Raw genomic sequence first — 63,806 nt, 5'->3', positions numbered from 1 at the left:
AGCAAACTATCACAAGAAGAGAAAACCAAACACCGCATGTTCTCACTCATAGGTGGGGATTGAACAATGAGATCACTTGGACTCTGGAAGGGCAACATCACACACTGGGGCCTATTATGGGGAGGGGAGAGTGGGGAGGGATGGCATTGGGAGTTATACCTGATGTAAATGACGCGTTGATGGGTGCTGACGAGTTGATGGGTGCAGCATACCAACATGGCACAAGTATACATATGTACCAAACCTGCACGTTGTGTACATGTACCCTAGAACTTAAAGTATAATAAAAAAGAAAAAAAAAAGAAAAATTATTTTTTGTAATTGTCTTCTAAAGAACCTCTAAATTTAATTAATTTGGACTGTAGAAGTTAACAAAATTTTACATTTTAAAATCAATAATACCATTTTTTTAAATCCTCAAAAAAATAATAATAAATAAAAGAAGTGCTCAACCTGGATTCCTTGCATGAGCAGTTCACAATAGGGTGCACGCCCTGTGAGAATCTAACGCCACTGACAGGAGGTGGAGCTCAGGCAGTAATGCAAGCAATGGGGAGCGGCTATAAATACAGATGAAGCTTTGCTGGTTTGCCTACCACTCACCTCCTGCTGTGCAGCCTGGTTCCTAACAGGTCCATGAATCTGGGGATATCTGACCCTTAAATTCCGCTGAATCTCCTTTGCTAATAGAAGCAGGAGCCCTCCCACCTTTGTATAAGGAAGTTAGCCCTGCTTTTCCTGAGGGAGCTTAACGTCCTCCCCAGGTAATTGCCTTGTAAGACACTGCTGACTCTCCTCAGAACCGTCCCACCACTCTTCTTTGCTTCTAGGCCTTTGGCTAGATTCAAGTCCTAGCGGGCCTCAAACGGTGTGGTGCAAGGAGTGACCCATGAGGTGGTATGCTACACTCCAAATGAAGTGGATGTGTTTTAAATTAATACACACAGAAATCTGCAGAACACATGTGTGAATGAATACTAAACACGTGGGAAAATAGTAAAGGGAATATAAAGTTGCATCAGGACAAATTTATTGATATGGGCTCTCTGAGCAGAATCTAGATTCAAAACTATAGCTCAAGGGGTTAGAAAAGGCTCTAAATGTTTGTTTGGTTGGTTGGCTGAAGCATGAGCCAAAAGTGGGCTAACAAGTGAAGAACTTCTTCCTTGTTATACGGTATGGGAAGGTACCCAAAGGCTTGGGGAGATTAGAATGTCAGAGTACATTTATCAAATAAGGCCTGCTTACCCACCCTGGAAAGGTCCAAGGGGCATGCTTTTCACCACATGAGAAATAAATTGTGAAGGCAGCCCTAGCACCTTTCACGAAGTCTGTAGTCACTCTTCTCTGCAGGCCAGAAATAACAGTAGGAACCGCTACCTCAGAGGCAGGATACTTACATGCAATGTAAGAGATTGCAAGATCCAGAAAGAACTGGATCACAGGGTAGAAGGGGCCAAGTGGTGGCACTTAATCACCAAAAATGAGGTCCATGTGGCTACCATTATGGATAGCAGAGTAAAAGCAGCAATCAGAATAGTCTAACTCATAGAGACCTATGGTATCACTAGCTGATTGTTGTCCTTAAAAATAAAATAAAATAGATGGGCGTTCTACTAAATTAAGCAGAAGAGTTCTACATCAAGGGAAGAGAAATCTAACTTCAATCGCCAGAACAGAGTTATGGCCCCTCAATCAATTCCCAAACTTGACCCAGTTTTACCAAGGTAACTGTGCACTGGGGAAAAGGAAATGATCAGACTTTTGGAGGATTACTAAACATTGGCTCTAAACTGTCACTAATTCCAGGAGACCCAAAATGTCACTGTGACTCATCAATCAGAGTAGAGGCTTATGGAGATCAGGTAATCAATGAAGTTTTAGCTAAGGTACATCTCGCCATGGGTCCACACTGTAGTTATTTCTGCAGTTCGGGAATGCATACTTTGTGTGGACATCTCAGCAACAGGCAGAATCCCTGGGAAAATAGTAAAACAAAAGCAATACCACATCCCTTGAAGGATTTCAGAGATTGGTGCCACTCCAAGGACTTGAGTTTGGGGGCTGGGGGGTGATGTTCACCACATGCCCACTCTTCTATTTGGAAAGTTGAAACAGACAGATCTTGGAGAATGCAGTGGGTTATTATAAACTCAACCAGGTGGTGATTCCAATTGCACCTGCTATTCCAGATGTTATTTCATTGCTTGAACAAATTGACATAAACCCTGACACCTGGTATACAGTTATTAAGCTGGAAAATGTTTTTTTCTCCATACCTGTTACTAAAGACCACTAGCAGTCATTTACTTTCAACTTGCAATACACCTTCACTGTCTTATTTCAGGAGTGTTATCACCTCTCCAGTCCTATGTCACAATTTAGTACACAGAGATCTTGATCACTTTTCCTTTCACCAAGATATTGCTCAGGTCCATTACAGTGATGGCTTGATTATATTATGTTGATTGGATCCAGTAAGCTAGAAGTGGCAGCTACTGTGGATTAATTGCTAAAACACATTTGTATGTCAGAGGATGAGAAATAAATCTGATAAAAATTCAGATGTCTTCTGTATCCTTGAAATTTCTGGGAGTCTAGTTGTGTAACACATGTCAAAATATCCCTAAATATCCTACGCACAATGCCTAGTGACCCCCTAGATTTAGAAGAAAAATATTTATCATATGGATGCGTTCCTCCAATCCATTTATTGAATCACCCAAACAGCTACTATTTCTTAGTGGGGCCTAGGACAAGAGAAGGCTCTGAGACACATCCAGGCTGACATGAAAACTGCCCTGCAAGGTAGGCCCAGTGATCCATCAGATCCAATGGTGGTTGGGGAGTCAGTGTCAGGTAAAGATGTTATCTGGAGTCTTTGGCTGGTGTATCACAATGTTGACTCAGGATTTTAGAGCAAAGGTGTATCACAGTTTAGACTCAGGATTTTAAAGCAGAGCCCTGCCATCATCTACACACAACTAGTCTCCTTTTGAGGAACAGTTTTTGGCTTGAAATTGGTTCTCAGTAGAGACTGAATGCCTAGCCATGTTCACCTGCAATCTGAGTTGCCCATCATGAGCTGCGTAGTATCCAAACTAACAAGCCATAAAACTGGGTGTACACAGTGGTACTCCATTACCAAATAGCAGTAGTATAAACATAATTGACACTGAAGTGGAAGGTACAAGTAAGTTACATGAAGAAGTGGCCCAAATGCCTATGGTTTCTCTCCTGCCACACTGCCTTCTTTCTCCCAGCCTATACTTATGGCCTCATGGGGAGTTACCCATAATCAGCTGATGGAGGAAGAGAAAACTCAGGCTTGGTTTCCAGACAATTCTGCCTGATATACAAGCACCGTGCAGAATGGGCAACTGTAGTGCCAGAGCCCCTTTCTGAGACACCCCTGAAAATAGTGGTGAGGGGACATCTTTCCATGGAGCAGAACTCAAGCAGTGCACCTAGTTGTTCATTTTGCTTGGAAGGTATATTAGTCAGAGTTTTCCAGAGCGACAGAACCAACAGGATATAGAGAAAGAGAGTTGACACCCAAAATTAACCACCACAGAAGGAAAGTGGCCAGACATGTGATTATATATGAATAGGATAAAATCCATATGTATACACACATATCTATGTACGTATTACATATATACACATATATGTGAGGCGCTTTATTTGGGGAACCGGCTCATGTGATTATAGAAACTGAGAAGTTTCATGAGAATTCATCTGCAAGCTCAGGATCCTGGGACTCTGATAGCATGCCTCAATCCAAGTCCAAGAACCTCAGAACACAGGAAAGCCCATGGTGTAACTCTCAGTCCTAGGAGGATGAATGCCTGAGAACCTGGGAGGTGATGGGTGCTGTTGTCAGTCCTAGAGTTCAAAGTCCAGAGAGCCTGGAGTTCTGATGTCCAAGGACAGGAGAAAAAAAGTGCACCCCAGCCCTAGCAGAGAGAAGAAACCACGGATTTGTTCTATTGGAGCTCCCAGCTGATTGGATGGTACCAGCCCACATTGAGAGGGAACCTTCCCCCACTCAGCTCACCGATTCACATGTCAGTCTTCTCTGAGAACATCACCACTCACACACCCAGAAATCATGCATTACCAATTCTCTACATAGTCCTTCATCCAGTCAAGTTGACAGCCAAAAGTAACCATCACAGAAGGAAAGTGGCCAGTCGTGCAATCATATACCAACTCACAGGCTGTGGCCAATGGTGAGGCTAGACGGTCAGGGACTTGGGTGGACTATGATTGGAAAGTTGGTGACAAAGAGGTGTGGGAAGAGGCATGAAAAATTGGGCTTCTTCAAAATTAAGAACTTTTGTTCTTCAAAAGATAATGTAAAGCAAGCCACAGGCTGGGAGAAGGTACTGGTAAAGCACTTGCATCTGTAATATAAAAAGAACTTTTACAGCTCAATAATTTTAAAAATTCAATAAAAACAGGCAAAAGATTGTAACACACATTTCATAAAAAATATATACAGGTATCAATAAACACATTGTAAGATGTTCAGCATTGTTATTCATTAGAATAATGCAAATAAAAACACAATTGCATATTAGAATATTGGAAATAAAAAAGACCATACAAAAAAGCCCCATACCAAGTGTGTGAAAGGCTGTGGAGTAACTGGGAGCCTCATAGACTCCTGGAGGGAATATAAGATAGTATAATTACTTTAGAAAACAGGTTATCCGCCTCTTAAATAGTTCAACATATGCCTATTACACAACTCTATCACATTATTGATAGGTAGAGGTTAAGTATCCCTTATTCAAAATGCTTGAGACCAGAAGCATTTCAGATTTTGAATTTTTTTGAATTTTTGAATAATATTTGCATATACATAATAAGAAATATTTGGAATAGGACTCAAGTCTAAATATAAAATTCATTTATGTTTCATATACACCTTATACACATAGCCTAAAGTAATTTTATACAATATTTTCAATAATTATAAAAAAAGAAAACAAAATTTTGACTGTGTTCTGACCAAGACCTGTCATGTGAGGTCACATTGGAATTTTCCACTTGCGGCATCATGTCAGTACTTTAAAAGTTTTGGATTTGGGAGTATTTCAGATTTTGAATTTTTGAGTCAGGAATGCTTAACCTGTATTTTCCCAAGAGTAATGAAAGGACATCTTCAAAGGCTTGCACAGAAATGCTCACACCAGCCTTATCCATAATAAACAAGAACAAAAAGCAAGACAATATTCATCAACAGGTAAAGAATAAACTCATTATCATACACCCATATTATGGAATACTACTCAGCTATAAAAAAATAAACTACTGATTCATACAACAACGTGGATGCACCTTAAAATAATTATGTATGCTGGGTGAGAGAAGTCAGACACAAAAAGGTACATTATATGTGATTTCATGTATGCAAAATTCTGGAAAAGATAAACTAGTCTAAAGTGTCAGGAAGCAAATCAGTGGTTGCCTGGGAAAGGGGGCAGGGTGATGCTGGGAGAGCAGGAGGAATTTGAAGATGATGGATGTGTTAGTTACCTTTATTGTGGTGATGGTTTCATTGGCATATATTTATGTCAAAACTTATCAAACTGTGCACTTTAAGTATTTGCAATTTATCTTATGTCAATTATACCTCAATAGAGCTGTTAAAATATTTAAATATAAGAAAATAACTGAACCGGGGAAATGCTTCTAATGTTTCCCATTCAGAATAATATTTTGAGGTAAGGAAATGCCTTCCTATAGCTGTTTGTTACGTGAAATCATGAACGAATATTGAACACTGTTAAACTTTTGTACCACATCTACTGAGACAACGTATAGATTTTCTCATTTCGTGTAGCGGGTGATGATTACAGAGTTTTTTGTTTTGCTGTTGTTGAAAGAGTCTCCGTCCATCGCCCAGGCTGGAGTGCAGTGGTGTGATCTCGGCTCACTGCAGCCTCTGCCTCTTGGGTTCAAGTCATTCTCCACCTCAGCCTCCCAAGTAGTTGAGATTACAGGCACGCGCCACCACACCTGGCTAATTTTTACATTTTTGGTTGAGACGGGGTTTCACCATGTTCCCCAGCCTGGTCTCAAACTCCTGAGCTAAAGCCGCCTGCCTCGGCCTCCCAAAGCGCTGGAATTACCGGCGTGAGCCACCGTGCCTGGCCAATTACAGAATTTTTAATATTAAACCACCCTCGTGTTTTTCGGTTTTTTGGTTTTTTGTTTGTTTGCTTGTTTTTGAGACGGAGTCTCGCTCTGCCGCCCAGGCTGGAGTGCAGTGGCAGGATCTCAGCTCACTGCAAGCTCCACCTCCCGGGTTCATGCCATTCTCCTGCCTCAGCCTCCCGAGTAGCTGGGACTACAGGCGCCCGCCACCTCGCCCGGCTAGTTTTTTGTATTTTTAGTAGAGACGGGGTTTCACCTAAGTACCCTGCTGGATTTAGTTGGCTAATACTTTAAGAAGTGTTTGCATCTAGCTGGACGTGGTGGCTCACACGTGTAATCCCAGCTCTTTGGGAGGCTAAGGAGGGAGAACTGCTTGAGCCCAGGATTTTGAGGCCAGCCTGGGCAGCATGAGGAGACCCCCTTCATCTCTACCAAATATGTAAAAATTAGTCCCTGGGCATGGTGGTGTGTGCCTGTAGCCCCTGCTACTGGGGAGGTTAGGGTGGGAGGATCACTTGAGCCTAGGAGGTCGAGGAGGCAGCAGCGAGCTGAGATCAGGCCACTGCAATACAGCCTGGGTGACAAAGCAAGATTCTGTGTCAAAAGAAAGAAAGAAAGAAAAGAAAGAAAGAAAGAAGGAAGGAAGGAAGGAAGGGACGGAGGGAGGGAGGGAGGGAGGGAGGAAAGAAAGAAAAGAAAGAAAGAGAAAAGTTGATGAGAGAGGTTAACCTGTACATTTTCTTTCATTTTCTGTCTTGTCTAGTTTGGATTTCAAGGTTACACTATATTCGCGAGTTGCAAAGTATGTACTTTTAAAAAATCTTAAAAAGTTTATACAAGATTATATAAATTTGGAATTACCTATTCTATTTGGAACAGGTTTGGGAGAATTGGCCTATAAAATTATCTGGTATTTGCTTTAGAGAAACCTTAAAATGTTACGTAATTTCTCAATAGGTGTAGACTTATTCAAACATCCTATTTCTTCTTAGATTATTTTGTAATTTGTATTTTTCTAAAACTTTTTCCATTTTGTTTTGGAGTTTAAATTTGCTGTCATTAAGTTATGCCTTTAACTCTACTACATACATAATTACGTCTCCTTTATCAGGTTCCATATTAATTACTATTTATCTCTGTTTCATTCTCAATTAATTTAACCTAAAATTTTTCCTTTTTTACTGGTCTTTTAAAACAATCAACTTTTGGCCTTTTGATCTACTTTATATTATTGATGCTTCCTGAATCTATGTTGTCATCCAGTTTTAGAACATTATCTGCCAAAATCTCTTTAAATTTTTATCATTCTCCATTCTCTTTACTATCTTCCTGGAACTCTTGATTATATAAATATTAGAATTTTTATTCTAGCATTCATTTCTCTTCATTTTTCTTTCATATATTCAATTCCCTAATTCTCTATGCTATAGTCTAAGTAATTTCTTTCAACAAATACTGTAGGTTATTAATTTTTTCTTTGGCTATATATAATCAACTATTTAACACATACATTAAGATTTTATTTCAGTAGTCCTATTTTTCATTTATAAAAGTTTCATTTGGCTATGTTTTGAAACTGGATGGGCATCTTTGACAATCTGTTATTGCTAGAACATGCTTGTATTTCATTCCTTTTGAATTCATACACGGATCTTCTATCTTAAGCAGCAGACAATACTCATATCCACAGTTCTTGTGTTCTCAATCTGTTGTTTATTTTTTCTGATTCGCACTCATGTTAACCTTCCTTCTCGTAATTGATGGTTTGGATTTAGAGTTTATGGTACTCTATACTAAATGAGTGCTTATTTCATGGTCTTACCATGAGAATATTTTCTTCCAGAATGGATTTGCTTCTGTGTCTTCTAGAAGCTTGGAAATGCCACTGATCTGGAACTTCTTCAAACCCCTTCAACGATTGTGGCTTAAAGTGGAGTCAGGGGCTCAGTTTCACCTCCTCCTGCTGGAACAAGGCTCAGAACCTGAATTACAGATCTGATAAGGACGTCTGTCCCTGGGGCCACCCTGCTCCTTTCATCTGCTCACTACTGACGGTTCCACCCTCATCTCAGAGTTGTTTTCTGTTTCGTTTTGCTCTTATTTAATAGTTTTGTTTTTCGAGTGGGATGGGATAGTGTACCTTGGACTTCTCACCTACTTTGTGTCCTCATCTGAACCCATTAACTCATCAAAAACTGTTTCCTATTCAGGGTCTGGTTGTTCTGCAGAGGGAGGGGCTATTCGAGCATTTAGTGTTGTATACAGCTAGACGAGGAAGTTAAGCCTGGATCTCCTTAACTTGTAGTTCAGTGCTTTTTCCACTTTTGAATGAAATGAAAAAAAAATTGGGAACTATCAAAATTAGTATCTTCCTTTTTAGTATCCTCATAATCAAAATATGACCATTCACATAACCCACAGATAGAAAAGAGGTACTATGGACTGAACTCTGTCCCTTCAAAACTCATATGTTGAAGCCAGTACACCTCAGAATGTGGCTCTATTTGGAGACAGGCATGTAAAGAGGTAACTAGGATTAAATAAGGTCTTATGGGTGGGCCCTAATCGAATATGACTCTGTCCCTATAAGAAGAGGAAGAGTCGCCAAGGATGTGTGTGCACAGAAGGAAGACAGTGAAAAGGTGGCCTTCTGCTAGGCAAGAAGGGAGGACCCAGGAGAAACCAAATCTGCCAATACCTTGATCTTAGACTTCCAGTCTCCAGAACTGCGAGAAATAAATTTCTGTTGTTTAAGCCACCCAGTCTGTAGTAGTTTGTTCTGAGTCCTAGCAAACAAGCATGGGAGCTTACTCAGTATTTCTCATGTCTCCTTTATTCCTAGTATGACCTGTTACTCTTGTCTTTATGGGAAATTCAACCCATCCTTTAAGGCCAGCTCAAATGTCATCTCTCGTGTGCAACTGTTCCTAATTTTCTGCCTTCCCATATTTTGACATGTTTTGATTATAGCACTTTTTACATTGTGTCAATATCCATCTCTTGCATTACATTGTGACTTTTTAAAGAAGATAAACTATATAAAGACCATTTTGAATTCCCAATATCTGGCTTAATCCTCTTGGGGTGAATGGATAGACAAGTGAATGACGAACGAATAAATGAGATGCAGTTTCTCCTTAAGATGCCATACTTTCTGCTGCCATCTGGTGGCTATTTTTCTCCATCACTGCGCCTAAGGCAGGATGTGGAGATGCTCCTGGCAATATCCTAGTTCTTCACGGATGCTTTTAGATGATTCTTTCCCAAATTATGCACAAATTCCTTCTTTTATTTTGGTATCACCATACTTTCTTTACTCCTTGTATTAGTCTGTTGTCACATTGCTACAAAGAACTACCTGAGACTGGGTAATTTATGAAGAAAAGAGATTTAATTGACTCACAGTTTGGCATGGCTGGGGAGACCTCAGGGAACTTAAAATCATAGCAGAAGGCAAAGGGGAAGCAAGCATGTCTTCACAAGGCAGCAGGAGAGAGAGAGAGTAAAGGGGGAGGTGCTTCACACTTTTAAACAACCAGATCCCACGAGAACTCTATCACGAAACAGCACTAGGGTGATGGTGCTAAACCATTAGAAACCACCCCCATGATCAAATCACCTCCCACCACGCCCCACCTCCAACACTCAGGATCACAGTGCTACATGAGATTTGGGTGGGGACACAGAGCCAAACCATATCACTCCTCGTATTACGTCACCTTCCAACTTCCTGGTCATTCTTCTCATTTATTGAGAACATTTGTACCAAGATCCTGGTCCTCTCTACCCTAACATTAGTAACTTCCTTGCCCATGTAGATCATCCTTCTCCAAAACATAGACTCAACATGTCTCCTTCAACCCTAGCCCTGGGTTATCCAGACCCTACTTCAGTAACTCACCTGGCCACACAAACATTTTCATCTTTAGGTGTGTAGGCTCTGTAGTAGGTCACACAATCCCCCCTTCCACCAAAATATGTTCACATCTGGACCCCCAGAACCTGTGGGTATGTTGTTTTACTTGGCAAAAGAAAAAGATAAGACTAAGTTAAGGGTCTTGAGATGGGAAGATTCTCCCAGATCATTGGGGAGGGCTCAAGGTAATCACAGGGCCCTTTTAAGAAGAAGGCAGGAGCGTCAAGGTAGGAGAAAGAGATGTGACCACAGAAGCAGAGGTTGGAGCACCTGGTGCCATGAGCCAAAGAACACAGGCAGCCTGTAGAAGCTGAAAAGGATAAAAAAGAGATTTCCCCCTTAGAACCTCCAACAGGAACAAGCCCTCTCAATCCATTTTAGACTCCTGACTTCCAGAACTGTAAGAGAATAAACATGTGTGCTGCAAGCTGCTAAGTGGATGGTAACTTGGTAGAACAGCTATAAGAACCAACATGGACTCTGATGGACCAATCTTGAGCCACAGGCCTTTTTCTTCTGGCTCTTACTTACTTGCTCCCAGTACAGCCCATCTTCTCCTCACAGCTGTTTGTCTCTCTCCTGGTTTCGTTTCCCTTCCCAGATACCTAGACACCATGATTCCCACTGTAACCACTCTCTTCCCAGGATGTGAAGGTCCTAACCTTTTCTCCCTTCACTTCATCTACCTCGATACCTCCTGCTTGCTTCTCTTTTATACTGAGGATACTTGATATGGCTTGGCTGGGTCCCCAACCAAATCTCATCTTGAATTCCCACATGTTGTGGGAGGGACCCAGTGGGAGGTAACTGAATCATGGAGGTAAGTCTTTTCCATGCTGTTCTCATGATAGTGAATAAGTCTTACAAGATCTGATGGTTCTATAAAGAAGAGTTCCCCTCCACAAGTTCATTTCTCTTTTGGCCTGCTGCCATCCATGGAAGACATGCTCCTCCTTGCCTTCCGCCATGATTGTGGGGCTTCCCCAGCCATGTGGAACTGTAAGTCCAATTAAACCTCTTTCTTTTGCAAATTGCCCAGTCTCGGGTATGTCTTTATTAGCAGCATGAAAAGGAACTAATACAGTAAATTGGTACCAGTAGAGTGGGGCTGCTGAAAAGATACCTGAAAACGTGGAAGCAGCTTTGGGACTGGGTAACAGGCACAGGTTGGAACAGTTTGGAGGGCTCAGAAGAAGACAGGAAAATGTGGGAAAGTTTGGAACTCCCTAGAGACTTGTAGAAAGGTTTTGACCAAAATACTGCCAATGATATGGACAATGAAATCCAGACTGAGGTGTTCTCAGATGGAGATGAGGAACTTATTGGGAACTGGAGCAAAGGTGACCCTCGTTATGTTTTAGCAAAGAGACTGGTGACATTTTGTCCCTGTTCTAGAGATTTGTGGAACTTTGAACTTGAGAGAGATGACTTAGGATATCTGGTAGAAAAAATTTCTAAGTAGCAAAGCATTCAAGAGGTGACTTGGGTGCTGTTAAAAGCATTCAGTTTCATAAGGGAAGCATAGCATAAAAGTTTGGAAGATGTGCAGCCAGACAATGCAATAGAAAAGAAAATCCCATTTTCTGAGGAGAAATTCAAGCCAGCTGCAGAAATTTGCATAAGTAACGAGGAGTCAAATGTTAATCCCTAAGACAATGAGGAAAATGTATCCAGGGCATGTCAGACACCTTTGCAGCAGCCCATCCCATCACAGGCCTAGAGGTCTAGAAGGAAAATATAGTTTCATAGGCCGGGGCCAGGGTCCCAGTGTTGTGTGTGGTCTAGGGACTTGGTGCCCTGTATCCCAGCTGCTCCAGCCATGGCTGAAAGGGGCCAATGTAGACCTTAGGCTGTGGCTTCAGAGGGTGCAAGCCTCAAGCCTTGGCAGCTTCCACATGATGTTGAGCCTGTGAGTGCACAAAAGTCAAGAACTATGATTTGGAAAACTCCATCTAGATTTCAAAGGATGTATGGAAATGCCTAGATGCCCAGGCAGAAGTTTGCTTCAGGGGCATGGCCCTCATGGAGAACCTCTGCTAGGTCAGTGAGGAAGGGAAATGTGGGTGAAAACCCCCACACAGAGTCCCTATTGGGCACCACCTAGTGGATCTGTGAGAAGAGGGCTACTGTCCTCCAGACCGCAGAATGGTAGATTGACCAACAGCTTGCACCATTCACCTTGAAAAGCCAGACACTCAATGCCAGCTCATGAAAGTAGCTGGGAGAGAGGCTCTACCCTGTAAAGTCACAGGAGTGGAGCTGCCCAAGACCATAGGAACCCACTTTTTGAATCAATTTTGGAGTGTTAAGATTTGACTGCCCCACTAGATTTCGGACTTTCATGGGGCCTGTAGCCCCTTTGTTTTGGCCACTTATCCCATTTGAAATGGCTATATTTACCCAATCCTGTACTCCCATAGTATCTAGGAAGTAACTAACTTGCTTTTGATTTTGGAAGTTCATAGGCAGAAGGGACTTGCCTTGTTTCGGACGAGACTGTGGACTATGGAATTCTGAGTTAATGCTGAAATGAGTTAAGACTTTGAGGGACTGTTGGGAAGGAATGATTGGTTTTGAAATGTGAGGATATGAGATTTGGGAGGGGCCAGGAGTCGATTGATATAGTTTGGCTGTGTCCTCACCCAAATCTCATCATGAATTGTAACTCCCACAATTCCCATGTGTCATGGGAGGAACCCGGTGAGGGATCATTGAATCATGGGGGCAAGTCTTTCCCATTGTGTTCTCATCATAGTGAATAAGTCTCATGAGATCTGATGGTTTTATAAAGAAGAGTTCTCCCACACAAGTTCATTTCTCTTTTTGCCTGCTGCCATTCATGGAAGACATGACCTGCTCCTCCTTGCCTTCCGCCATAATTGTGAGGCTTCTCCAGCCACGTGGAACTGCAAATCCAATTAAGCCTCTTTCTTTTGTAAATTGCCCAGTCTCCAGTGTGTCTTTATCAGCAGCATGAAAATGGACTAATACAATACTAAATACCTCCAGAGAAAATAACTCAACCATATGTACTGGTGTCACTACAAATAGGTCCCTCAGCCCTGCTTTCTCTTTCTTTCTTTTTTTTTTTTTTCTTCAGACGGAGTCTCACACTGTTGCCCAGGCTGCTGGAGTGCAATGTCACAATCTTGGATCACTGCAACCTCTGACCCCTGGATTCACGCAATTCTCCTGAGTAGCTGGGATTACAGGTGCACACCATCACACCTGGCTAATTTTTTGTAGTTTTAGTAAAGATGGGGTTTCACTGTGTTAGCCAGACTGGTCTTGAACTCCTGACCTCGTGATCTGCCTGCCTCAGCTTTCCAGAGTGCTGGGATTACAGGCGTGAGCCACCGCGCCCAGCCCCAACTTTATCTTTTTACCTGACCTTCAATAGCTCCCTTTCTATATCCCACAGCAATAATTCCATACCATCACCTCTTCTCACTCACCTGCCCCATCACTGAGCTTCTCTTTAGGAAGCCACCTGGCCTTCTATTTCGAGAGAAAATTGAAGTGGGGTGCGGGCTGGCTTCGGCAGGGCCTGTGTCGCGGGGCCCCTTGCTCTCATGGCTGGCTTCGGCAGGGCCTGTGTCACGGGGCCCCTTGCTCTCATGGCTGGCTTTCGCGGGGCCCCTTGCTCTCATGGCTGGCTTCGGCAGGGCCTGTGTCGCGGGGCCCCTTGCTCTCATGGCTGGCTTCGGCAGGGCCTGTGTCGCGGGGCCCCTTGCTCTCATGGTCCTTGCCTGTTTCTTACAAGCAGGCCTCTGCCTGAAAGAACTTTCCTCTGCTTGCCCCTTGCTCTCGCTACCATACGTTTCCTAAAACACAATCAATTCTTTTTCATTTCCCAACTTACGGGAAAACTGTCTATGAGCCACCCCCTTCCACAGCTGACCACCCCCTTTGTGTTTCCATTTTATCACATGCACTTCTATTACAACACATCAGAACACATCACATTACACACGTGATCATGTTTCATTACATTTATATATTTATGTGTCTCTCCTTTAACTAGACTGAGAGTCCCTTGAGGAGAAGTATTGTATCTTATTTGTCTTGTTTTCTCCAACACTCTAGCACTATGCCTTTAATGTTTTGAGAAATAGGGAAAAGGAAAGAAGGAAGGACGTCTCCAGATGGTGAGTAGTGTGGCCAAGTCTCCCCACCCCACATACACATACCAGGGAACATCAGTCCTGACTCTCACCTCCTCCCGGTGATTAATCTGTTTGGAGACCGAGGCCTGCCCAGACCCCCAGGCAGGAGTTCACACCCGTCCAAATGACAAGTGCATGGGCATGTCCATCAAACCCGCTTCAGAATCAGGAAGGCACTGTTGGCTACCTTGATGCTCCAGACCATCTGGTCAGGTGGCATAGCGCCCACTTGCAAGGTCACTTCCTTACTGCCCTGAACACTCCAGATTATGCTGCCAAGTAAACTTCCTCTTTGAACTGCCACAGAAAGTCTTCAGCACTGTTGTTAGTCCCTTCATCATTCACATTTCTGTTTTAGCTCCCAACTGGGTGGCAGGGACATTTTCCAGAGCATTGTTGCCATTTTCTAAGTGTTCCTGAGGACATTAGAATGGTCTGGGAAGGTAGAGAGGGGCAGAGCCCACTTCTCGGGTTCCTCTTCTGTGGGAAGGCAGGTAGCAGTGAAAAGGTATGGACCATGAAAACATGGACTCACATTCTGCCATCTCAGGGGAGTGCCCAGTCTGCTTAGTGGACACTGATCCTAAATCAAACCATTTGCTTTAGAAGTGGTTAATCGTAAACTATGGGTCACATCTAAATGATGGCTTCTTTTGTATTCAAAGGAAGCCTCTACCCCAAAGGTAGCAATGGAAGAGATGGGAAGCTGCAACACACTTCTTGTTGGCAGAGTTTTGGGTTGGGATTTGTTTGAAGATTCCTTTAAACATCTAGGGAGTAGTCCCTGATGATGAAAGACTGCTTACAGCACAGAGAAGATGGACAAAGGGCAACCATGAGCAGCTCTGTGCAAACGATGTGCATCCTGTGCCTAAGTGGAAAGGAGACCCACACTGCAGGCGCGGCTCCTAGGGCCCAAGGTGGATATGGAAGCTAGCTTCACGCAGAACTGACACCAACACTTTTTACACCTGGTCAGCGCTTCCAGTATTTTGTCTTCCTATAAGTTCCTGTGTAGACAACTGAAGTCAAATTTGCTAAAACCAAAAACAATCCAACATAGAGCATATTCCAAAGCAAATATATTACAGGACTATCTGAAAGAACACCTCTATCTCTGCTTTCCTTTCCTATGTTTTTGGAGAGGATAAAGTGAGAAGAGATAGAGGTGAATAGAAACCCTCATCCTTGAAGGCTCAGCATAAAGGCAGCTTCTCTGTGAGCTTCTCCTTAACCATTGCAACCCACAGTGATCTTTCCTTCCTGAGTTCCTGTACGATTTTCTATTTTACTATACCGCACGCTGACTGGCATTATTAGATAGCCGATCGCATCCAAAGCGCTGGCCTCCCCAGTTAGCAGGAGATCCTAAAGGACAAGGTCTGCTTCTATTCGCCCACCCTGCCTCTCACATTGAAGGTGGCTGATGCTCAAAATATTTGATTGTTTGTGTAATGCCACCAGCAAAGAACGCTCAATCACAGATTTGATTCTGTGATACAGTATATGAAATTTAAAACATAAACCTATCTCTGTATTGTTTCATGCCTTATGTTCTGCAATTCCTGACAACAAATGAGGTAAGCTGTGTACTGGGGACGCGGGGTACTGGCTCTAGGGGAAACCGGGTAAATGTTAAGACACACCAGGCCAATGAAACTACGCCTCCATGAAATTAAAATAAACTGGATTATTGACAGCGTGCCTAAGCAGTAACGGACAGGCTTCATTTAATTACCAGAACTAGGAAGTGTTTTAAAGCGTTTGGAAGTCTGGGTCTTAGCGGCGACTGCTGCAGGCGGCTGTTCCGTGGCACTTGGGGAATCTGCGCCCGCTCTTGGCGAGCACGCGCCCTGTGCGCGCTCAGGCTCAGGCTCAGGCTCAAACTCTACCGCGCGCAGTTGCCGTCAGGGCGGCTCCTCTCCAGCAGAGGGCGCCGGGCAGCGCCGCTCCTCAGGGCGCGCGCGGCCGCTCTCCCAGCATGCCTCGCTCCCGTCGACGTCGACCCGGAAGCTGTCGCCGGCGGCCGGCCGGCGGTCAGCCTTAACACAGGCCCGGCCGCGGAGCGCGGTCGCCCAGGTTTGCGGCGGCAGCGGGCCGAGGCCAGCGGAGAGGACCTGGATGAGCCCACTTCAGGTCGGGGCTGAGTGTGGGCGCGCGGTTCCCGGCGGCGTGTGACCCAGTCTCTGCCGGCCGCTGCCCTCTGCGTGTGTAAGTGTCCGTGGGCCCCAGGGCCCTGCACCGCCCGCCCCGAGGCCGCGAAGAGGCCTTCCGCCTGGGGCAGTATGAAGGCCGCAGAGTTTTCCTCCACAGCCGCACCTCGGCTGGAAGGGGCGAGTTCGAGGGCTCTGTTACTGTTAGCAATGGGGAGACGCGGAGCTGCCGCCGTCGCTTTGCAGTGCCTGTAGGACTTTGAGGGCCCGGAGCCCCGGTTCCCGGAAGAACACCCAGATCGCCCCATATGAGACACAGTTCATGCCCCCCTTCCCGAACTCTGAAGTAAAATCTTGAGGGCTGTCATCTGGGGAAGCCACCTTGTGCATTCAGCCATGAAGACAGAAACAGTACCACCGTTCCAGGAGACTCCCGCTGGATCCAGCTGTCACCTCAATAAGCTGTTGAGTAGCCGGAAGCTGATGGCTGTGGGGGTCTTGCTTGGCTGGCTCCTGGTCATGCACCTGCTGGTCAATGTGTGGCTGCTGTGCCTTCTGTCTGCAGTGCTAGTGGTGCTGGGAGGATGGCTGGGCTCCAGCGTCGCTGGAGCAGCTTCGGGTCGACTGCATCTGGAACGCTTCATCCCATTGGCCACCTGTCCTCCATGCCCTGAGGCAGAAAGGCAGCTGGAACAGGAGATCAACTGCACCATCCAGATGTGATTATTTGAGATTTTGTGCTATCCTGGTACCGTTCTGTGAGCCAGGAGCCAGCCTTTGAGGAGGAAATGGAGGCAGCAATGAAAGGGTTGGTCCAGGGGCTTCGGAGGAGGATGAGCATGATGGACTGTCGTGCTCTTGCCCAGAGTGTTCTGACGCTCTGCGGTTGTCACCTGCAGAGCTACATTCAGGCAAAGGAGGCCATTACAGGGAAGAAGGGTCCAGTTGAGCCTTCCCACCTCTGGGAGGCTTACTGCCGGGCAACTGCCCCACATCCTGCTGTGCACATCTCCAGTGCTGAAGTCACCCATACACGTGGCGTTGTGAATTTGTTGCTTCAAGGGCTGGTGCCCAAGCCCCACTTGGAGACTCGTACCGGACGCCATGTAGTGGTCGAACTCATCACATGCAATGTAATCTTACCACTGATCAGCAGGCTGTCAGATCCTGACTGGATCCACCTTGTACTCATGGGCATCTTTTCCAAGGCCAGAGATCCAGCACCCTGCCCAGCCAGTGCCCCTGAACAGCCCTCAGTGCCCACATCTCTGCCACTGATTGCTGAGGTACAGCAGCTTCCAGAAGGGAGAACTTCTCCAGTAGCAGCCCCAGTATTTCTAAGTTACAGTGAGCCAGAGGGTCCTGCAGGCCCCTCCCCAGAGGTTGAAGAAGGCCATGAAGCTGTAGAGGGAGATTTGAGTGGGATGTGTGAAGAAAGAAAAGTAGAAAACAACTCATCTCATTTCCTACAGCCAAATCTTCGAGGTCCCCTGTTCTTATGTGAAGACTCAGAGCTGGAGTCTCCACTGTCTGAACTGGGCAAAGAAACCATCATGCTCATGACTCCAGGCAACTTTCTCTCTGACAGGATTCAGGATGCCCTGTGTGCCTTAGAGGGTTCCCAGGCTCTGGAACCCAAAGATGGAGGAACCGGGGCGGGGCTGAGGGAAGTGAGAGAGGCTGAAGGAGGGAAGAGGCTGAGGAGGTCCAGGGCAGAGAAACAGAGACAGGCCATGCTGACTCACACCATGAACTTCGCCCAGCGTCCATATTGGACACGCAGCGAGACAGGGTAGACAAGGAGTGAAACTTCACCTCTTACATGCTTTGCTGGGGGGGCCGGGAAAGACCTGGCTCCTCACGCCCTCTTGCCTTAGCAAAGGATCTCGCCCAATGATGTGAGCTACTTGATCCTGTCTGCACCAATTTCGTGCTTTCCTCCTCTCCACCTGGTCCTCTCAGCTCAGCCACCTTCAGCTTTGAGCCCCTAAGCAGTCCAGATGGTCCAGTTGTCATCCAGAACCTTCATATCACTGGCACCATTACAGCCCGAGAGCACAGTGGCACCGGATTCCACCCATACACACTCTATACTGTGAAGGTAACAGGATTAAAACTGTGGGTGCTCACCCGGGCTAGGAGTGGGTTTGGAAAGCAGTCAGTGAAGCAAATGTTCTCTGGGGAGAGATGCTCTTAGTTTGAAGTGTTTCTCTCAATAGGCATCTATCTCTGTGAATGGTCTGAAGCTAATGTGTAAAGCAGAGTAGCATTTATCCTGTACTCACACAAACAGTCCTGGAACTTCAGAGCTGCTAGAATGCTGAGGGTTATATTTTCAGTGGTTCCCAAACTTGGCTGCACCTCCAAATCACTTGAGCTGCCTTGCATATATACAGATTCTGACACACTGATGGATTCAGATGAGAATTTCTAAGGAGGGGTCCCTGGATTCTCTATTTATTTATTTTGTATTTCAAATAGAACTCTCCAGGTAACATGGAGTCAGCCTGTCCTACGGCCATTTTGGGAGAATTGCCTCTCTCATCCAACCAACCCTCTTCATATTATCTGTTGTCAAGTTGCTCCCAAGTCTGTGCTTAAACACCTCCAAGAGTCAAAAACTTGCTGTCTTCTGAGATAGGTATAGGTAAATAACCTACCTTCCTAAAACAAAGTACAAAATATACTAGTATTTTGAAAAAGAAATGAGCAGGGAAGAAGTTTAGAAAATTCTTGGGCAAGATCCTACCCATTGGATTTTCCTTGCCTTCCACTTGAGTTTCTCTCATTTGAGTCCAGAAGCTACCACCAGGCACAGCCTGCTTGCTTCACTCCTCCCCAAGAACTCCCAATCCAGGTGAGAGGGAGAAGGCCTTCCTTGATCTGCTCAACACAGCTGCATCATGACATAGCATTTTAGAAAGTAACAATAAGACATTTTCAAGTAAGACAGAGTGGAAGTAATTAGAAATGCCTATATGTGAACACACAAACACACTCACACTCCTTGTAGGCAAATTGTAGAAGTACAGATCAGTACTGGTCATAAAATAACTGAGACTAGCCTCAAATGACTGGTATAACTTTGTTAACATTTTCCTGCCTTTTTGTTCTTATTCTGGATGTCCCTATGCCATGCACCTTCCTCACATTTAAGTGTTGGCTCTGGTTATTTCATCTTTTGTAAATGACTGTTCCTATACTGACATTAAACAGCAGATTTTTTTTCCTCCTTATTAGCAGAAAAATTAAGTTGATGAATAGAATGTTTAAGTTCACAGTCTTTCCCATTATTCTTTTTTGTTGTTGCTAGATTTTGACATCTTCTACTACTTCAATTAAGCATTAGAAAAGAATAAAGTAAAAAATGAGAACAAAGTAATATAGCCAATTATGAGTAGTTTGAAATTGGTTTTAGATTTTTATATGGACATATAACTGATTTTAAATTGTATGTCAATATTATTATACTTTCTGATAGTAAATAGTTTTCAGTTTATGTGATGGAAGTAACCATAACAGTGTTGAAAACTGGCCCTCAAGAAGCAGCATATTCCACAGAAAGCCTCATAGTTCCCAAACGCTCCAGGCTTGAGAGCCCCACCCTGAATGTCACCTGTCTCTCTTATCTGGTCTTTCCTCCTCAGTACTGTTCTGAGAGACTGCTTTGCTCACATCAGCTCATAATGAATACCCTAACTGTCTCCAAAAAATTGTAAAGCACCAGCCTCAAGTCCCACCAACAAGGAGTTAGTTTTTTCCGTCTCTCGCCCACAGTATACCTCAACCAAAAAATAATAACCTATTCCTAATGAGAAGGCGCACATATATACTTCTCCCACAACGTTTCATTGTGTCTTAACCACCCTGTCAAGAAGTGGGCCCCCAAGCTGAGTTCCAGATTCCATGCTATCCGTGGCGTTCACTCTTTGGGGAACATGAGGTGTAAGTCATCTTTTCCACATACCAACCCCTCTAAGCTTAGGAAGACAGTGGACTTTGACCCCTTATCACATCTCCAATTTTCATGTGACTTCTATGATACAGATGATAGGTACTTAGGAAAAATTCGGTTTAGCTCAAGAATAACAATCAGGAAAATTAATCTGCCTGAAACAAAACAAATACCCTTTAATTTATTCCAGATAAACAAATGATTTTTATCTCCTGTTTGGATTACTTGTTCTTCCCTTAACTAATATAAACAATCATGGGGAGTATAATGGAAAATGGTTTTCCCCTTATAATTTTAGCCCTGTAATTTAAAGGTGATAGAGGCAGTATCATTTTATGGATGTTATGCCTACTATTCAGATATTCATTTGAAAATAGTTATGTAGCCATTTTGTAAGTAAAGGAAGTATCTGGGAGAGGGAGCTTTCAGTTGAAAGTCGTAGTGTAAAGGAGTGAAACTCTTTTCTGACTTTCTGAGCAATTAGATATAGGAGGTTCTGGAACAGACTAGGAACATCTCCCTCCCTTTGTTCTTAGTTTCTTACTCTTGCTATGTGGCCATTGACCAAGTAGTCAGTAAAGCCAGAGTAGACGATTGCTGAGACCCGGCTGATTCAGTCAATCAATTTGTTCATTGAACAGTACGAGACAGCCCTTGATGGTGAAAACAGCAGCGGCCTGCAGCAGCTGGCCTACCACACTGTGAATCGTCGCTATCGAGAGTTCTTGAATCTGCAGACCCGACTGGAGGAGAAACCAGATCTACGAAAGTTCATCAAAAGTCAGGAGTTTCCCCAACCCCTGCTGCCGCTTGCTTCCCACGTCAAGCCACCTTGACTGGCCTGTTGGTTTACGGGAGGGATTGGGGAGGAGAATGCCATTTCAAGGTTCTCTGCTCCCTGGGTTTGCTTCAGGAGTTCTGAGGTTTAGTGCTGGACAGCAGCAATCACATTCTTTCAGAGGTAGTCCTTTACTGCCAACTGCTTTGTTCTGGAGCCACATCTAGTTTAAGATTAAAAAATAAGTGTTCACATTTCCACCTGTGCCTGTAAGTTAGTGTCAGGAGTTAAATTAACTTTTCCAGATTCATAGATAGGTGGTTCTTAAATATTAAAATATTACACAGAAGTTGTTGCCACCTTCTTTCCTTTAACATCCAGATCTTTTGTGTGCTGTTTGACAACTCTCAGGCACGGGGGACTGGTTTTTTTTTTTTTTTGGAGACGGAGTCTTGCTCTCGTCACCTAGGCTGGAGTGCAATGTCACGATCTTGGCTCAGTGCAACCTCCACCTCCCAGGTTCAGGCGATTCTCCTGCCTCAGCCTCCAGAGTAGCTGGGATTACAGGAGCCTGCCGTTACGCCTGGCTCATTTTTGTATTTTTAGTAGAGATGGGGTTTCCTCATATTGGTCAGGATGGTCTTGAACTCCTGACCGCAAGCAGTCCACCCGCCTCGGCCTCCCAAAGTGCTAGGATTATAGATGTGAGCCGCCACCCCTCTCTAAATATTTTTGTAATGTAATCAAATTTCACTCTAAGAGTTAGCTAGTAACTGGTTACTTTGTTTTTTAAAAATGGTGATGATTACCCAAATAAACAGTTTAACAAGTTTGGGCATAAATTATGCATTTTCTTTCTTAATATAATAGCTAATACTGAGCCAAGCTTGAAAATGTGTGCCAGGTTCTCTCCTAAGCACTTTACACATGTTAGCTCTTTTAATGCTCCCATCAGCCTATGAGATAGGTACCCTCATTGTCCTCATCTTATAGAAGAGAAACAAAGTCAGAAAGAATACCAATGATCTAAGATCTTTATTATAGTAGAGATTTAGCCCAAATTTAAACTTGGGTCTCTGCACTTTAGAACCCTCTCTTGTAACAAGTTAGTGTTGTGTGGATCATATGGATCATATGTATATTTGGAACTCCTGGAATTTTTTTTTTAATCCAAGGAAATATATTCAATAGTTCTGTTTTCTTTATATGTTTTATGTGGAATAGCTCTCTGTGAATGTTAAATGAGTGAATATTTTGTTTTTTTTTTTAGATGTGAAAGGTCCTAAAAAGCTCTTTCCAGATCTTCCATTTGGAAATATGGACAGTGACAGAGTAGAAGCCCGTAAGAGCCTCCTAGAATCATTCCTAAAGGTCAGCACCCTTCTCTTTTGGCCTTGTTCTCATTTTAACCTGGGTGTCTAACCCCAGAACACCCAAGCCAAGGCAGAGAGATCTGGAGACTGGAATTTCTCTTTAAAATTTTTGTGTGTGTTTTATTTTTGCAGCAACTCTGTGCCATTCCGGAGATCGCTAACAGTGAGGAGGTGCAGGAGTTCCTTGCTCTGAACACAGATGCTCGTATTGCCTTTGTCAAGAAACCACTTATGGTCTCTAGAATAGACAAGGTACCAGCAGGGCCACTGTGCTCAGCTTTAGTTTTGATCTGTAAATGAGGAGGATTCATCAGAATGGAGGTAGTGCTTGAAAAATAAGAGCAGTAGGGTGTGGGAAGGGGCAGCACAGAGGCGTCAATAGAACATGGACTCAAATTGTCAAGACCTGTTGCCAAATATTGGGTGAATCATCAGCTCGCTGAATCACAGGGAACAGCTGGTGGGAAACAGCACCCCAATACTCTTAAGTATACACATATCTTCTGGGGTATTACTATATTGTTACACTGTTGGAGGCATGTAAAGATCAATCTGTGTCTTCACAGATAGCTGGCAGGAGGGGTGGTCTTTCAGAGGGTAAAGGTCATTTCCAGTGTTGGGTCACCCAGGAAAGAGAACCCTAAGACAGGACACGAGGCTGGATTTAAAGTGGTGTCATGGTTCTCCGCTAGAGAACACAGTATGGAGAGAATTGTACCTTCTTCAAGAGGTTGTCTCAGCGCCTATGGAGATGGTAGGAAGAAGGACGTTTGTGTAACATGTCGGAGCTTGTAAGCAGTGGTTACCAACTGATATGAGTGTCTCTGGGGCAGAAGTCTGAGGCTTAAGTTTGTCAAAAGTGATGTGTGTTTTATCGGGTTGGGAAACACTGACGCATTGGCGGAAGAGGAGCCTCCCTCTTCTCATCTAGGCTTAGAGCAACAAATAAAATAGAATTTCATGTAGTAGGTGTTAGGGGATAGCCACTGCTATGGAAAAAACTACAAACTAAAAAGGGATCAACTGGGTAAATGCCTAGGGTTCCATGCAGATATCATTCATCCGTTATTTCCACATCTACTTACTGGATGCCTGTTTTGAGCCAGGCACTCTACTAGTTGCTGTTCATACATCAGTGAATGAGATGGATGAGGACCTCCCCACCCTCACAGACTACAATTCTGTGATCCTGGAGAACAAGTTGTATTTTCTAAGCTGCATTATCTAAATTCATGCATCCTCAGTGTTCTTTCCCTAGTTTGTTCTCCCCCAGTCTTTACTGTAGTCTGCTGACCACTCTCTTCAGCCTTGTCTTGGCTATGCCAGCTTACTCCTTGTGGAAGAATACCACAAGAATGACTCAAAGAAGGCATGGTGCTGCTCTGAGCCAGCAGTGTTAATTAGCAGGAAGCACCAGAGGAAGAGTAAATGTTTCATTCTGTTTATTTGGTAGTTTAAGGTTTCGTTTGTACATTGTCCTTTTTAGCAAATATCTGTATATCATCTTGCCATTCTGAAGAAATAGAGGTTATTCTTAATCTTCAGTGAGGATTATTTTATTTAGTCTTTATGAGTAGAGAAGTTACAACAACTCAACTCCAGATACCTTAGTTTTGACCTGAGTGATTTTTGTTATTTTTTCTGTACTTAAAGAAATTGTTTGAATTGACTAGAAAAACTGATTGTTTGCTCTGTGTAAGTTACTCTAAGCATGTTAATATTACCTATGCCTCTAAACTGTATTTTTATTTTTGATCATCTTCTTCACTCTTCCTTTCTCTTTATACTCCTATCTATGTACTTCCACTGGTGCACATGTTGATGAAGTTGTTATCAATTTGGAAACTAGAAATCACTTTTTTATATAAAAAGAAAGAAATTGAAAGATGCATCATCAGCCTGCATAACTCCTAGGTTTTTATTTCTCTCACTGTTGGTTTTGGCTTCTTTTCCCATGGCGTTGTTTGTTTTACTCCTCAAGGAAAAAGATATTTGTGGCCATGGAAAAACGGAAAGATAGTTGTCACTAAGTCATTAGCTGGTATTCGACCTTGCTACTGGATAAGGCTTTGCTAGAGAGCCTGGCCCCTCTCCTCATCCTGTTGCGTAAAGTGCTGTAAGGTGACTGCTTGCTTGGCAGTGTCCATCTGTGGATGTGGATGGCCTTACTGACCCTGCACCTCTGACCCCTGCAGATGGTGGTGAGTGCCATTGTGGACACCTTGAAGACAGCGTTTCCTCGCTCTGAACCCCAGAGTCCCACAGAGGAGCTGAGTGAGGCCGAGACTGAAAGCAAGTCCCAGACAGAAGGCAAGAAGGCTGGCAAGTGAGAAGCCCTCAGTCACCCAGGCACCTTTCCCCAGTTCCCAGATTGATCCCCAATCCTCAGCAAACGCTCACCCTATTCTCAAGCCCTAGAGGAGAGGAGGTGGGTCAGACATACCAGTTTTTAGGCGAAACTAGACCCCAGGCTCCTCAGTGCTCCACCCGGAGGAGCCTGTGGTGCTGCAGAGGCAGCACTGCTGAATGTTTGGTTTTGCCATGGGAACCTGGGGCCCAACTGACCAGGGATGTTTGACTAGGAGGAATACTCTCTTTTGAATAGGATATTCTCTTTTCTCTTTTCCTGGAAAATTGAGATGTTTCTTTCCTAAGAATTAAGGCTTATAACTGATCTCTGTTTGCCATCATTTCTGGAAATCTTGGCTCAGAAGTTGCATATATTAGCAATAAACAGGAAAAGGCTAGGATGGAAACCCACAGGGCCTATTTTAGTAACTGGTTGACTACTGCTACTGTCTCCTGCACTAGGGCCCCAGCTGTTTCCTGGCAGCATTCAAAGCCAACATGTGGCAAGCAAGGGCACCACATGTACCCTTACTGCAAATGTCTTCTATATCTGGGTCCTTATGAAGAAAGAGCATCTGTGTGTGTGTGTGTGTGTGTGTGTCTGACTCTTTGTCTCTGTGCTTATGTTTCGTGGGCCAGCAATAACAGACTCACAGCACCTAACCTTTTCTTAACTGGGCCTATCTATTGAAGGATGACCATGATACCTGTGCTTATGAGTCTCTGTCCCTTGAAACATTGATGTTATCACTTGCAGTTCCTTCTCTAGTTTTATTTGGAACACAGGGGGAATAAATGGATGTCCAAAAGGATCCACCGTGAACCGCAATAATAAAAACTTGGTCTATGCCACCTGTCTGTTTCATCTTCAGCAAATTTTTAATGAGTGCCTAGTATGTGTTAGCTAATCTTTCCTGTGGGAATATGACCATGATACAGACTGATGCCAGTTTTACTTAGCAGAAGCCATTTCACAAGTGCACTGTAGACCTAGCTTAGTGTATGCGTTACATTGTCTATTAAGAATTGCGAGAATATACACTGTTTGGGAGATTGCAGGGCCAAGGCTTCCCTGGCAGCTGTGACCGTCTGATCACAGTAAGGTCCCCAGAATAAGTACAGATATTCTTGTTGTCATTTATTATCAGTACTTGCCAGCCCTTTGTGTGGGGCTCAAGACCGTAAATTACATCCTGTTTCTGCTCTTTGTTTCTGTACCAGGTCCAGGCTGAGGTTCTCATCCAGTAAAATTTCGCCAGCACTAAGTGTGACTGAAGCACAAGACAAGATTCTTTATTGTCTCCAGGAAGGCAATGTGGTAAGAACCAAAACCCAAAGAATGTGGGGCAAAAAGATCTGAGATGTTGGTCCTGTAGTTATAGGCAGTTGAGATATTCTCTAAAGTCAGATATGTCCTGCTAAATGACTTCATCAGCCTTTGGATCTCCAACTTTTATGCTAAAAGTATTTTCTCTGAGTGGTTTGGAATTCCTACCAGTTCTGGCTTGGCAGGTTGGCTTCTCAACCATGGTGGGTTTGGGATAGTGGATGACAAGATGAGAAAGAAAGCTAGTTCCTGGAAAAAAATGGATGACCGAAAATTTGTGCAGATCTTATCATCCCAGGGCAGGCTGTATTACCTGCAACTTGGGTAAAAAATAAAATCTTTCCTAAAGTAGTCAGAGCATCGGTTGGCTTTTATACCCAAGGTACTTATGCAGGGGAGAGGCAGGGAAACCTAGAGTGCCACATTTGCTCCTCTACTGTCAGCATTCCTTATGTGATACGCCACTGGCTATTTCTTAGGAGTCCGAGACCCTATCCATGTCTGCGATGGAATCTTTTGTTGAAAAACAGACAAAGTTACTGGAAATGCAGCCAACAAAAGCCCCAGAAAAAGATCCTGAACAGCCCCCTAAAGGACATGTGGACAGTTGCTTGTCAGATGCAGCTGTGCCAGCCCAAGACCCCAGCAACAGCGATCCAGGTGAGTGGCGAGGTCTCTGCTCCCATGGAGAAGGGAGCCAGGGTGGCATCCACTTGGGACTTGGGATAGTTGGAGTTTGTAACTTTGATTTCTGTTCCATTCAGCTGCATGCCATGTGTTGAACTCCAGTGTTGGAGGTGCTGTGTTGGGGCACAGAGATGAGTAGGACACAGTTGCCAGAGCGGATTCAAGCAGCAGAGCAGGGCACAAACAGGGAGTTCTAATCCAGCAGGACGAGACCATGCTGATAATATTGATAGCTCATTGAACTTATTTTTGGCATATCAGACTCTTGGATTTCTTTAGAATCTTTCTTCCTTTAGTGTCCCGGTTTCCTGGTTTCCTTCATGCCCTTCTTGTGGCTTCTTAGTCCAGTCTCTTGGCCCCATGATCCACCTGCCAGAGCTTGATTTTTGGCTCACTGTTCCTATTCTACATACTCTTCCAGGGTGACGCCAGCTGTACTCTTGGCTACAGCTGTAACGCATGTGTGGTGATGCCTTAAATATTGAATATTGTATATCTTCACTTGGATATACCATAGGGCAACTGAAATATTATGTGTTCAAGATGGAAATTGTCTTATTTCCCCAGATCTATTCTTTTTTCTGTATTTACTGCCATGGCAGATGATACAACCTGGTTACCCAACATAAAGTAGGGAGGGAGAAGAGATGAAAGCTCTGCTTCTTCCTTATTTGCATTGGAGGCAGAGCAAGTTCGCCTTCCAGGAGAAGAGCAGATGTGTACTCTGTAGAAGAAAAATTCAAAGCTCTAGATACTAATTAGTATATTTACTGAACAAGAACTTAAAATAAGTATATCGGTTCCATCAAGATAAAGTCCTCTGTTGAGAATAAAAGATCGCAAAATCTTGGATTCAAAAATGGGGAAAAAGCTGATCTCACTATTCTTTCTCAGGTGCCCATAAACAAATCACCTGACATCTCTTCTGAGGGCCTCGATTTAAGTCTGTGAAAACTGGGATGAACAGCCCCATCCCTTCACACATATCTCACGATTAAGTAAATAGAGTAATATGACAGTGAAAGCGTCAGAAACTCTGAGAGACTGTAGCGATGGGGGGGGGGGGGAGGCAGTGCAGTAAGAATGTCATTCTAGGCAAAGTCCAGCCTGTACATGTTGAACATAATATCTCTAGAGGGATGATTTAGGCCTGAAACCCTTCTTCTTTCTCTGAGAGACTCAAAATGCTCATATGATTAAAAAAAAAAATGCGTCATTTTCTGTAGGAGAACTGACTTGGTGGTACCTTGTTTGCTTTCTTATTTTTCACTGCTATAACTAATTCTTACCACATGGTGGCAGCTCCAGGCAAATGCAAAACCTGAGAGAATCATACAATTGAGGACTAGGGCTCAGGATGATGCTATCTCCCAAGGAATGCAATATCCCATCTTTGAGAAGATGATTAGAAATCAAACAACATATCAGCTCCCAATCTTTGCAATACAAACAGAAAAGAAACTATACATTATATGGGGTTAAGAGGGAAGTATGATTCAGTTCTAGTAGATCTGTCCAAATCAGAAGTCATTCATGTTCAAGGAGAGCTGGGGCAAGGTGACCCAGAGAATACCCATTGATCCTACACTAGCAAAGTCATTGTTGATACTACTTATAATATTAATCACAGCAGTAGCACCAGATATCTCAGATTCATTCTGTAACGTCACATACTTGGAGGCAAATCAGAAGTGACATTGGGACCCCAGGACAGGTTTAAACAACACATGCTTCCTTCCACAAAATACATTTTTTCAGGAAACCTTAGTTTAGCATGGGTATAAGCTCATGTGTGGCCCTTCCAGTCTTTGAAACATGATGAATGTAGTAATTGTTATGGCATTTTGCCAGAGGTGTGGTGTTCTTCCTAGAACCAAATGTTATCTCAAAATCAGACTGAAGCCTCCTGAATCCTAACCCCACAGCTCTGTGTAATGGAGGTTTTTCAGGAAAGTGAATGCCAAATCTTTCCTCACTTCTGCCCTGGTGTTTCCCTAATGCTTTGTGGGGGTGAGTGGAATGCAGGGTTGGAAAGAGAGGAGGCCTTGCCAGTTGCACTTAGTCACTAGTTGTGAGCTTTTATTTGGAACAAAGTATTCAGCATCCTGGGGAAATATAGAAGAAATAGAAACTAAGTAGGCCAAATAAGTGCGTATGTGTATGTGTGTGTGTATATATATGTGTGTGTATATATATGATTAGAAGATACATATATATGATTAGAAGATATATATATATCTTTTAAAAACATAGAAGCATTCATTAGGTTACAATATCAGGAACATTAATTAAAAATGTAAAGAAATGCCGAGCCTGTCACTGAACCTTCTAGATATGAGTTAAACATCTCTTGATTTGAGTGGAGAGGGATTGCAGAAATACCAGATGATCGGCATGAAGGTAGAGAGACACAGGTGCCACCCAGCACCTTGCAAGATGTTCCTCAAGTATGGGTCTCTTCTGAGTTACTCTTGATGCCATTTTGTCCCTCAGGAACAGAGACAGAGTTAGCTGACACAGCCCTAGATCTGCTCCTCTTGCTACTAACAGAACAGTGGAAATGGCTGTGTACCGAAAACATGCAGAAGTGTCTTCGTCTTATCTTTGGGACCCTAGTTCAAAGGTAAGACTGCTGAATTCTCCCTCACATCAGAATCTCAAATTGCAGAAAAGGTGGATGCAATGTTGAATAGTGTACAGGGAATCTGCAGCCGTAAGAGAAGATAGATTCTCTGTTACAGGGGTTGCAGGAATCAAAAATGCCTTGAGAGTATCAGAAAGCTTTTATTAACTACCTTGTTGTCTACAATTTGAAAGTATCCAGTTCTGTAAGACTTCTGGCATAGTATACTGAGTTGCAGACACCGTGTGTGATCCTAAAATACTTAGCTGAACTCTTCCTCCTCTCAATTTTCCACCCAGTTTTATCCTCCAGCCCTGCACCTTTCACTTGGTTGTGGTGGACATTTGTCTTGACTGACATTATGTCACCAGTGTGATGATAAACAGTGGGAAAGAAAAGGAGAAAACATCAGTGCTCTTGAAATAAAGATTGTTTTCTCTGAGAGGGGCATAAATATTCACAGTTGAAGTACTTACTGACACAGGATGGTAAAGAATAGAGGGAAATTTGGATTTGCAAGTTGGCTTTTCTAATCCAGGCTTTGTAATCCTCACACCATTTGATCTCCTGAAAGATTTGTACACAGGTGGAGTTTTTAGCTGCTGACTTTCTAACTGTGGAACTGATGTAAGCTTTGCTAACCTGAAGTAGGCCAGAAACACTCTCTCTGAGCCAGGCAGACACATGTAGTGCTTGGGTTTTGGCTACTCTTGTTTTGAACTCCCTCTTATGAGACATCCTGGCACATCCAAAAGTAAGAGGAAGCCAAATGCTGACCTTCTCTTAGCATGAGGCTCATGCTAACAGGTCACTCAAAAAATATATCCTTATAACAAAAAATTATGTGTCTATTCTTTACCAAGTCAAAAAGTTATTAACAGCAAGCAATTAAATCTCCCTTTTCTAAGTTGCATAGGATCAGGGAGGTTTAATAAACTTGAATCATAAAGAGGCCAAGTGAAAGAAGATGATGCACATCTATATTTGCTACGTGCTTATGTATGCCAGCACCCAATCTCCATTTACATGTATTTTTTTATAGTGGTCAAGTGAGGTAGGTAGCCCCATTTTACAGAATGAGAAAATAGAACTTGGCAAAGTCAACTAACACGCCCAAGGTCATCATTAGTAGCACACTTAGAATTTTAAGGCAGATTTGTATAACTTCAACCCCAATGTGCTTTTTTCATGTATCTTGTAGCCTTAAGACTGATCTCCAAGTGAAACCTGCATATAAAATGCTGACTGGTCTTTGTCCCTTTAAGCTTTTCCCCTTGTACCTACTCAATATTCAGCCCTGCCACTGGAGTGCCTTTTTCTGAAAAACAAATCTGAACATATATTCTGCACTTAAAATCTTTCAGTAGTATCCTATTACCTACCAAAGTGGTTTTTCCAGTATGTGTCCTAGGGTTCTAGGGTTCTGCAGAAGTGCTTCTGAAGCTAACTTAGAAGCTAAGGGAAAACTGAGTGACCATGACCCAACCACAGAAGCTCCACTTCAGTCAGTTTCATATACTGGGGATCTAGGTAAGGCTTTGTTTGGAAAAGGGCTCCACTCTGTTTAAAATATGCACTTATTTCTTTATTTATATTAAATTTATATTAAAATTCCACCTCCTTTCTTTCTTGGCGTGATCTGGTTTCAGTCTTATTTTTCATTTTCCACCATGTAAACTGTCCATCATTGCCTGAATATTCTGTGGTCTTTTACCCCCAGGCCTTTGCTCATCTTCCTGTATCTGACTTCGGATGGTCTTTCTCTACCTGTTCTTTTCGTGTTCCTTCCATGTGTTCGTAACTTTCCCACTTCTTGTCTGCTTGGCCTACTGCAAAACATTTTTCATATATTAAGCATAAAATGTCATTTATTCTGTGAAACCTTCTGTAGCATCTGCTCTCTTTCCCCTAGAATTAAGGAGTCCTCTTCTCTAACTCGCAAAGTTTTAATAATAGTGCTTATCACAGTGTGTTATATAAATGATCTGCTTTTCCTACACTAGTGGTTGTCAACTGGGGGACACTTTTGTCCCCCAGGGGACATTTGCCAGTATCGGGAGATATTTTTGGTTGTCACAACTGGAAAGGGGCTGTGGGATGCCTACTGGCATCTAGTGGGTGTAGGCCAGGCATGCTGCCAGACATCCTTCAGCTACACAGGACAGTCCACCGTGCCAAACGAAATGAATTATCCTGCCCAAAATATCAGTATTACTGAGCTTGAGAAACCCTGTGTAGACTATTAGTTCTTTAAGGACCAGAACTAGCTTTGTGTCCCCAGCAGCTTATACAGGGCCTGGACATAGTAGGTACTCATTAAATATTTAATAAAGAAATAAACATTTCCCTTCCCAGTACCTTTACACTTGAAAGTATAGTCTCTTTAGTTGTATTCTGTCACCTCTGGATGTCACTAATTAGGCCTTCATTTTTCTTCTTCTTTTGGATTTCCCTTTGTTAATCTTCTAAGTGGTTTAAAGAAACAAAAAAAAAAAAAAAAAATGAGAAGATCCCAAAACTAGCTAGAATGTGATCATTAATAACCCCTTCTCCTTGAGGTCATTTACATGACAAATTGGTTTCAGAACACAATAAATTATTCAGTATGAGGATAAAAGTATAGATGAGTTAGGAGAAATTCAAAGAAGATTGAGATCCTTATATAAAAGAGGTAGGAAAAAGTTTACCTGAAGTTTGAATAACTCAGAATATTCAAGGGCTTGGGCTAGTCCACATAGAGGGAAGATACCTATATTCTGGGAGTCAGAGAACGATCCCAGAAGGACTGTTTCATGTAGCCAGGGTCCTGGGAGATCTAAGGCAGAAAAGTTCAATACGAAGGAAGCAAGCTCCAGGTGCATGGCAGACATGGAAAAGACAGGGCTCATTTGAGAGTTCAGAGCAGAGACTGTGAGACTTCTTTCTTTCTCATTTTTCATATATTGAGAATAAAATGCCAATACATGAAATAGCAGTGAGATGGGATTTCATTCTGTCGCCAAGGTGGAGTGCAGTGGCACTGCAATCGTAGCTCACTGGGCTCACCCCTCCTGGGCTCAAGCCTTCCTCCCACCTCAGCCTCCCAGGTAGCTAGGACTACAGGCACACACCCCCATGCTTGGCTAATTTTTTAAATTTTTCGGTTGAGACTATGTTGCCCAGGCAGGCTCCTCATCTTTCCATTCCTATCCCTGACACTCCCCAGCTACAACCAAAACTCCAGTTAGCTGGGTAAAGTCTGGTGAGTGAAGACTAGCAAAACCCAAATGTAGTTCATGCCATAAAGGAAATCAGGGAGAGGGCTTACAGCTGAATTTCCCTTGATTTTCTCGTCTTTTCACATTCTGAGTTTTTGTTTTTTTGTTTTGTCTTACTCTATTTTATGGAAAAGCATCACTATTGTGATGGGAAAAGTGGGAGAACTCTGAATATATTTGGTGAATTTGAATGAAGCCACTGAATATTGTGCAAGAACAGAATTTTGCAGCTACTTTTGAAAAACTTGTAACTGTGGCCTATTATCTTTGTTCATCATACATGTTTCCAGGTGAAGATGTTTTATACATGTTCAGTTATCTCATATCCCTTCCTGTCAACAAGTTCTTACTTATATCTAAGTATCCAACTGTATCCGTAACCCATTTGGTTTTGTATTAGCTGCAATGAAAATAGGACCACATCTGGTTAGCAGTCTCCTCATCCAAGCTTCCACAGACTAGAATTAAATGAAGAATCTCATACTTCTCTGTTTGAGGCCAATCATGTATCCCTACAAATCATTTTTCCCATCTTTTTAATGACATTTTTGGCCCTCTTCTGAAGTACCTTATAGCTGGTTTCACAGTTTTCCTGAAGCCTCCTTAAGATAGGAAGCTAGAAGTCATGATATCTAAAGAAAGAACCGGTTCTTCCACCAGAGCTTCCAAAGATCTGTCATCAGTGGCCCATGGTCTCATACCTGCAAGCACCCTGTGCATTATAGACATGGGACTAACTCATTTTAGCATTCAGAGTGTACACGTTGATAATCCCATCAGCATCAGCATATTTACTGTCCAGCAAATGTTTATCGAGAGTTTACTTAGTGCAAATACTGTACTGAACACTACATGCACGTGCTATTCAAAAGCCACAGTTACTTTTGTACCAACCTAATATTTAATTCCTGCGAAAGTCCTGCGAAAGAGGTATTAACCCTCATTTTAAAGACGAGGAAACTAAGACTTATAAAGAATGTGGGTTATCTCATCAAAATCACAGGGTTAATAAATATCACAGGCAGAATTTGAACCCAGGTTTTTCTGATTTATAGCTGTGATGAGTGTCTAAATTTCAGGATCAGATCTTTGCCCTGCAATTCAGCAGGATAAAAGCCAACCCAAAAATCTTTGTCTCCAAGTACTGGAGATTATCAGGCAGTTTGTAGAATCCAAACTGCATCTCTGTGTCTACACACTTGCATCTAACATAAGGGCACTGCTGCAGTCCAAAGGCAGCACATGTTACTGTCCCCAGGACACTTGCAGGTTTTAATTTTAAAAAGTGGTGTTTGCATTGCTACATGCTTCAGCTTTATTTGCTTTGGTAAGCCAGTGTGCTGGAAACCTAACATCTCCAGAGCTGCAGCACCTCTCCACTGCACCCCCTGCCTCTCCCACAAGAGGCATGATATGAGGTCCCGTTGTGTTCCGTCTCCATGACTGCTACCTAGAAGGCTACATCTTTGCCCTCCCGGAAACCATAGGTAGCTGAGCCACATGCTTTTGCAGGGTACTTGGGTTCTCTTCCTTTCAGTTCTGTGCTTAAAAGAGCAGGATAATTGGTGTTGGTGCCACAGGTGGTACTGCCACTTCTCTGGTTATTTGAAACACACTGCAGTTTGACCATCAGGGATGCTAAAGTCACCAGATTTGAGTGCATCTCCTCCTTAAAATGTCCTCATTTTCCAGCTTCCAGTATTATTATCCCCAAGCAGGCAAGTTTATTTCCTCTGCTTCCAACTTTGTGTACCCTCCTTGCACCTTTAAAAGACCTATATACATTACTGCCTTGGACGCCATAGACTTCTGTCAAATTATAAGCACATTCTCTATCCTGCAAAGGAAAAAAAAAAAATTCGACCTCATAACCCCTCCTTCTAAGCCAAAGTTGGAAGAGCTCTGATCTGAGCTAGGCTTGTAAATCTATCTCCCTTGATTGTTGATGGTGTGGAGAGAAGTGGGAGGGGAGCTGAAGAGAAGTTAGATGCCCAAAAAAGGCATTGTTAAGTCAAAGGGAAGTCTTGCATGCATGTGCGCCTAACCTCTTGTGTCAGCTTCTGTGCTGGGAACATCCAATTATGTAACAAGAAGCGCTCCTTATTTGGAATGAGAGACAAAGGGAGGGGAAGGGGGGAGCGGGTGGCAGTCTGAGCCAAGGAGCAAATCCGGCTTGTGCAAACTCTGCTCATGCCCGAAAACAGAAGAAACTTGTAAATATCTCTACGAACATCAGTATCAGATTTAGCAAATTGGGCAAGTCCTCAGAGCTAGACTGGGTTGGAGGGAAAGAGGAGAGATACACTGTGCTCCATTGATGTTAGGGCGTTTGGGGCAGGAAGATCCAGCCAAGGTAAGGGGTAGGATTGGTGTGGAGCCCTGATGGAGAGTGACGGAATGAGAAGAAGCTGGACCGGCGCCCTGCCTGGACACCCAGAGTAATGCCACAATAAAAATAGGAACCACGCCAGTAGCAGAATGCGTGAATACCACGTCCACGGCGCTGCCCTCCCCATGGCCCCGACGATGGCATCCGACCTCTGTCAAAAGGGCAGCAGACACATTCCTGGCATCTGCGTCAGGATTTCTCAGTTAAAGAGGGAGTGTGTGTGTGTGTGTCTAAGATAGAGACAGAGAGTGTGAGTGTTTGGGGCATGTGGGAATGGAATGGCTTGGCAGAAAGCAGGGGGGGAAGGTTCTGGCAGAGGGGAGTGTAAAGTGTGTAAAGTTAGGAAGTGTACAGAGAGGAAGAAGAAAAGAAAGGATGTGCAGGTTTAAGGGTCCAACAAGCAGGGGACCAAGGAGAAACTTGATGGCAAGCTCTGGACCTTACACCAGACCTTGGAATCACTTTCTTAGAGAAGATGTCGCTCTATAAACCATCTCCTAGAAAAGGTCAGGAGAGTTGTGGCAGAGTCTGGGAGAACTGGAGAGTGCTGTGCTGCAAAGCGCAACGTCCATCTCCCTTAAGGACAGTTGGGAAAGGTTGACCATGAACCCTGTTGCTTCCACTATTCTCTTAGGATGCTCCAGAATCAAGGTGCTTTCTGAGTGGAACTCTGATTCCAGGGCCTCTTTCTTGGTTGGGCGTGTCTGAGTAGCAGGTGGATCACAGTTCTTTGTGACATTGGTTATTTCTTAAGAGAACCTCCAGGTCTGCCACCAAAAGGGCACAAGTAATTGCAATGGGAAAGGAACTGACGTTTATTACAATATTAATACCAGGAAAGCAGCTATGTACTGTTTGTTCAATTCTATGAGATAGACATATAGTTCTACATTTTATAAGTGAAGAAAATTACATTCAGGTAAAGTAACGTTCCCAAAATCATAAAAGTCGTTAACAACCACACCTTAAGATTCCACTTAAGTCATCCTAGCCTCAGAGCTCATGTGTTTCCCACTGCTCTGCCCTGCCTCCCCTCCATGCAAGCTTCCCCACAAAGCAGTGTTCAGTAGAACTGGGTTCACCTGAAAGTTCCCTTGCCTTATTCCCATCTCGCCTCTCTTGCTTTCTATCCGGCTGGTCTCAGGGACACATGCATCTGATGGTAGCATATAAATTGTTTTTGTCTGCATATTCTGATTTTATTTTTAAAGTACTTCTGAGCCAGAGATTGTCTGTTAGGTATCTCTATTTACATCCTATTCACAATCAGGAAAAGATTATTAACGTTAAGACTCAGAGTTTCTCAGGAAGCATAGATTACAATTTTTTCCTTTGCTGTGTAACTTTTTCTTCCAGTTCAGCTCTGGTGCCTGGCTATATCTTATACCTAATCTCTTCCTATGCACAGCTTTTCTAGAAATACGCACACTTTTGCAAGACCCCCAAATACAAAATTAACTCAAACTAAGTCTTCAGAATTCTCGGTTATTTTCTGGCTCTCTAATCATTGGCTTGGGCCGTTTTTAGAGGTGCTGAAATTAATTTTTTTCATTGATGACTTTGCTCAGATCGTATTGTGGCTCCTTGGGAAGGAGTCCCAGGCCTCTTCCATTAGGCCATGCCAAAGGGAAGCTCTTGACTGCTGTAGACTGGGCCAGGATGGGCCCTAGCAGTTTCCCCTGTCATATGAGTGGTCTGCCTGTCATATTTCTTGGGTGTCACTTATTCTACACCCATCTTAGGATAAAGACATCATGCCTTTCCTGTCACGTAGTGACAGTCTCTACTAGAATGTATCTTTGAGATTGTAGCAGGTGGATGGCAGCTGACAGCCGTGTGCTTGTGCATTGTGTTTGCATTTCTGTGTGTGTGCTCTTGAAGTCTCATATACTGAAATAGAGGTACAAAATTGCTCATTGTAAAAGTTAACAAAAAACAGAATAGCATGAGGTATTTAAACCTCAGAGCCTTTTTTTCCAAGTCGGGTTCTTGGTGTCTCTTGCCCATCTGTGACTGCACCAGGAGCCTAAGATTTTGACATTTTGATGACAGCTTTAGAATGTATGTCAGCATCCTGAGGGCAGGGACTGTGTCTTGTTTACCATCATATCTTCAACACCCAGCCCCATACGTAGAAGGCACTTAATAAATTTGTGTCAAATAAATGAACACAGAAGATCACACATCGTTCTGCTGGAGACAGTCCCTCTGCTTTTCACTATTAAGAATCTTAAGAGTTCATCAATAGTGCTGGGGGACCAGAAGCAAAATGGAAACTGAATCTTTCGTTCCCTCCACACAGGGCGTACCCAGGTCTTCAATTAATTGGGGAATTCTGATTCCCAGAGCCGTGGTACAGCCTAAGCAAAGAGGTTTGGGGGCCCTTCAGGCCATCTCCCATTCTAATGGCCCTCTCCTTTCCAAAGAGTGCAGCGCCCCTCCCCAACCTGGGCCTCCCAGTATGAAGCCCCACCGAGCCTGCCCTCTCTGGAAGCATCTCCTGCCATTGTGCCTTCTCCACCTCTTCCTTCCACATAGAAAGCAAGAACATGGACTTTGAAGTCAGAACTGAATTCAGATCTTGCTTTGAGGCTGTGTGACTTAGAACACACCACCCACCCACCTTTGCCTGTTACTGTCCAAACGGGAATCATAGCCTAGTGCCTGCAGTTTGGGGTGTGAGAGAGAATGTAGAGGTGAGTGTTCGGGAGGCTTTATAGAGGAAGGGCATAACAAAGCCAAATCTGGTGAAATAGGTGTCGCTTAGACTGGTTTAGACTAAATAATATTCTGTACACTAAGACATTTTTAAAGCAGGAGGACGGGCATTATTTCTACTTTCAAATAAAAGTAATCTGGAATATTTTAGCCAGCTTCTTTCTGAATGTATGTGGCTTTTGTTGTTTCAAATAGGTGACGAAAAGCCTGCCAAACTCCTGCTGCATGGCATGGGTACGGGAATTCTCCCCCTGGGCACCAGGTGGCGCTGCAGGTTAAACAATACCATTCACTGTCCTTTGAGGAAGACCTGTTTGTTTTGCAGTTACAGGTCCCCTGCCCTGATGTTCATACAGCAGTATTGAAGCCATTCCCTGGCTTGCTGCGTGATTTAGAGGTCACTTATCTGCCTACTCCTTAGTGCCAGTGACTTTTAGATAAGCCCTGTTTCTTGCATCTTTCACCCTTCTTCCTTCTGCTCTAATGCGTCTTCAGCATGCGCTTGCTTCTCTGAGCGGTGTGGATGACCAGAAGTTGCCCCTTTGAGTGGATCCCACCATTAAAAATTCAATGCTGGAGCTGATTCATTCAGAACAGAGTGAGCAGAACAGAGTCTGTGGTGATGAGACCAGCTAGACATCTGAATTGAAAGAATTTTGTCAGTATTCTCTATAAACTACTTGGACCTCTATTCAGGGTCTCTTGTGATCCTAAAATCTTATACATTATGTATTCACTAAGGTGGAGATTGTCAGTGCTGAATAGCCCTGGTATTAGGATCTTATCAACCTGTTACGTATTCAAGGACGTTTCCTATTGCTTTAGGCCATGGATGGAGACTGTTGGACTCTCTCCCATTAATTTGGTTTTGGAGAAGCAACCATATGTTAATGCTTACTTTTGATCTTTACCTCTGTCCTTGCAGGCTTCTCCAAGTGCCCTTTGGAGAAGCAGAGCTATTTGGTACTGGAGCAGGGAGACAGTTGGATTAATTGGTGGGAAATATACTTTAGCTGTAATACAATGCTGGCCCTGAAAGATTTCTCAGGGGGAATTCATCCTTCTTGGGAGGGAGGCTGGTGTGCAAATGCAGCATCAAGATGAGTTTCTCAACACCCACCTCCTCTCTCCCCCAAGTTTCCTTTTGTTGTTTTCCAGTTTTATTTATTACTCCTCTGTGTTTTCTACCCATAGTCAGTGCTCCCACAGTTCTTATTCTGTGGAGATTCTGGAGTTACCACTCCGGTGTCCCTACATCCTTCATATCAGGATGGATGGCCTTCTACTTGGAAAGGTTTTACAGTTCAGCCTGTAGCCAGGAAACTGGGAATACTTTTGGGTAGCTCTTCTACACCAAGGTGATGGTGTTAATGACAGTCACTTTTCCTTCTCCTCTATACCCCTCTCAGTGTTTTTTCTCTTTCTTTATCTTGGGCATCTGCTTCTTGTATGTATTCTTTATTCTCCTCAAGGCTGGTCTTTTCCAGCCTCCTCTAGCCATTTTCACAGCATCATTTGAAGTCCTACAATGTCTGCGGATTTAAATAAATCCCTAATAATTTTCTTCCAGATCATGGCTGAGCACACGCTCAATCTGTTATCTGTGATATTTATGGAAATTTGGAGGTCAGCCCCTTCTGCGAGCACATAATTACTTATCACTTCTGCCTCCTCCAGCCCTTCACTTCCCATCCTCCTTCCTTTGGCGGGAGTTCTATGTGCAGAGCAGAACAGGGAGATCTCCCTGTGAGGTAAAGCCCCCAGGAACAATAGGAGCTCTGGTTGTCAAGACGACCACTAAATTACTGCCTTCTTCCCTCTTTTGTGTCTTGCCTTTATTCCTGGTGCTTCAGCACTAAGGGTTTTGGTCCCTCTCCCTGCCCTTTCCCCTCCACGGACTCAATTTTCTTCTGAATGGGTGGCCATTTTAATTACCTTCCCCCTTCCCCACCCCACCTCTCTGCCCTTGCCCTTGCTGCTGAGAAAGGCAGGGTCAGGATAACTACCTGGGGACTGAGAATGAGCCAGGCTTGCTGTTCACACGGGGACAAGGAAAGAAGAGACAGAGACATTTTGGATCCTATAGTCTCTGCAGTGAAAGTTTTATTGTTTAGTATATAGAGGTCTGATTGTCGCAAGGATTCAGAAATAGAGTTTTCATATTATCCAAAACCCCCTGGGGCCTCTTCCCAATTTTCGTAACCACTCAGTACCAAATGCTTTACCGGTTTCAGTATTTACTTCCCTGAGCCTGCCAGGAGAATAAGTTTTACAGTGAGAAAACTGAGGCATGAAATGCAAAACTTACTCCAGATCCGGCTGTCATTAGTTCCCTGGACCTGGTTGAATTTTTAAAGAAGGTCTGAAGGAGTCTTTTTCTCTTTTACATGTGCCAACACACAAGCACTTTAGAAATGCTTTTATTTTCTTATTTCATCTTGATGATAACTTTGTGAAAAAGGCAAGGCAAGAATTTGCCCATTTTATAATGAAGGAAGCCAGAGCTCAGAGAGTTCGTTAAACTTTTATGTGGTTAAGCCAGGTTCAAACCTGTCTGTAGCTTTTCAGTGTTATTTTTAAAGTCTGTCAGTCCTGATTTTCTCAGAACCGGATTATAGTATGTCGATAGCAACATAGTATGAGGCCAAAAAAAGGTTGACTTGAAAGACTTTAGAGGCACACTAGCTTTGTGTATAGAAAACTTTCAGATTGACTGGGCACGGTGGCTTATGCCTGTAATCCCAGCACTTTGGGAGGCCAAGGTGGGCGGATCATTTGAGTTCAGGAGCTTGAGACCGACCTGACCAACATGGTGAAACCCCATCTCTACTAAAAATACAAAAAAAATTTGCCGGGCATGGTGGCGCATGCCCTTAGTCCCATCTACTTGGGAGGCTGAGGCAAGAGAATAGCTTGAACCCAGGAGGTAGAGATTTTAGTGAGCCAACATTGTGCCACTGCACTCCAGCCTGGACGACAGAATGAGACTGTCTCAAAAAAAAAAAAAAAAAAAAGAAAGAAGAAAACTTTCAAACTGACATCTTAAACATGTCACAATACTCAAATATAGAAGAAATGTTTGGAGCTTTCCCTTTACTATCAGTCTTATTTATCCTAAAATACACAATCCCCAAGTGTCTTTTCTCGTTTCTGCATTTGTTAGAAAGGTAACCTGACCTTTGCTTTCGGTCTTTCCTCCCCCATTCGGCTACCTTCCTCTCTTCTTACTAGTTTCAGATAATGGGTTGGAATCAATTTGATGCTGCTCCATCCATCAGAGGCACTTCCCAAAATACAAGTGTGACTCATAGTCCTCATAAACCCCCTTTGCTTTTGTTTGACTTTCAATCTCTTCTATCCTCTGGGCCTATTTCCCAGGAAAACTGACCAAACATAGGCTACTGGCAGCTGTCTCTCTCCCCCAGGATTCATAGTGTGAGATAAGAAGCATGGCTGACCCACTCCCTTGCCTTCCAGCTCCCTTCCCTTCCAGAGGAACGCATAGCCAGATGTGAATGCCCATTGCATGGATTACTTAGTTCTAGGTCACCTGACTTATTACCTAGCATACCGCTTACAGCATCAGCTCTATATCACTGGTGTATTGGCCCACAGTTTAATTTTATTATTAGCCTAAACAAAAGATTATTAGGAAAGCAAATCTGCCAGATGTGTATATAAACACATATGGAATGCCACATACAAAGGATTTTTATATTGTCCATGATTTTTAAAAATCTATCATTGTCTTCCTCCGTAAGCGTGAATAATTTAAGAGCTCAGTGTTTTTGCTGTTTTAAGTATTGGGATGTATGCTTTCTGCAGAACCTGTTTTGAACAGTGTGCCGTGCTTTAAGACTAGTGTTTGTCCCATATACAGCATGAATTCACTTAGTAACCAATATTGATTGATTGCCTTCTCTGTGGCAGGCACTTTGTTAAGTGATCAAAATACAGAAAAAGACCCAAAACCCCTACCATAGGAAGTTTAGTATCAGTTGGAGGTGCAAACTTATAAATAGGAGTTGCAGTATAAAATCAGGGCTTTGAAAAGAACTCTATATGTGATTCAGAGAAGGGATTTATCGATTATGAGAGGTCCAGGGAAGGCTTACAGTAGATGACGTCAGAGATGAGATTTAAAGAATGAGGGGAGTTGCCAGCAGACAGTGAGAGAGAGAGAGACAGCATTCAAGGCAGAGCAGTAAAACAATATAGTGTGTTTGTGGTACTCAAAGAACTTGAGTATGACTGATTAGGAATATATGATATGCAAGAATAATGGCTGATGATAACGGTGAAGAGTTTAATGGGAGTCTGCTCATTCAGAGTCCTGTGAGTCATTCCAAGAACAAAACATTTGTCACTCATTTGATAGGAAATAATTTACAAAACATAAACAGATGATGACATGAGCAAATTTGCAGTTGAGAAAAATTAGTTAAATAGTGCTGTGGAGGCATAATTAATTGAAGGGGCCAAAGTTAGACAAATTAGGAAGGGGTTTCATTGATAGAAAAGGTGATGAGGCATTCAACTAAGATCATTGCTATAGAGATGGTAAAGGGGTAATAGATTCATGAGATATTGAGGAGGTAGGATCACCTATATTTAGTGACTATTTAAAGTTGAGAAAAAGAGAAATCAAGAATGACTCACACATAATTTTCCACCTTGCAGACTGAGAAGATAACTAAAAAGATGCGGTAATATCTTTCTGAACAGCATATCTGGGTTATGGTTAAAATCCTGTTGCTTACTAAAGTAATAGATTAGTATCTACTCTGATTTATATAAAAATAAATGATGACACCCGAAGAAGCCTATACTGTATCTCTAATAATTTTGAGATTCTTTTTGATAGAAAACTTAAGGCCCGGATTATATTTTCAACTTTTTTTCTATCTGTAAGTTTCTTTAGAAGAAAAAAGAAAACATGGAATGAGTAGCTAACTGTGTACCAAGGCAAGGTTTTTAAATTTTCTGTGCCATAACATGTGATTATTCACATGGTGGACTTCTGACTACAAACAGAATACAACTCAAAAATAGTAGAAAGAATGTCAACAGACCATCAACCCAGTAAAGAGTAAGACACTGACAAAAAAATTCAGATAAAGTTAAAACTGGATATTGTGAAAAACAGCTGACAAAGGAAAGCAGAGATAGATGAGAGGTACTGGAATTCATAGGAGCATAACAGAATGAGATAAAAACTGTTTTACATGCTGTAAGAACAGATTAACGTAAAATTCACATCAGAAGGTGTCGCTGAAAGTTTTGCAACAGGATTGATTCATTCACTAAATATTTGATTGTTTATTTGTGAATGACACTATTAAATGCTAAAGGAGATGTCAAAATGAATTATATAAGATTTCTGACTTCAAAACCTTAATAGTCTTTTTTGGGGGGTTGGGGGGCATTTACAAGAAGCTCAGCCAATGCTTTGAGTAAATGAATGAACAAATTAAACGCGTATTTCCAATGAGGAAGAAAAAGAGTCAGCATCAAATGAAACCAGGGTAGTTAAACTGCGATCAGATTCTAGGTGAACATATTTAAAAAATAGAAAGAGGGACATATACTGAACAGTGCAAAAATAGTAGTAATAGAACTGACAAGAACAGGGTCTAGTAAGCTTCAACTCAGAAGGAGCTGAGGTTGTACATAAATATTAAGGGAAAAGACAGGTGAAGAACACATACACATGTCACATGTTACTAACAAGAAAAAATATATATAGGTAATTGTTTGGGACAGATGCTGTAGTATTAACTGATTACGTGGTAAAAGCATTTATTCATTCACTCAGCAATGAATGAATGGGTCTGTTATTTGCTAGGCTGTTTTCTATTTTCTTTGTTAAGGAAAAGGCCCAGCAAGAAGAATTGAACAGACGTGATTAAAGTAGAATTGATGACCAAAATAGAAATGAAAATAACAGAGCGTGTAACCTATTTTAAAGTTTGTACATTTAAACCTGTACTTGGCCTGAATGAATTATATCCCATGAAACTTAACAAATTTATATGTAACATTAAAGACCTAAGGTCATTAAGAAACATTGCCATTTGTCCATATGGGTTAGAGATGCACAGATATCTTGCCTTTTTAAAAAAATGGTTACAGGTTCTTGACCCCAACATTCATCTCTGGAAATTTCTGAAGCAGATGATGAAGTAGATGTTTGTGAGCATTTGGAAAGGGAAATGGGGAACCCTAGAAACCATTATGGTTCAGTAGAAATGTGCCCTGCCTGATTAGTGTGCAGTTGTAGTTACATTGTATGTGGATTTCAACAAGCTTTTGCCATAATACCCATATGGACAGAATGGAGTATGCTGCCTGCACTATAGTACTTTTAAGTAATTTGTGGCTAGTTGAGTGTCGTTAGCCCAAGAGTATTAAATAATATCATAAACTGATGCCATCCTAGAGGGAAATTTCTAGTGATAGAGCACTGCTCTTCATCTTATCCTGATCAATTTTTTTGTCAGAAAATTTGCAAGTAATTCTAATCTTAGAGGAGTAGTTAATACTCTAGATGACAAAATAAAGATTCAAAACATTTAAAAAACTTAGAATGATAATCTAAAGCCAACAAGATGGAATTTGGTAGAAATGAATATTGTAAACTATAATTTAGATTTTTTTTTTAATTTCACAAATACAGAAGGGCAAGACTATACTTAACAGTTTTTTTTAATGTTCATATGTGGACTTTGAATTTTAGTTGACTGAAAACTCAATATGAGTCAGTGCTTTTGACGTGAGTGCCAAAAAGCTAACACAATCTTCGGCTATATAAGAAGTATAGCGTCTAAATCAAGGAAGGCATCAATCCCCTGTATTCTTTGCTGGTCAGGTCACATCTCAGAGCTGTTTGGTTCTGGGCACGTCATTTTAAAAGAAAAACAAAGCAGCATACCAGAGGATGGAGCCAGGATAAGCAGTGGTTCATTTCTCTCCTTCGTTCATCAGACATTTATTGAGTGTCTTTGAGGTTGGCAAAATCAAGGATGTGTAGGTGGTAGAAGGGAGGTAGGGGAGAAATAATAGCTGAATTTAAAAATGCAAAATGTTGTCTTTTGGAAGAGATTTAACCTAGTATCTGGTAACTCCAGAGAGTAGAACTAGGACCAATGACTGGAATTTATTAACACAAGGAGGCAGATTTGGGTTGGCAAGGTTTAAGAAGCATCTTCAACGAATTTAGATTATGCTTTGAAGGAATTAAGCCACTTACTTCCCTGAGGTCACATGGCTAATTGGGTAGCAGAACTAAGATAAAAGCCCAAGTTTCTGAATTCACAGGACCCAACCCTTGTCTATGCCATTATATTACAGAGGAGGTTTCTGCTTTGGGAGGAGACTGGATAAAATAACCTCTAAGTTTCCTTCCAACTCTCAAGTTGTATGTTCGTATAAGCCACTTGATGTAAAATACTTCCTTTTGGTGCCCAGTATTTCCATAGTTGGAACTGGTGAGATTGGAAAAGCCACTAAGGTTGAACAGATGATTTTTTGAAATTCCTTCCTTAAGAATCCTTCCATTTTTAATACGTATTAATTTCATATCTGTGATGTGTACTTTACTAATCAAAAATAAAAACTGTGGCTAGATATAAATGTATGAAACTCAGATTCTTATATTGTGGTATTTAGGAGAGTGTCGTCTTCCCTTGAAGTACACGATTCGAAGGTGTGGATCCATGATTGAAAACATGAAAGCGAAAATCAGGGAAGAAACTGTGCAAACTCTGAGCCATTTTAGATTTCACAGTAGTCATTGGGAGAAAGACATAGTTTCTTGCCCTCGGGGTTCATTTCGTCCTCATTCTTCCCCAGCACCGGGCAGGAAAGGATGGTGACCTGGATACACAGTCAGAGGGCAGCAGTGTTGAACTTTCTCAGACGCAGCTGAGTAACTTGGGTCTGGATAGTTAGAGGACAGAAGCCTAGAGCTGAGAGCTGACAGGGGGAACTGTCTGTAAACACAAGAAGGGGCCATGGCAGGAAGACAGAGGCCTGGGAATGGCATCAGAGAGAAAAGAAGTGTAACTTTTATCAGGTGTGAAATTGGCAAAAACAGTTTGTTTAATGGAGAATGTCCCGAATCTACACCATCACCTCCAAGACCTCCCTTCTCTCCCACCCTATAGATTGCTGCTACTGATTGGATGAGCCAATACTCATACTTCTGTGCTAGGACTGGCGGTACAGAACACAGTGTTCGTGGTTGAGGCCCCTGCAAACATTTTACTGGGTGCTTGGTGGGTGGAGATGGGGAGCGTTTCCAGGAAGCTAAAAATATGGCTTGGGCTTCTCCTCCTTTCTCTCGGAACTCCTAATTCTTGACTCTATATGAGTGTTTTCAAACTTTTTTAAAACTTCAACCTACAGTAAAAAATGCATTGTACATTGCAGCCCACTATGAGCATACACATAGGCACAGGCACATACACACATATGCATGCACGCATATCTGATGTATACGTATATAGGTACATACATACGAAAAACGTGTCTGCAAACGTGAGATGCATCTTTATGGTATCACAAACAGCAAAACAGATTGTATGACCTCTAATGATGTCCAGCCCACAGTTCGAAAAACATTGCACTACAGCCATCGGGTTTTAAATGGCTATGAAAGTAGCCTGATACAATTGTATCCAAAAGTCCGTAAGTCTAAGGCAGGATTCTCAACTGGAGCAACTTTGTCCTCAGGGAACATGGGGCAATGTTTGGAGACACGTTTGGTTGGCACAACTAGCATCTAGTTTGAGGGGAGGAGGAGCAGGGATATTGTGGAATGTTGTATAATGCACAGGAAAGCCCCTATGACAAAGATTTTGCAGTCCGAAATACCAGTAGTACCAAGATTGAAAACCCTGCTCTAAGGGTAATAAAATCAGTCAATAATTCTAATTTATCGAAGATGTATTGAGGATGACAGAAGCTTTAACTTGATCTTCCTTTTCTGTCTCTTTTCCTTTGAACTATATTTGGTATCTTAAGATAAGGTTGGAGCATAATTGCCCTTGGATTGTCTATAGAGGTACAGCCAATAGATAAATAGGCTGGAAGGAATGGACCTGTTATTTTTCTTGTATTTAGACTGTACCAGGCGTTTTCATTTAGAATATTGTTGTGGATCTTATGAATATTTTCTGTTTCATGATTTTAGTATCTTCTTCCCTTTCTCCTCTTCATTAAGCCGTCCTGATTCAAGACCCTTTCTCACTCAACCATAGCTGCTGTCTTAGAAAAGAAGTGAAGGGGATTTAGCTAATTGGATTAGACATGGTCTCTAAAGCCTTCTCCTCTTACTCATGAGATTTGATTCTGCTGTTTTGATGGGAAATGATCTGCTAACCTTGAAGTGCCATCTTAAGCCCTAGTATTAAACTGTCTCCTTTTTAGTCATTGCTTCATTCCTGTATCTGTGGCTATTTCAGACCAGGTTCCCTTGAACATGGAGTAGATGTGCAATCCCAGCGTACTGATAAGCCCTGATCTCCACATCCTCTCTTCTCCCCTGTCTGGCATAAGTGAAGCTTTTGAGTGTCTTGGGGTCAAAATGGTGTTGTATGGTGGGTTTTTTTTTTGCCATTTTATTGGCTATTTCTAGGTCCCCTGGTAAGGCTCTGAATCATTGAGAGATGGCTTAACACAAGAGACCTGGTTTGGGTTCTTTTTTCTTCTCTTCTTTGGGCTGAAGGCAGGATAATAGACAGAGATATCTCTAAATCAAGTATCAGACCTGGAATAGTAGTGGAAAATAAAACCAGTGCTATCTGAGGCTATTCCCTACCATATTTATTTTAGCGTATTTACTTCATGCATCTTGTATTACATAAACAATAGCATTTGTATTTAGTAAATGATTTATTATAAGTAGTTTCTTTTTCTTTCTTTCTTTTTTTTTTTTTTTTTTTTTGAGATGGAATCTCCCTCTGTCGCCCAGGCTGGAGTGCAGTGGCGCAATCTTGGTTCACTGCAACTTCTGCCTCTGGGTTCAAGGGATTCTCCTGCCTTAGCCTCCCTGAGTAGCTGGAACTATAGGCGTGTGCCACCATCCCCAGCTAATTTTTTTTGTATTTTTAATAGAGACGAGGCTTCACCATGTTTGCCAGGCTGGTCTCAAACTCTTGACCTCAGGTTATCTGCCCGCCTCAGCCTTCCAAAGTGCTGGGATTACAGGCGTGAGCCACCATGCCCGGCCTATTATAAGTAATTTCTAATGAATAGTAAGAGGAACGTGTGTGTGTTTTGACCTTGAAGCTTTAGATTTCTGTCAGCCTAATAGTAAGTGGTACCAGCAAATTCCAGAAACTGATGCTGGAAACGCTCATATGATGTATTAGATTTCAGACACATAAATTCCATCCTTTCCACTTAAAGAGAGCTCTATAGGGATACAAATCTCTTTTTAACCTTCCCACTCCTATGATAAGAATAGAAAGATGCAGTGTAGAATAGCGAGATGAAGAGAGTTAATGGAGAGGTGTTGCGACGTCTGTCCCTTTTAACGATCCTACACCTAATCTCTTTGTCTTCCATGTTTTAGCCAAATACAGCAAGCATGATTAGGGGAGTTAATAAAGCTAGATAATGAAATGATGGTGTGTATGGAGTTTTACCTTAGAGAAGGATGACAGAACCAAAGGAAGGGAAGGTGGGGATGGAAGGGAGAGGAGAGATCTTTGGATGAAGAGATCTCCACCTTCTTCATTGCTCTCAAAAACTTGTGGCAGTTGGTTCCATCCAGGTGTTGGGCAAGACAGAGTATACCAAATCCCTGAATATGGCCGTTTACAACTTGAGAAAGGCATTGTGGGTGATAATAAAGTATGTCTTAGAAATTGAATTACAGCTTAAAAAATGTCGAGATTGTATTATGTGAGGACAGTGGCAGTAGTGGTGGTGATGTTTTTGGTTTGGGCTTTATCATGTTTTCCTTCCAGATTGGCATGCTCATCATTTTTAACGAGACACTGTTGCTCAGAACTTCTGCGAACAAGAAAGATGTGTTGCACTTGGTCTTCTACACAGGCTGCCTGGGGCTAGGAAATAAGACCGTGCTGAGCCCAAAGGCCTAGGATAAAGCTTCTGTTTGCCAACAGGGGAAAGGGTGGGCAGAACGTAAGCAAGAGGAGAATCCAGGAAAGAGAGCAAATGTTTAAATTGTGTGTGGTGCAAGTGTGTGGTTTGTGTCTTGTATCTTCAGAGTATGGAGAAGAATAAGGAAAGCTGGCACTCCGCAGCTCCCAGGGACTAGAAGCCACTTTCTAAACTCTGTCCCTCTTTGTAGGCCTGGAGGGAGTTTATTTCTGCCAGTTTATAGAAGTCCTGTTTCTTATATTCCTGGGCCTGACTTTTTCCAGGGCCTCCTGTTGGCCAGTTCTGTGCCTTGTGTGTACAGTGCTTGACAGTGTATTTGTCTCGTCAGCAGTTGATACTTACTCAGAGGTGGCAGTCCTTTTCGTCAGTGAGTTGTGCTTATTAGCTCCCACAAATTTATTTGACTCATAGACTCATCCTTATCATCAGGTGCTTATTTTTACTTTTTCATACTTTTATGTGTCTCCCCAACATTTTCATTTAGAGTTTGAAAAACTGTCTTATAGAATCATTGTAAGTTTATAAATTTATATTTTGCCACATGATAAAATTCATTTTGCACCCAACACACCTACATGAGACACTTAATCACCATACAAGAGAACAAGGAGGATATCCTTGTTATAATGTCATGTGAGGTCCTGTCCTATCAGATAAATTAATGTTCATTCAGAAGAATCTAACTCTTGCTTTGTAAGACATGCCCAGAAGATGGCTGAGGTACCCAGGTTTGCTGGTGTGTAACATGTTCAGTCTAGGAAGGATCGTGTGGCTGAAGATTTCAGTTTGCAAGACTTTGCCCCTCTCCCTCAAGACACTTAGATGAGACCCTAAGACACATCATTCTCTTCAGCAAAAGTTGCAGAAGTATACATGGCTTGAGGTGAAGAAGGGAGACCTTGGGTCACTTAATCCCCTGCAGAGAAGCCGATCAGGTCATTGCAGCCACCTCCCTCTAGTGACCCTCTTATATAAGCAGGAACAGGAATTCTTGCTACTGGATCCCTTTCATCAGGCATCTTAGGCTCGCTGAATGAAAAGCCCTATAAAAAGGAGATGTGGCCCTAATAATAACAAATACGATCGTGATGGCTATTTTGGACAAGAACAGCTTTGTGCCACTCTTGATCTCCATCGATGGCTGCCATTCTTGCCCTGCTATTACCTTACACACTTCCTATTCTTAGAATCAGTTGTGAGCCTTGGGCTTGGGGGATTGCAGCCCCCATGGCTGGAATGCCCAGCTTGAGTGGAATGCAGACTGTCTGGCAGAGTGGAGGTTAAATAAAGTTTGCCTTGGCAGCCCCCTCTGCTCTTGGATGAGTGACAAGTGACTCGAGTATAGGAGTGAGGAGCGATGGCATGAGCTGCCATGTGGTGCAGGATCAAACGAGTCTTCCGCGCATGAATAGAAGTGGTTGATTGTCCATCCATGACCAACACAGCTATGTCCGTCTTAAATGAGGTGGGTGAAGGGGAGGCCTCAACAGCCTGGAACCTCAGCTTCTGACCATATCACTTTGAAAAAAATGCAGGAACAGATAAAGAATAATGTTGAACCACTTTCTAAGTTTCCAGCTGAACTCCAGATTTGGTGTATCTTCCCCTCAGAGTAATTGACTCATTTTGAAAGTAAGACAAAGGGAAAATTTTTCATTGAAATAAGAATAGTTAGTCAACCGTTTCTTAAGCACCAAGCCCTGTGGGAAATTTTTTTTTAAGTACAAGACACAGAACTCTTACAGCTTATAATTTAGTTGAAGAAGTAAAGCTATAAACACCTTTAAAAAGCAATTGTTCCAGAACTACCTGCCAAAGGAGGTCTATGGAGAAGGAGAGCACTTCCAGCTGTGGTGGTCAAGGATTTCATGGAGGAGGTGGGGTTGAAACAGGTCTTGCCAGAAGCAGACTTGAGACTTATTCTTCAGGCAAGGCGAGAAGAGGCCCTTGTTAGTGAGAGAACTGTTACGAACAAAGGGCAGATGTAGGAAATCCCCAAGACAGTCATGAGGACTTGAAGTCCAGGGGATATGGCTGGGGAGGGTAGAGAGCAGAATTTGTATAAAGATCGCCAGACCCTCAGCTCTGAAGGCTGTGTGTAATGTTACCAAGAAGGTTACGATGCTTCCCATCAGGGGAGAGCTGGGCAGGTGCAGGTGCAGCCTTGCCCAGAGACCACGGCCCTTTTAGTGTTCTCTTCCGTAAAACCGCTTGTACAGTAGGTGGCACATAGTGAACACTGAGTAAATAACACGATTCTTATTGTTACTCATCTTCAAATTCTGTTATCCCAGGTTGTTGAATTGGCTTGGTTTCCATTGCAAGAATCAGTGCTGACTTTCTCCTGTTCTGATAGCTTATGTAATTGATGGTATCTTTGTCTGTTTGGGCTGCTATAACAAAATACCATAAACTGAATGGCTTATAAACAGCAGAAGTTTATTTCTCACAGTTCTAAAGGCTGGGAGGTTCAAGATCAAGGTACCAGCAGAATTCGTGTCTGCTGAGGGCCCTTTTCCTGGTTCATAGAGAGCTGTCTTCTCCCTGTGTCTTCATATGGCAAAAGGGGTGAGAAGTCTCCTCAGGTTTCTTATTATAAGGGCATTTACCTTTGCCCCCATGACCTGACCACCTCCCCAAAGGCCCCCCCTCCTCCTACCATCACCTTGAGGTTTGGGACTTTGACATTCAGATCTGCAGGGACGTAAACAGTCAGTCCTGCAGGGACGTAAACAGTCAGTCCTGCAGGGGCATAAACAGTCAGTCCGCTGTCTTGCTAGTTCCTTTCCTTCAGTTTGATCTAAGCTTTCGTCTCTCTTCCACCACAGGTGGCTAGAGGTGCAGGTAGCTCATTTAACAAGTCCACAGCACTGGGTGCAGTACCTCAGGCTTCTTCAGGAGTCCATCTGGCCTGGTGGAGTTTTGCCTAAGTTTCCACGGCCTGTAAGGACCCAGGAGCAGAAACTGGCTGCTGAGAAACAGGCTTTGCAGAGCCTCATGGGAGTCCTCCCAGGTAACTGGACCAATGAGATCAATTGTACCAGTCACAGTTCCCTTCCATTCTGCTTTGCCACCATTACCCTTTCACCTTTTCCTGTTTGTAAAAGGGCCCTGCATGTGGCTTAGATTCAAAACTCTGTTGACCCATCATTTCTCAGGCTAATAGGAAAATGAACAGGGCTGCAATTCTTTTATCCCTTGCTCAGCTGATGCCAAGGGAATGGAAAAGAACTCTATGGCTGCACCCTAAATGCTAGGTGACAATCCTGCAGATATTTAGGTTAATAACTTTCTCTCTACCTACAGGCAGGTCTGGGGAAGCCTGCCTGCGGGGACAGGTCTCAGAGCCATTTCCAGGAGGTGAAGACTTCAGATTCTCTGACAATTCATAGCATTTTGGGACCAAGGAAGAAAATCACATGTCCCACAGAAGCTCCAACTTAATAAACTGCAGCCATTGAGTATGGTACATGGCCTTTAGCAATAAGTAAAAACAAAATCTGAGGTTGTTTTTCCTTGCATTGTATTTTTAGAGGGCCAGGAAGGCAGCTTGTTGCCTATGACTGTGATAACCAGGAAACAGTTGTGAACTTAGCTCTGGACAATCAGTTGTATTTACCCGTATCATTATAACTCTGTGTCTGCCAACCTAAACTGTTACATTGGAAGGAGTACCTGCATTTGAGTGACAGGTTACAAAATAATTTTTGAAGCCCATTCTTGTGTAGACACCTAACTTAAGAAACATATTTTTCTCAGGTTTTCCTGTTTTGTGAGGATTTTAGTTTGGCTGTGTGGTTTAGAGGTATGCCCGAAATACCGAACCTATGTAAAAACGGCAGAGATCCTGGGGAGAGACTGTCCTTAGAATCTAAAACTTCAGTGGTCACACACACATTCCCTCTGTTTTTTCCTCCTCAGATCTCGTAGTAGAAATTCTTGGGGTGAACAAATGCCGGGTGAGCTGGGGTCTAGTCTTGGAGTCACTACAACAACCGCTCATCAACAGGTAAGTGGAAGAATGTTATTCCAACCTCAGCGTAGTTAAAGCTGTCTCTGGTCTTAGAGGCATCCAAGGTTTCTGAGTGAAAAGCCCACATTCCAAAGAACAGGATTGATGTCTTGACTTGGTCTGGGCACTGACTACAGAGTTTGATGTCCAGATCCACACACTCAGTAAAACCCACACCATCAGGCTTCAGAGCAGATCTTCATGTGCTAGGAAGTCAGTCTTGGACAAACCACCATTTGTGTTTGGAAGAACTCTACACAGGCCCCCACATGAGCTGCTGAAAATGACCTCTTATCCTCCAGGCTTGTTCAGCATACTTGCTCAGTGCTCTTTCCAACATCTGCCAGTCCCTGTGAATGCTCCAAGAGCGTACCCTGGCCCGTGTATCATAGACCATGTAACGATGTTCACCATAAGCCCCTGGCCTCATAGCAAAGCTGTGATTCATGTCAGGACCAGGAGTTGTCTTTGCTTCATATCAAGTAGACAAGATAGTAAGGTTGGAATTTCATAAAGGGACCAGAAATGCTGGGTGAGGAGTCCTAGAATAATCCAGAAGAGGTAGATTCCATCCCCTGGGCTGTTACTCTTCTAGAAGTATTGAGTAATCTTACACTCAAACCCTACCCCAGAGTAGACTGTGTTTGTTAACTTCCTCAAGGATCCTGGCTTTGCCTCACTGCCTGTAAGGCAGCCTATAAATTTAAGGTAATTAATTATGAGAAACAGCAGTAGTCAGGAGCTCTGAAAGTGTCTAGTAACCTGACATCTCAAGGATTTGTTAGCACAGTTCCTCAGCGCAGTGCTAATGTAACTACGTAAAGAGAAATGGAATTTTATAAAACTTAATGTTATGTAAAACTAGTCTTATATACAACTGTTCTTACCTTTATTAGGGCCAGAGGCTTTTATTAGTTCAAAAAACATTAATTTCTTAGCAGAAGTTTCATCAAGCTATTGAAGTTTAGCATATCGGTGATGGAGGAGGAGAAAATAAATGTCATAAACAGGATCTTGTGTTTCCTGACTGAGCCAAACCCCAAGTTTTTTGCCCATTTGTTTCAGGCATTTGATTTACTGTCTTGGGGACATCATCCTGGAATTCTTGGATCTCAGTGCCTCTGTTGAGAAGTCTGCTGCTACCACCTCTGCCTCAGATACCCCAGGCAACTCTAAGAGGATGGGTGTCTCCTCTTAGCTGGTTATTCACGCTTTCTTCCGAGTTCAGGGAAGTAGTTACTCGGCCACCAAAGACCATTCAGGAAGCCTGTGCCCTCTTGAAATAGGCTACAGCTAAGAAGGCCTAGGTTCTCAGTGGCTCACTTCCCTCCCACTTCTGCTCCATTTGTAGCAGGTGACAGGGGTATGTGTGTCCCAGTTGCATGCACATTTATTTCCATGTTTCTTTTGGAACACTGGGATTGTTGCTGGTGAGTAGATCCTGTTTCCTTTGGGAAAAGAAGCTGTGAGGTAGAGGAATGAGCCCCTTTTGCTTCTCCTTTTGCCATCCTCCCTGAGATTGTTTGCCAGAATCCTGGCCCTGTGCACACATGTGCTTAATCCACCAGCACACAAGCTCTGGATAGAACAGGAAAAAAACTGTGGCCAGATTTCCTTGGAGGAGAAAACAACCTTCTGAGCTCTCTGTTCCTAACCGGAAACTAAAAATTCATTCAGGGCCATTCTCACAAACCAGACTCCTGGGTCTAATCTAGTTTCCCAACAGTTCCAGAAGAAGAAGGAGGGAAGAAAATTTTTCAAGGAACCTCTTGCTCATGTGTTGCTGTTTCCCAACACATCAGCCTTGTGGAAGATGTCATGAGGTTGCTTCCCCGGGAGGCTACACTTTTCCTTTCCAGAAGACTCAAAACTGACTGCCAAAGCTTCTGGTAAATCCACCCCACCCTTTACACCCTTTCCTGAAAGGCATTTGTACCACACATTTTATTTATTGGCTTTTCTCCCAACCCTCTGCCCTAGAGCAATTGAGTTTTTGAATTGATGACCCTCTCTATATCTTCAGCAAAATTGCATGACAAGCTGCATATCCAGCCTCAGTTTTTCCAAGGAGAAGGTAAAGTACTTGCCTCCTGTCTTAAGAATGCACAGAGAGTAGGACTAGCAAGCCTGGGGGATGAAACCTCCCTTTGTAAGTCTTTGACAGAGAACTTTTATTATTCTGAACAGGTAAGATTAGCAAACTTACAGGGAATAGCTTCTTATTTCCCATTCCTTATGGTTATAATTAGTCTTTTAACAACACCAGCATGAAGGCAAAGGTGTTTTATCAGACTGCAACATCTCTTAGCAAGGCAAAGCAATTGGGAATTGCTGGAGAAGGATAAATGGTGATGGAAAAGGATACAGACAGTCACAGGGAAGTGCTGTATATTAAACACATGTGAATAGCTGGCAAAAAGGTGTCAAGGATGTCACTGCGAGCCCTTTGGCTTCACACTTGCCTGTTAGCGCCTTGCTTTCGCCGAATTACCAGAGCCTGCCGCTTGAAGGAAGGTCTTGGAGTTAGACTGATGAGAAGGCAATGGGGTGTCAAAAACAAGTGTCAAAGTTCTCTTAGATTCTGAAGTAGGTGATGAGCACACAAAGTGGTTTGTGAGAGAAAGTTGTAAAATCTTTTTACTTTTTTGCCCCTCTGGAGGCTTTTAACCCTAAATTGTGTCTGATTTATTTGGGAGGCTTAGGTGTGCAATTCTTGCCCAAAGGCAAGGAGATGAATGAGATGTCTCATGGCTCCTTCTAGCCTTAAAAGTTGACCATTACAGTGACTTTATGGCTCCAAAGTTCTTGAAGCATCTCCAGCCCTAGACTTTGACAGGAAAAGGTTGCTCAGCGTCTCTACCTTCTGTGAGTACCTACAGGAGTCCAGCCAATGTGTTAGAGCTGATCATTCAGCTGCTTCAGTGAGGGCTAAGATCCTATTCTCGATGGGCATAGGGGGGCAGCCCTGTTTTATGCCACTTTTCTCTCCCCATACCTTCCCTTCATGTGTACTTAGCCACCTGTGTTGCTTTGAATCTGCTGCCAGTTCTGGCTGAAATGTGGCACAAAATCAGTACATCAGACACACCATGAAATCCCTGTGGCTGTAAATTCTAAGGAATCTTTTGACACTTCCAGCCCAAAGAACTTATTTTTATTTCATATTGCATAAGAGTCCCCACCTCTACTCCATGTACCCCAAAAAGATAAGCTGTCCTCAGATCCTCCTTCTACCCAGGAGGGAAATAATGGATATTGCCAAGGGAACAATCACAACTTTGAAAATTACCTGCCAATTTTGGGTAGCAGGTTCAGACAACAAGAGAGTAACAACTGGTAGAGAGCCACAGGTATCTGGAAAAGATACTCCCAGCTGACAGGGTGATAAAAGGCAGGGAAGAATTGGGCCTGTGCTAATCCAGGAAGGTTTTTTTGTTTGCTTGTTTTTGTATTTACTCGTGACTAAATTTTATTCATTTAAGTCAGAATTTTGATATTTGAAATAAGACTACTTTCCCTTTTCTTAATATCTATAAAAAAGACGAGACAGGGATGCTGTGTTCTTTCTGTCCAATTCTAAATGTGATCTTTGCCATTGATTATTTGAATTCAAGAAAGCTGTACTTTGTCATCACATATAACTCACAGTTCCATTTTCACATTTTTGGATTAGACTTAATAAAACCTAAATGGAAAATAAATTCCTAAACCTGAGCCTAGGAGCATGTATAAATTTTAAAACAATACAAGCTACTCCAATTTCCATTTTGGAAATTTCCAGTTTACAAGGTGATTTTCTTATTGTTGTAAAGAAACACATAATGTGAGATCTACCCTCTTAAATTAAGTGTATAGAACATTATTTATTTTGAGATAGTACATTATTAACTAGAAGCAGCACACTATTTTGTAGCAGACTGCTTCCGGTTTTTCATCTTGCATAACTAAAGTTTATACCCATTGAACAGCATCCCCTCATTTCCCTTCCCACTAGCTTCTGGCAGTCACTATTCTACTTTCTGCTTCTGTGAGTTTGACGACTTTGAACGCCTCATATAAGTGGAATCATGCAGTGTTTGTCCTTCTTTGACTGACTTATTTCACTTAGCATAATGTCCTCCAGGTTCATCTGTGTTATAGCATGTGACAGAATTTTGTTTTTAAGGCTGAAAACATTCCATTGTATGGCTATGCCACATTTTCTTTGTTCATTCATTGAGGGACATTTGGGTTGGCTCCATGCCTTGGTTATTAAGAATAATGCTGCAGTGAACATGGGAGTATTAATATTTCTTTGAGGCCCTGCTTTTAATTATTTTACATAAATACCCAGAAGTAGGATTGCTGGATCATATATCATTCTGTTTTTAATTTTTTGAAGACTTTCATACTGTTTTCCATATTGACTAGACCATTTTACATTCCCACTAACAATGTACAAGGGTTCCAATTTCTCCACATCCTCTCCAACACTTGTAATGTTTTGTTTTTTCATAATGACATCTTAAAAGGTATTAGGTGATATTAATATCTCGTGGTTTTGATTTACGTAGCCTAGAACATTTTTGAGTCTTCCTGTGTCCTACCCAGGTTATTCATTTCCAGCTACTGCTCTTCCTTTGCTCTTAGCACCCAACACCAATTGTTAGGTCCTGGATGAAGTAAAAATATGTGTAACTATGATCCCTGGCTATATGAATCAGGATGCTCTGGACAGGAATTAAATTATGAGGAAAATTTATTTTCTTTCATAACATTAGTATGTGAGTAGGTAAGCCCAGGAGTTTGGTGATTCAGCAACTCTGAGACTTCTTAAGGGGCCTGAATTCTTTCCATCTTTCTTCCTTGCCATTAATTAGGTCAGCTGTGTCCTCAGACTGCCTGCCTTCCTGGTGCTGTAGTTTCAGGCATCACTCCCAGAGATAACATTCATAAAAGAACAGGAGCATCTCTTCTGTGTTTTCTTCTAAGGAATAAAGGAACCATTTCCCAGAAGTCCTTCAAGAGTCCTCTTCTAGGCCGGGCACAGTGGCTCACACCTACAATCTCAACACTTTGGGAGGCCAAGGTAGGGGGATTGTTTGAGGGCAGGAGTTGAAGACCAGCCTGGAACATAGCAAGACCCTGTCTCTACAAAAAATATAAAAAATGAGTGGGGCATGGTGGCTCTCGCCTGTGGTTCCATCTACTAGGGAGGCTGAGGCAGGAGGATCACTTGAGCCCAGGAATTTGAGGCTGCAGTGAGCCATGATCACACCACTGCATTCTCGCCTAAGTGACAGAGTGAGACCCCAAATCAAAGGAAAAAAAAAAAAAAAAACAACTCTTATGACTCATTGGCTAGAACTACCCACCTCATGCCAATCCACTGACACTGTGAATGGCATTGTGATTGACTTTCAATAGTATTTGCCCCCAGAGATGAGGTCATCTTCCGTGAAGGTCAGATATCTACAGAAATAATTGATGTTAGCAAGAAAGAAGCAGAGAATGGGTGTTGATAGACAGTGTCTGCTCTAGGGATGGGTCATTCTGCCAACATTAAGCAAATCCCCTGTCTACTCTCAAAATGCCTGGTACCAGCTAATAGTTAACATTTTCTGAGAGCGTTACTTAGAGTCTTTACATATGTTTACTTATTTAACCCACAAATCAACCTTTAAAGGTAGGTTCTGTTGTAGTGGGTTGATGCAAAAGTCATTGCAGTTTTGCCATTTTAATGCAATTACTTTTGCACCAGTCTAATATATCCCCATTTTATCAATGGGGAACATGAGGCACAGAGTGGTTATGTCTTACCCACAGTCATTTGCAAGGGAGTGATAGAGCCTAGATACAAATCATGTCAGTCTGCCTCTGAGCCTACATGTATAGCCACTATACTAAACTGCCGTTCTACCTTACAAAGCAGAACAAGACCAGGTTCTCACTTTCAAGGAGTCTGCAGTCTAGTATAGGAGCCAGCAAACTTTCTCTGTAAAGGTCTGGAGACTAAATGTTAGGTTTTGCAGCAGTATGGTCTCTGTTGTAGCTACTCAGCTTTTCCATTGTAGTATAAAAACAGTCGTAGACAATTCATAAACAAGTGTGGCTGTGTTCCAGTAAAACTTGATTTACAAAAATAGGCAGCTGACCAGATTTGTTTCATGAGTCATAGTTTATGGCCCTGAGGTCTAGTGAGTTAGAATACTGCTTACCAAATTGTAATGTTTGTGTGATTCGCGTCGGATCAGTTTAAAATGCAAATTTTGATTCAGTAGGTCCGGAGTAAGGCCTAGTAAAAGTGTAAGTGCTATGCTCTGAAAATGTCGAGAGCATGATTATCACCCTCCTCTGCTGTTGGAGGGGCAGGGAGCATTTGGAGATGCCTTGTTGCAGGAACCCATTCAGCCAAGCTGTCCTGGCAAGCCGTACCTCCCACCGCTCCGTCCACACCGGCTGTTGGTCCAATCTAACTTTGCACCGGAGCAAGATGTGTTTTCCCAAGATGAGGAGAGGAAGGTTAGCCCACGCTGCTGGATGTGGAAGGGAATGGGAACCAAGGAAAGAATGGTAACTGGGGAGGAAGGGAAACCATGATACTTTTGTAGTTGAAGGCCTAACTGGGCGTGCTTTGCCATAACTTGGCCCCTCTGCCTCCTTTCCACTGGGAGTGCCAGAAATCGCAGGGCAGCAGTCACTCACCCTGCCTTTGTAGACAAGAAAATGAAACCATCAAAGGGTGAAGTTCAGCTAGCCTCTTTCCATCAGTCTTTTATGGTATAAAGGATGAGAGAGGCCGTGAGGGAGACATTGCCCCAAACATGATGTCCACATCCTAAGACTTGCCTGATATTTCGTATTACACAAAGACGACATTGACTGGTTTAAGAGAAAAAAAAAAAAAGGAAATCCAGAAGAATGTGTTAATTGTCAAGCATGAAACAAGTGAAAATCATCAGAATCTTTTTCTTTCTGTGACTTGGTGGCAACAGTCTGTAAAGCCAAGGCCACCGTGCAGTGGTAGGGGAAATTTGGGCACCCGCAGTCACCTTGGCAGACTCATGATGCTATTTTCAGACTTGTGGAGCCTTGCGCTGCCTCCCTGTCATCCTCACCTGTCTCTGGTCTGAAAGTCCATTTTAACTCTGCTTTCTTGGAGGCAGAAACAAGCATGTGACAGGCTGCAGAGAATTACTCCTGGCTTTGATGTCTCTTCACCAGCTTGACAAAACCTGGTTTCTCCACCTGTCTTTACTCTCTAAGCCTTACCTGCAAGCACTTCCATGAAAGCCACCAGCACACCATCTCTGGGATGCAGAAGGTTAGGAGGGAAGAATTGAAAAAACAAAACGAAGGTAACAGTATCAAGATCCAAACTTAGAAAACATTTCTTGAAGTGACATTATCTGCTCCTTTTAACCCCATCCCTTTGTCACCAGTCAGTGTTTGTTTAGGAAGTGTAAGCTAATTTTAATATTAAAATGTTGTAGTGATTAAGAAGGTAAGTTTGTGAATAATGTATGAATCATCCACACTTTTGTCTTTTTTCCCACCTTATGTTCCGTGCTGCACCCTGTTATAAGCAGAGTTGACTGTGATTGCTTCCAGAAACTTTGATTAATCCATGAGAGTAAAGACCTAGCTCGATAAACACAGAAGTCCCTGATTGCAGACAAAAGGACTCAAATATCAACAGAAGCAATGATTTGTTTATACTGTGTTCAACTGGATGTGGTGACTTGTGAGCATAGGTAATCAGCCCTTTTGCCCGCACCCCTGGGTGAAGAATCATTCTACTCCTGTAACTATCAAAAAGATTAACCATGAATGTTGGTATGAAATATCTGCTTTTCATGCCTTGACACTAAGGAGACTAGACCTTATTAAGGGAGGAAAAACACTTTTGGAGTTTACCTCCTTTACACATGCTGCTTGCATGGAATCCAAATTCAGTGAGCTGTCGGCAGGCCAGTTCCTTGCCACTTTGTAAAGTTTACCCTCTGTTATCTATAAATGCAAGTGGCTTTTTCAAGAATAGCAAGGGCAGCTTTCATTAAGGACTCGTGCATCTCTAGGAGAATCATATGGGCTTGGTTGGCAGTAGAACATTTTCTTGGGGACAAAATGTATTATAGATGATTTAGGCAGGAGGTTAGATGAGAAAGTTCCACAAAAATCTAGGGATTTTTTATTCTGCCCAAACCACCATGTTCCTTCCTGCTTTCATTTTTTTTGTTCATGCCCTTCCTTCCACATGGTAGATTACCTTCTCTCCTCTGGCTGGGCAGGTAGACTACCTCTGCCCATAAGCACCAGTTCAAGTTCCCTTTTCAAGAAGCACTGTCTGATTGCACCAGCCAAAACTCTCCCCACTTTCTTTTTAGTTATTTACACTGCCTCTCTAGTCAATGTGCATGTATATGAAGTCCTCAGTAAGAGATTATAATTCTTCAAGGGCAACAAACATAACTTTTATCTTTTTTAGTCCCATTATGTCCTTATGCCCCCCAACTATATGTAGATACCTAGTGCACGATAGGTACAAAATAAATATTAAAGTTTACTTAATTAAAGATTGTTTATTTAAGAGGCAAATTTTGTGAATAAGTCTGGATCTTGATACTGTTCCTTTCATTTTGTTTATTCCTTTCTCCCGACCTTCCACATCCCAAAGATAGTGTGCTGGTGACTTTTGTGGAAATGCTTGCAGGTAAGGCTTGAAGGGTGAAGGTATGTGGAGAAACCACTGTAAACCTCTTTGAGATTAACCACTTATTCCAGTGGAGGGCACTGGCTCATTTGTACCAGACCTGCCCCAGACAGCTTTGTACTTCTTGCATGTGGGTGGGGACCCAAAAGGTTTCCTTTTCAGTGGATCTATTTGGATGAGATAAAGAAATCTGTTGCTCAAATGTTTTCATCAGAGGCTACCCCCTGTTCAGGTGTGTACCCTGCATCCATGTGGGTTTGCGGATGGCATATGACATTTGCAGCGCCAGAGCTCATTGCCACAGATCAAAGGGAAGTAAGCATGCATATGTGGATGCAGCAGGAATAGCTGTGGTCTTTCTGCTGAAGAGCAGGGTTATATACCTCCTGTTAGAAATCTAGAGAGGACTGAGGCAAGAGCTTGTATTGAAACACAAGCAAGCTCCATGTTTGCTTTTGGACATGGAAGAAAGAGTACTGTTGGGGTGGAATGACCTCAGTTTTTAATAGGATTAGGATTTCTGTGGATTTTTCCCAAGTCAGAAATTTTCTTCATCTAGCAGGCAGCTTCACCCAATTACATCTCTATGTTCATTTCTGAAACTCCTTTGTTAAAAACAAAACTAAATAGCAACAGAGAAGAAACTTTCTTCAAAAAACTCATATCTGTCATTTCTCCTGTTCTCACGGAACTTCAAAATTGCTTTTCTTTATTCCTTTTTTTTTTTTTTCTAGATCAGCTCATCAGTCTTTGTAGGTGACTTGGCTACCCCACTAATCTAATTGTCTTTTTGATAGTTAAATCAATATGGACACCAACTTAAGGCTATATGTGAACCTTAAATGCATGATAGTCCCTGTACTTGATTCCACAATTGATATTGTGTGAGGAAACTTGGCCAAATATTCTCTTCTGTAAAGTCAGAAGAACCACCAACCCTAAGAATCAACATTTTGACCAATTCTTTATATGTTGCAAACTATTCACACAACTAGAAAGTTTAGCCATTCACATCTCTTCCCCTGGTTTTAAGTCCCAGCTTCTGAGACTCAGAAAGTTTAGTCACTTGAACTTTCTGTGGAAAATCTGTTGTAAAAACAATTCAGACATTGGAAAATATAAAATAGCCTCCAGAGATCCTGATAAAGCTTCCTCTCCCCAAATCCCTCTACAGGTTTATCCATGAGAAACTTTCTGAAAGCTGATGAGAAAATACTGAGTAGTTAATGCTGAAATGGGAAAGATGATAAGTAAAAGCAAAAACCTGTTGATGGCATCTGTTCATATAGTTCCATGTGCCTTTTTACTCACCTGCCCTGATAGGCAATGTAATGAAGTTTCCTTTTCAAACATAAAATGTAATTAAACAAAGCTTATCTTAAATTGGCTGGACCCACACAACTTGATTGAGACGTAAACAGCTGTCTTCATTTTGAAGCACCTACACTAGTCAAGCTTCTTTCTAACCTGCCCTTAGCGTTTGCCTGTTGGTCTGTCTTCCCTACTGGACTATTAATCCCTTGGAGGCAGATTGTCTTGTTTCCCAGAGTTTTTCCAGCATATACCATGGCAGACAATTTTCTCCTTATCTATTCTATCTCATAAGCCTCAGCTAGTGCCTCCATCCTCGGGTGCATAGCCTAGTGACAGGCATGTAACAGATTTTGCCTGCAAGCGGTTGCTGAGCCGTAAATGAAGTTGGCAACCTTCTTGTGGCAGTGAGTAACATATTTCTTTCCTCCTGATAGGCTTGGAATCCTCATCCCCATCTGGCAATTTTCTGTCTTTTCTACACTCACAATGGAGCCCACACCCCTCACAACCCCCTTGACTAAACCAGATGACAGCAAGAATGCCTAGTTCCAAGTGAGCAAGGGTGAAGCCTTAGGCTCTTGTCTCCTCCAGACCTCCTCTCTGCTATGAAAATATACTGGGTGTGTGATATGGTACTCAATTGTGGTTTTGATTTGCATTTCTCTGATGGCAAGTGATGATGAGCATTTTTTCATGTGTCTGTTGGCTGTATGAATGTCTTCTTTTGAGAAATGTCTGTTCATATCCTTTGCCCACTTTTTGATGGGGTTGTTTGTTTTTTTCTTGTATATTTGTTTGAGTT

At 42.6% G+C, this 63,806-nt stretch overlaps 1 protein-coding gene across 1 annotated transcript; it reads left to right on the top strand.

Moving 5' to 3' along the window:
* Window positions 1-16,766: 16,766 nt before the first annotated feature.
* SNX19 (sorting nexin 19) lies at window positions 16,767-59,868 on the top strand. Its single transcript, XM_017872143.1, is given in 15 exon segments — window positions 16,767-17,120; window positions 17,123-18,070; window positions 18,103-18,501; window positions 20,997-21,135; window positions 22,404-22,504; window positions 22,639-22,758; window positions 24,702-24,832; window positions 26,077-26,173; window positions 26,662-26,842; window positions 29,363-29,492; window positions 51,815-51,999; window positions 52,908-52,995; window positions 54,064-55,072; window positions 57,858-58,066; window positions 59,377-59,868. Coding segments are annotated over 13 exon segments (2,976 nt in total). The 5' UTR covers window positions 16,767-16,796; the 3' UTR covers window positions 54,197-55,072; window positions 57,858-58,066; window positions 59,377-59,868.
* The last annotated feature ends 3,938 nt before the right edge of the window (window positions 59,869-63,806 follow it).

Source organism: Rhinopithecus bieti, unplaced genomic scaffold (assembly GCF_001698545.2).
Source record: "Rhinopithecus bieti isolate Rb0 unplaced genomic scaffold, ASM169854v2 scaffold_6481, whole genome shotgun sequence".
Taxonomy (NCBI): Eukaryota; Metazoa; Chordata; class Mammalia; order Primates; family Cercopithecidae; genus Rhinopithecus; species Rhinopithecus bieti.
The sequence above is the reverse complement of the archived record's forward strand: the minus strand, read 5'-3'. Positions and strand labels throughout refer to the sequence as shown.